This window comes from Sturnira hondurensis, unplaced genomic scaffold (assembly GCF_014824575.4).
Source record: "Sturnira hondurensis isolate 20B ecotype Veracruz unplaced genomic scaffold, ASM1482457v3 Scaffold0008992, whole genome shotgun sequence".
Classification (NCBI taxonomy): domain Eukaryota; kingdom Metazoa; phylum Chordata; class Mammalia; order Chiroptera; family Phyllostomidae; genus Sturnira; species Sturnira hondurensis.
The window spans coordinates 2,501,149-2,573,237 of record NW_028081623.1 but is presented as its reverse complement, the minus strand read 5'-3'; the positions used below and the strand labels follow the sequence as shown (position 1 = coordinate 2,573,237).

Here is a 72,089-nt window from a genome sequence, read left to right as displayed (position 1 = left end):
CAGGAGCATGTGTGCAGTCATGTTTCTGGTTCCCATAACAATCACAGGGAATGTGAGGAACAGTAACTGCAAAGAGCTGTCAGAAACCCAGTAATAACTTATTCTGTCTGTGCTTTTCTCCATTTGAAATGAGAGCTACTATTTTTCAGCACCTTCTAAGTGCCCAGTGCTCTGCATACAATGTCCTATTTAATTCTCATAATAAACTGCCACACTTCATTCAAATGTCAGATACCTGAGCTCCCCTGATTGAAGAGATGTGATGAAATATTGATCAGATGACTATCCCCTGCTAATATGTCAGCTAGCTAGTTTGTAACTCAAGTGTTTAGAAAAAAAAGAATATCTTTACTTATTTAGGAGATGTGAATCTTTAGAAGGTGACTATGGCAGGAATTTCAGATAGAGTAAGTATGAATAAAATCTTTGTTCATGCTGGTTTTTTGAGGGCCCTCAAATTAAACAAAATAGTTAGTTGCCTAATCTGTTTCTTTAGAGAATCAGACCTGCAAAAAATATACTCAGAAGGTGCAGTACTTCAGCAACCTCGGTACTGATATGTGAGCACCCTGCCCATACTCTCTATGACTCATCAGCATGTGTCAGTTGGACAATTTTAGCTGAGGAAAGCTGTCAGATCCCAGCCCAACTCTTGCACACCGTTTCCTCTGACAATAGCTGTAGAACTGGATTTAGAAGACATGTGCCTCTAAATATTATGTAACTGGGTGTAACACCTGTTTTTGTAAATGGTGGTAGAAGAGCAGTTACAGGGCTAGGAGCAGTTACAGGGCTAGACATAGAAATTCAAGCAGTCTTGTTTTCAAGCCCCCTCTGAACTCCATTTATAGTAGGACATCTGCTACAAGGAAGGAGAAAAGGAATAGTTATAGAAATATATTTGAGGAAAAAAATACAATGTTTAAAAGCACTGGATCCTGAAGTTATAGATCTTTGTTTAGGAGAATTGATACTTTTTAGGAGCTGACTTGAGATGTATGGATATACCAGAAATAACACAAAGTATTGACAAAATTTTAAGAAGAAACAAAATTTTAAGAAGAAAAAGACTTTGAGTTAGTAAATGAAGAGGTGGAAACGTGATAGTTAAAGATGGTGGCTCAGGAGTCCTTGAAGAGATGACACACAGGCAGAGTCTGGAATAAAGTGAGAGAGTGAATCTTTCTGATCGCACGCTTTCCAAGTGGTGTATTAACACCATCTGTACGACTACAGTGGCAAGTTATTAGAAGAAACAGTGTAAAGCATCAAGACATGGGTAGAGCTTGGATCCAGGTGAGGTTTCTGTGTCATTCAACGTCCCTGACACCCAGCTTTTCCACTGCTTTCCGCAAATGCTGATTGTTGTGAGAATTAGTTCTTCTTCACCAGACCTAGTCTTGGGAGGGCCTTTGTGTTAGAAAGAGGGCTCCAGTTTTTCTCTCTGTGGGTGCAGGTGTGGCACTCAAGATCTTAGAACACCTGTAGAATGTGCCTACAGCTGGTTCCAATTAGGCTCTTCCCAAAGGGACCAGGAAAAATTTAGTAGTGTTGGTAGTTTTCTATTTGGTGATTCACCATTTATTCATTTCATGCTACGCCCTTGAATAAGCATCCACCCTGAGTTACCAAGCATTGCTCTGATGTCATGGGATTTATGTTTAAGGATACTTTTCCATGGTATAATCTCCTTTCTCAAATAACATTATATACTGTCTGTCTCTACCAGTGAGTGCTATTTTGCTAACATGTAAGATAAGAATCCCTTCTGATAAAGAAAATTACTATAAATAAATAGAATATATTCCTGAAATTGCAATCTATAGAAAAGCATCCAGGAGTAATTTTAGATGAGTGAGCAGTGAATGATTTTTACCATATGGTTCCAGCCACAGTCAAGTAGAAAATCTCAAAGGAAGAACCCATACATTTCTGGTAATTTTTAGGATTCATTGAGTTTGAAACACATGGTTTGCTTCTCAGCAGTACTCAACTTACCAAAGCTAGGTACAGAATTCACCACCTGTAATAAATTTGTGTCTTTACAAGACATAAACTTTGAAGTTTTGTGCAATTCTTTTCCCCATAGAATGCATTTCTACCTGCTCATTTAATAATAGTTAGAATATCTATGATTCATTTTAGAGTTGCACCAAGCACTGTAGAAAGTAGTTTAGTTTGATACAAAAGAATAGCTATAGTATTGAGCATGCCTTGTGATGCATACTCTAATAAATATTTTATTTAATCCTCACAACCATGGGTATGATTATTATTAAAGAAACTGAGTCTCAATGAGGTTGTATTTATCACCTGAATTTGCATAGCAGAGAGTGTGGTCACTAGTGTTTGAACCCAGGCAGTACAGCACCATACTCACACATATAACTGTCACGTTGTATTGCCTCCCTTTAGATAATTAAACTCTGAACCTCTAGAAGTTGTGTGATATCCAGTAATTTAACTTCTTCATGTTGTCATGCTCTCTCCTATGCCCCCAGGTATTTGTGAGCTAAGTGGGCTCTGATTCATACTGGCCATGTTTATCAAATTGTATATCACCTCTATAATTGTGACCTGATATTTTTCTCTGAAGCTTCTACCATCACATTATGTATGGAGAAGAAACTCTTCCCTCTTCAATAACACTGATATGGTCATTTCTCAAAATCTTAATATCTGGATCTGTGGATAACTCAAGGGTCAGTGGTAGTTTTTATGGGATTTCCTATATTCTATTCAAAATGCAGGTTGCTAACTAGCTTACTGCTGTGAACTGTTTTGTTTTCAGTGTGTGATGAGCTTGTGTCAGAATGCCAGTCAACTGTATCAGTGTCTTAGTTGCAATAGCAAAATGCCATAGACTATGGGACTTATAAACAATAGAAATTTATTTGTCACAGTTCTGGAATCTGGAAATCCAAGATTAAGTTGTGGGAGATTTGAGTCTGGTTCTCAGATTTATCCCAAGAAAGGCTGAAAATGTTTTTTGAAATGAAAGCTTTGACAAAATCTTTATATATAAAATAAACAAGGTAAAGCTTCTTAATTAGAGTGAAATCAGGACTGAAACTCTTTACCCCCAGTTAGTACCCAAGATATTTTCTCAGAGCCCTAGAATTCTTTGCAACACAGTTTGAGAATCACAGTTACAGTCACCAATTTCTAGTGTAGCATTTACAGACTCTAGCTGTCTGGAATTATTTTCATCCTCATTTTGACCTAAGAATGTACCTCAGAACTCCTCATCTTTCTCCATACTTCCAGAAGTGGCTATGTACAGTGATAAAAGAGTTCAATGTTTAAAACATAAAACTTCTTGGGGCAAGCTCACCAAATGTTTCCAACAAGCATTGCCACTTCTCAATTCTGCAATATGCTCCAGTCAAAGCTCAAGTGGATTTTCCCCTCATGTGACAGCAAACAACCTCTAAAAACAAAACTTAACTTATAGTAATGCACAAGGTCAAACAGTACCACTGACTCATTCTACAATATGTTCCATAGTTTTGGCTCAAAACAAATGTTTCAAGTCTGGGACCCAGTCATTTTCCCATAGATTTCTCTTCTTTCTACAGACAAAGTAATTTTTTCTTAAAAATTAGGATGTTAAGGTTAGTGTTATTTGTCCAAATATACCTCCCAAGGTATGTATCTCTCCCTGGGTTCCAAAGATCATAAAATATTCACTGGTCAACATTTGAACTGACCTGCCTCCTGCACACCTCACCCACTGCATAGTAGCCTCTGGATCAGTCTGTAGAAACCTTTCATGTCTAACAGCCATTATCACAGTTCATTGATATACTTGATATCTTCAAGTTTTTCCTCTCAAAGCACACAAAACTCACAAATGCTTTGACTTTCTCTACTATTCATCCTATTTGCTGTCCAAATAAAACAGTTGCACAAATATTTGATGTTTGTTTGCTTTTTATTTTTTGAAGAACAGATCAAAGGGGTATGTGTGTGTGTGTGTTGTTTATGGTAAAGGAGAAAAGAAGACATAACCTTTATTTATTTCTTTAATAATTTTTATTTAATTCTTGTTCAAGTACAGCTTTCTGTCTTATATTCCCAACCCTGCCCGCCCCCCGCCCCATGCTCCCCGCCTCCCTCCCATTTCCGCCCCCCACCCTTAGTTATTGTCCATGTGTCCTTTATACATAACCTTTATTTTATTTGACACTTTTTTCTACATTTTTCATCAAGAAATTGTGCTCAACTCTGAGTTTTCAAAAACTGTGATTTTAGACATATCTTGTCTCATAAAATAGACTATAGTGCCCTGGAGGATACAAATGCCTTCTATGAAATGCCTTTGTTTGGAGTTGGTGACAGTATTCAGAACAGTGTCTCTTTATAATACTTTTGGAATTAAATTAAATCAAGTGAGAGGATTAAATTAAGTCATAGGGCATTTCCTACATAGTTCTTAAATCTTATGAGTGTCCTTCTGTGATTTACTTAGTTTAGTACTGACTTACTGTATGATCTGATAACTGAACGATAAAAACAACATACAGGAAACCACTGCTGCCAATACAGTTCTTCCACTTCCTTGGTAAACTACTGTCCTAAGGACTTGAAGAAGGTAAATTGAGTGCCTTTAGAGAGTAGGTACAGAATGTAGCAAGGAAAACAATCTCAAATTCTGAGATCTTAAGTGAGCTGATGCCTGATAGGGGTAGTCAGTCTCTGCTCCTTGTCATCAAATAATAATTTCTGCCATTCTATAGGATTTTTTAAAACTGGCGGGGGGGGGGGGCTTGGATGGACGTATAAGACAGAAAACTGTACTTGAACAGAAATTAAATAAATTTAAAAAAACAAATTTTATTACACTGAATATTATTCTGTCAGACAGTGAAATATAGTTACTTAAAAAGTGCACATGCCAATTACAGGGTACTACTAATTAATATTGAGTTTGCTAATTGGAAATTGAGAATTTGAGTTATAAACAGGAGTAAAAAATGGGGATAGGTAGTAGATAATTTTGGAAAAGGAAGAAAGTCATCTGACCAAAGTTTATTTGAATCTTTTCCAAAAGTTTTTCTGGATTAACAAACGGCAGAAAGATCTTCCTTTATACATAAACTTGTTCATTTATTCATTCTCTCATTCATTTAGTTAATAAATCCACCCACATTTATGAAGCATCTTCTCTGTTCTAGACATGCTAGGAGGCGCCTATCATCATGCCCTAATATTGTCTTTCTCAACCTCTTTTCATTTTTTCATCTCTTCTGCACCACATAATTTGTAATTATGTGGAACCCCCACTTCCTGGACTCAGATTTCAAGTTGGTGCATTAATCTCTAATTCAAGCTAATGGTGAGTATGTTTTTTAAATTAACTGAATAAACTGATTCTCACATATAGCATATATAGACAATAAAAAGTGTCACCTTTTAAAACATATTGAAGGACATACAACTTATAGCCTGGAAAATTTGGTAAAAATACAGTTTGGTGAAATTATGCTTTTAGAAAATGAAAGCATATCCTCATTTCATGTGTCTATTAATTTGTAATTTTACACAGTGACTTTCTAGTTATAATTGAAAGTTTTGGTAACACTACCCTTTTAAACTTTAAGGTTTTTTTCTAAGCATTTACTTGGAGGTTGTTACTGTCATTTAAGATTGAGGTTTGACTACTACAAAACTTTAAGCATAGTGGTGCTGATGCTTTGCAATGCATCAATGACATATAAAAAAGCAATAAACAAAACAAAATGAGAAATGTTGTTAATAATAAATGAAGCAAATGCTGAGAAAAAGTGAGTTGGCCAGAATTTGGTATTAGATTAGGTATTAGATCATGAACATGAACCAAGGAGAGGAATGCTGGGGGTAATGGGGGTACTAGGTGGAGGAGGAAAGGAGAGAAAAAAATGAGACAACTGTAATAGCAAAAAATTAAATTACATTTTATTGATTATGCTATTACAGTTATCCTGAGTTTCCCTCCTTTGCCCCCCTATACCTAGCACCCCTGACTCCTTCAGGCAATGCCCTCACCACTGTTCATATCCATGGATGATGCATATAAGTTCTTTGGCTATTCCATTTTCTATACTGTACTTTACATCCCCATGGCTATTCTGTAACTACCTATTTGTAATTCCTACTCCCTTCACCTCTTCACCCATTCTCACTCACCTCCCTCACATCTGGTAACTACCAAAATATTCTCCATATCTATGATTCTGTCTCTGTTCTTGTTTGCTTAGTTTGTTTCAAGATTCAGTTATTGATAGATACATATTTTATTTTTTATTATTCATAGTTTTGATCTTCTTTTTTATTAAATAAGTCCCTTTAACATTTCATATAATAATGGTTTGGTGATGATGAACTCCTTCAGTTTTTTCTTCTCTGGAAAGCTCTTTATTGGCTCTTCAACGCTAAATATCTATGTTGGGTAAAGCAATCTTTGTTGTAGGTCCCTGCTTTTGATGACTTTAAATATTTCTTGCCAATCCCTTCTGGCCTACAAAGTTTGTTTTGAGAAATCAGTCGACTGTCTTATGGGAATTTTCCTGTGCTTAACTAACTTCTTTTTTCTTAGTGCTTTTAAGATTCTTTCCTTATCTTTAACCCCTGGCATTTTAATTATGATGGGTCTTGGTGTGGGCCTCTTTGCATTAATCTTGTTTGAAAAACCCTGTGATGCCTGGACTTGCATGTCTATTTCCTTTACCAAATTAAAGACCTTTTCTTTCACTATTTTTTCAAATAGATTTTCAAATTTTTGCTCTTTCTCTTCTCCTTCTGGCATCCCTATGATGCAAATGTTGGACCTCTTGAAGATGTCCCAGAGGCTACTAATTCTATCTTCATTTTTAAAAATTATTTTTTCATCTTTTTCTGATTAGTTGTTTTTTGCTTCCTTATGTTCCAAATCATTCATTTAATTATCTGCTTCATTCACTCTACTGTAGTTTTTCTGTAAACTGTTCTTTATTTCAATTAGTGTATCCTTTATTTCTGACTGGAAATTTTTAATGCTATTGATGTCCTCACTAAGTTCCTTGAGCATCTTTATAGCCAGTGTTCTGAACTCTGCATTTGATAGATTGCTTAACTTCATGTTACTTAGCTCTTTTTCTGGAGTTTGATTTGTTCTTTTATTTGGGCCATGTTTCTTTTTTTTTAAATATATTTTATTGATTATACCATTACAGTTGTTCTATCCCCCCCTTCATTCCCCTCCACCCTGCACACTCCCTCCCCCACCATTCCCATCTTTAGTTTATGACCACGTGTCTGAAGTTCTTTAGATTCTATATTTCCCCTACTATTTTTGCCCTCCCCCATATCTATTTTCTACCTACTGTTTATGCTACTTATTTTCTGTACCTTCTCCCCCTTTCTCCTCCTCCCACTCCCCTGTTGCTAACCCTCCATGTGTTCTCCATTTCTATGGTTTCACTCCTGATCTAGCTGTCCTCTTGGTTTGCTTTTGTTTTAGGTGTGGTTGTTAATAACTGTGACTTTGCTGTCTTTTCACTGTTCATATTTTTTATCTTCTTTTTTTTAGATAAGTCCCTTTAACATTTCATATAATAAGGGCTTGGTGATGATGAGCTCCTTGAATTTGATCTTATCTGAGAAGCACTTTATCTGTCTCTCCATTCTAAATGAAAGCTTTGCTGAATAGAGCAATCTTGGATGTAGGTCTTTGGATTTCATGACATAGAATACTTCTTTCCAGCTCCTTCTTGCCTGGAAGGTCTCTTTTGAGAAATCCGCTGACAGTCTGATGGGAACTCCTTTGTAGGTGATGATCCCCTTATCTCTTGCTGCTTCTAGGATTCTCTCCTTCATTTTAATCTTGGCTAATATAATTATGATGTGCCTTGGTGTGTTCCTTCTTGAGTCCAACTTCTTTGGGGCTCTCTGAGCTTCCTGGATTTCACAGGCATGAACAGTCCAAAATATGGCTCAAGAAGAACTCAAAGCCCCAGAGCCAATAACTCTAAGTGACAAAGAAATAGCGAACCTCTCAGATGCACAGTTCAAAATACTGGTGATCAGGATGCTCACATAACTGGTTGATTTTAGTCACAAACTAGAGGAACATATGAAGGCTAAACTAATTGAAATGAAGGGAAATGCACAGGAAACCAATAGTGATGGGGAAAAAACTGGGTCTCAGATCAATGGAGTGGACCAGAAGGAAGAACAAAACAACCAACCAGAAAAGAGTGAAGAAACAAAAATTTAAAAAAATGAGGAGAGGCTTAGGAACCTCCAGGACATCTTTAAATGTTCCAACATCCAAATTATAGGAGTACCAGAAGGGGAAAAGAAATAGCCACGAGTGGAAAACTTATTTGAACAAATAATAAAGGAGAACTTCCCAGTCTGGCAATGGGCCATGTTTCTTTATATTCTCATTTTGGCAGTCTCCCTGTGTTTGTTCCATTGTAAAAAGTGGAGCTGCTTTAACTCCATGTCTTGGTTGTGTGACCTAATGTAGTAGATGTCCTTTAGGGTCCAGTGGCATAGCCACCCTTCTCACCCCAGCTAGATATTTGAGGTGCACCCTTCATGTTGGCTGAGTACACCCTCCTCTTGGAGTTGAGCCTTGGTTGCTGTTGGCAGATCAATGGGAGGATTTACCCAGGCCAGTCAGCTGTAAGGATTGGCTGTGACCATTGCCACCACCCTCTGCCCACTGTGGAGAATCAGCTGTGCAGGGTCAGGACAGTGGTATTCTGGTGTGATCTGTAGATGCTCTTGGGTGTACAGCCTCAGGGGTTTCCTGAGTAGTTCCGGGCAAGATCAGCCCCCACCTGTGTTTCACCATGGCCCACCCTTCCCAAGCTATAAACAATCTAAGATGGCTGCTACTTATTCTGGGCTTGGAGATGCCCAGGTGAAACCAAGCTATAAATATAGGCTGGCTGCAACTAGTGCCAGGCCTGGGGCTCAGCAAAGCCAGCTGTTGCTTGTTTGAGAGGATTTAGGAAGTTGTGAAACATGAGCCAAGACCAGCCATTCATATGGAAAAGCAGCTTTGGTGGGCCCATACACTGGGTGGGGCAGAGTTTCTGGGGATGTTCAAGGTGGGTCACAGGGTGTTAGGCAGGTTGGTGGAATCTCAGATATGGCATCAGCTTGCCATATACATAGCTATGTGGAGGGGAGGGCTTAGTAAAGGGACAATGGCCTCTGTTCAGCTTGATGCTGGACACTTCAGTTTCTCCCTATATATTGCTGGTGCCTTTCAAACTCCTACCTTGGTGTTAGAGCTCAGAAGGAGTGAGTCTGAGTAGGTGAGTCCATGTGCGGCTTCTTTAGGAGAGATGCCTGGGGTTCCAGAACTTTCTTCCACCAACTCAACCCCTGTGGGTTTTTGCAGTCAGAAGTTGTGGGAACTTATATTCCTGGTACTGGGATCATGGACTGTGGTTTCTGGTGTGGGACTGGAAGTCCTCACTTCCAAGATATCCCTCACAAAGTTTTATCCACCACACATGGGTGTGGGACAGGGGCATTCCACATCTACACCCCTCCTACCATTCTAGATGAATGTGGAGGGGTGAATTCATTAAAGATGAATTTCTTTAATTCCGTAGTTGTCAGAATGCCATTCAGTCAGATTTCATAGTTGTCAGACTTCCATTCAGCTCAATTCCTGCTGGGTCTGAGTGATGTTTGTTCTATATTTTAGTTGCAATTTTGATGCGGTTGGGCAAAGAGGTGAGCTGTATCTGCCTACACCACCTTCTTGACTGAAAGTCCAAAAACCTTGATCTTTGAGATGATTAAAACTGATATACTTCTAAGCCCTGGCTGGCATAGCTCAGTGGATTGAGCGCGGGCCTGGGAACCACACGATCGTGGTTCGATTTCCAGTCAGGGCACATGCCTGGGTTGAGGGCCACTTCCCGGCAGGGGACACACCAGAGGCAACCATACATTGATATTTCTCTCTCTCTCTCTCTCCTTCCTTTCCCCTCTAAAGATAAATAAATAAAATCTAGGGAAAAAATTAAAAAAAAACTAAAAACCTGATATACCTCTAGCCAAAATTACAAGGGAAAGAAACACGATAACATAAAATACCAACTCTAAGAATAAGAAAGGTAAAATCCCTACAGACTCTAAAGATATTAAAAGAATAATAAGTTAATATTATAGACAAGTTTATGCCAATAAATTCAACAACTTGGATGAAGTAGATAATTAACTTGAAAGATATAAACTAAGCTCACCCCAAATTTGGACGTCCTCAGTACCCTCTCTATGTCTATTAAATAGAGTTTGTAGTTACAAACTTTTTCACAAAGAAAACTTCAGGCACAGAAAGATTTATGGTGAATGTTCACAAACATTGAAGGAAGAATTAATATTTTACACAAACTTTTCTAGAAAATAGAAACGGAGTGAATACTTTCTAGCTCTCCTAAATGGGACCAGCATTACTCTGATTCCAAACTAGACAAAAACAAAACAGAAAAGAAATCACTTACAGGTATCTCCCATGAACATAAATTAAAAATCCTCAGCAAAATACTGAAGTCAAATGTAGCAAAATGAAAGGATAATAATACATGATGACCAAGTGGAGTTTATTCCAGAAAAGCAAGGTTGATTTAACATTCAAATATTCATCAATTTCTTTCTTGCATTAACAACCCAAAGGGAAAATAAACATAATTATCTCAAGACTCAGAAGAATCATTTGAGTAAATACAATATCCATCCCTGATTTAAAGCTAAATCTTAACAGAGCAGAATACAAGGAACTTTTATAGAATGTTTGGATGGTGTTTCTAAGGTAGCTTTCAAAATGATTTATTTCTTATATAAATTATTGTATCTGTACAATTATAAAAGATTGGAGACTGCACTGTTAAAATCTACAGTTACCACATTCATTCCTTCAGCACCAGAGTCCCTTGAGACTAAGCTGGCTGTTATCCTGGCAAGCCTAGGCTTGTCTATCATAGTCAGCCACACTAAGGTATAAATAATTAGTACAAACCAGCTCAGTCTTGACTCTGTTAAAGGGGTGAAGACAGAGGAGATGGATGAGACGATTGGGAGTTCTTACTTTCTTTAATTTTCTTACAAGCTTTTTTTTGTCCATATTTGTCCCAGAATAAAGGTACAGTTTTAATAAGTGTTAAAACCAGATGAGAGAAAAGCATATAGAGGAAAAGGACTTTAAAAAGCTACCCCAAATTTGAATGGACTGTGATCCATAGGCATCACAGATCTGAAAGAGAGAAGGAGATTCTATCTCAGGATTTTTGTCCCATTGACAAAATCACTTCTTGTTCTCATTATAGCCTGAAGCCAAAGCCAATTTCTCCTCAAGACCTGTTGTGTCCAAAAAAATCTAGCCAGTTTTCTTGCAGTTTAGAAACTGCATTACATAAATTACGTAAATGTAATGAATCATATTATTCAGCTCTCAATAAAGGCCTTCAAATTCCTTAAGACTACACAGAATCAGCTTAGATTCAAAAAGAATGAAACTCTGAAAGCACATGCCCTGAAAGCACATGCCCTCTTGACTAAGGGCCTGTAGGTGAGAATGCGATCCCCACCCTTACCAAAACTCACACACATATTACACAAGACTATTTCTGCTTCAGCTCTGGAATCCCACACTGTGGACATAAAGGTGAGAACCCAGTGTTGAGTATATCATTTATATACCACATCAGACAGAGGTAGATTTCTGCATCTTATATACAGAGGAGATAAGAAGTAAGATAAAAGGGGTACAGGACAATAGATCTCACATGAAAGAATAACATGCTTTTACCCAGCCATTGGAGTTGCAGTCAGTGTTTCCAGATGTGGGTCCCAGGTACACTGTTACATGCAGCTCAAGAGATAATATCCACTTTTCCCTGCCTGGGCTAACAGTGAGAAGAGCTAGACAGGAGGAACACAAATAGAAAAAAATATATGCACCATCTTTATTACCAATAAGGCTGTTGGTAGAGAATGTGGGTTATATCAGCATCCACATTGGATTTGTAATACTGAATCACTGACTTAAACAGATTTCCACACCCAACTCTAAGCATTGCTGGGAAACATCAAAAATAAAAAAAGAATCCTTCAAACAAGTGTGAGTCCACTGAGAGGAAGAAAGACCCTCCACCTAATTTTCATCATCACTGAAGAACAAATTGACAATGTGGGAGGGGTGACAATGTTGAGTAGAGGGTCCAGTGCTGCACAGGACTTGGTGTGCAGGATGATTAATTACCAAGCCACAGTAGAGCATGGGAGTGAAACTATACCTTACAAGTTTGGGGCAAAACATACTGTCATAAAAGGGATAATTTGAAATGGTCTGGAGGGAAAAAATCTTAGCTAAGCAATTGTTTTAAAATGCTCTAAAATTTTAAAGAAGGAGGCAACTAAAAAAAATGTCTAAAAGGGACTAAGAAAAGCCATAGAATGTGGGCCCGCATCCAAGGCTAAACCAAGGATTGGAGTGGATTTGTATGAATAGTATCAGGGAGATTAAGGTCCTCATTGAAGATGAGGCCCAAAAGTCTAAACACAACAAAAAGAACTTTAAATATCTATTCCAATTTAAAAGAAAGAGAAATATCCTCAGGAATATGATGTAATGTTCACAGATGACAAAGACTTCTGACTTAACATTACTCTTAGGCAAGTCATTTTATGTCTTCATGACAGTTTCCTGCCTCAAGGGGTGAAAAGGTACTAGATACCAAGGTCCCGTCCAACTTAAATTTGCTTCCAATGTTCACAAAGGAGCATTACTGTGAGCCTAGAAGGAGGATATATATACCAAACATCTTTCATTATAATTATAGCACAGTGAGAAAATGTGGGTTGAATTAATAAAAGAAAAGCTAGTATAAGTTTGCTAAAAACTAGTCACATCACATTGACTTTATTTCTTCTTATGTGTTAAGAGAAAATGTCCTTGACATAAATCTCATTGACTTCAGTGTGTATGAATCTTCCAAAGATAAATTTTGAATAAAACGATTAAAGAGTAGGGAGCAAAATGATAGTGGAATTAAATATGCACAATTGCAACAGTATGTATCTTTGTCATCCTAACTGTGTGACCTTATAAACACCACTAAATTTTTCTGGATCTGTTTTTGTTGAAAAAAAGAAACACTTGGGCTATTTAACTCTGAGCTCACTTCCTACTCTAAAGTTCTAGGAATTCAATATCAACATGGAAGGAGACTTTAGTAGACTGCAACAAAATCTTGTCTTAATTTTGTGCTGTTTGAGATTTTTATCTGAGACTTACATAAAAATATTGGAGATCTGTTTATGAAATTCATGGATAACACACACCTGAGTTGGGTAATTAAATGACATGGTACAGAAATAGACTTTGAAAGAATTCTTAAGAAATTAAAGCTAATTGATAGCTTTTTTACTCAAATGAAAATACATAGTTTAGCAGCAGTTTATATGTGTGAAAGAAGCAATAGTGACCTCAAATTTACTATGAACCAACACAGTAATGTGAGTGTGTGTGTGTGCACAAGAGAGAGAATTACACGGTTTTATCACTATGTATCAATAGCCTTAAGAAAGTATATTTCTTATTAGCCATGCAAATATTTATTGATGAATATTTATGATTACTTGAAATTTAAAAAAAAAAATTCAACAAGGAAAGGGTATGCTTGAATAAATTATAAAAATCATTCCAACATGTTCCTATAAAAACAAAAAGTATTTATATATAATTATATATATTCATAAAAAGATGAACATGACAGAGTATTAAAACATAAAAATAAAAACAGGCTTACAACATGTACACCTAGGATGAATTCATGCTTTGTAAATAAGTATGCATATATAACAAGTTGTCTCAGAATTCCAGGTGTATGTATAAAGACTCTCTTTTCAGGTGTAGACTGACAAATGTACCATAGGACAATAGCATGTTGTACTTCTAATAGATATACATTGGGTTTGAGATATTCAGCATCCATTTCTTATTCTTTTGGTAAGACTGACCCCATTCTTTCTGGGGCCAGCTCAATCTCCAGCTCTAGTGGTTGGCATGAGACTCTAAATATGTTAATCAGTAGCTTTCATTTTCCTAAGATAATGATCAATACTGGAATTGTCTGATTTCAATGTTTATTGAAATCAGTAAAGACTGATTTCAGTCTAATATTAACTTTCTGATTGAGTCTGGGACACCATTTCCTTCCCTGAATTTGAACCTGGAAAGATGTTGGTTCAGCCTATACAGTAACCATCATTCCACTGGTGTGAGAGTTTGTCTGAAAATGGAAATGATGGTGGAACTGGAGCTCAGATATGCAGAGAGAATCTCAGTCCTGCCAGGAAGGGATATCATGGGATGCAGCACCCAGTCGGGTCAGAGCTCCTTGTCCAGTCCTCAGAAACTTTTACTTGTGGCTGGTAAGGCTGGCAGCCAGGACAGTCATGGAGAAGGTGCACCCGAGTCCAGGTCTTACAGAAAAGCTGGGGAGGTCCGCAGATGAGGTGGGTCACATCAGGGTGGGATTTGTGTGGCTCCAGCACAGGCTTCAGCAGGCTCTGCCCTCCTGGACTGCAAACAGGGTCTCAGGTTCCCTCAAAGCCAGTGGCCAGGCAGGCAGTCTGAAACAGACCTGTCATGGAAAGCCATCAGGAGCAGAACACCTGCTACCCACAGCTGGAGGTCCCTAGCCCACAGCTAGGAAGTCATGAAAGGGTTAGCCAGTTATTGAGGCCCCACCTCTTGCACTTTGATCTCTCTCTTCCCTTGGACTTGACTTCTGTGCACCTTTCTCCTCTGACATTTCCATGGACACATCAGAAGCCTCTAGCTAACAGTTAATTCAGTGCCAGCTAGAGCTTCAGAGGAATAGGAAGTGAAGAAAAAGTTCTCCCAATTTCTGTTCTATTCCCTGCTTTCTTTGGTATACAACTGTCTGTAGATGGGCAATTTGCTTTGTAAGTTTTGTTTGTCATTCTGCTGCTGTCCATTGCCAAATATCTGTCCCCCAGTGGTTTTCCCTGTCAGCAGTGAGAAGGGCCTGCCTGACTAGGACCACTGGGGTGCTCCAACATCTGCCTTGGGCCCTGGTCACAGGCTGTTCCTCCGGGATCCTGCACCTGTACCATCTGGCTTTTACATCCAGCAGAGGAGGCGGTATCCTTTCCCACAGACCACATGCTTCCCCTTGGGTGCCCTCTCTTTGGTGAACTGGAAGAAGAAGAAGAAGAAGCCCATACTCTTCTTCTTCCCCTCCAAAGAAGCCCATACTCTCTGCTTATAATTCCATGGTGTTTTGACTCCTGAGAAGCATCAATAGCCCTCCTCCAGGGCACAGATTTTCTCTCCCTCATTCAAGGCTATGATGCTGTACCACTCCACTTCCTTGTCCAAAGGAGGTGAAGGTGAAGGTCCAAGAAGGGGCCCTCAAAAGGATGGTAAAGAACAAACAGGATCACACAGAGACAAATGAACAGGATCGTCAGAACAGCCCCTATAGCAGTAAGTATGGACCACTGACATCTAGGTCCCTGAAGACCAAAGGAGCCCTCACTTCCCCCAAGTGCAGTCCTGGGCCTCTGGACCTCAATCTCAAGCACACGTAAGACAGCTTGAGTGGGAACAACTAGATGTCTCCCCTGGGTTCTGTCCATGGGAAGAGTGATTGCCCCCACATAGGGTGTAGGCCTAACTTTTCCTGCAGTCCAAGCAGCCAGAAGCAGCATCAGGTAGTGCAGGTGTGCCATCGCCAAATACCATATTTGACACCACTGGCGACATCTAGCTGGTCATTGATGACAACCCACATATCTCCTCATTGACACAGTCACTACTGCTGGTGTTGGAGTTGCCACCAAGATTTTTAACACTGGGGACAGTAGCTCACTGTTTGCCAGTACGTCTGCAAGCCCACTTGTAGTGATGGGTCCTACAGTTCCCATGGATGGTGGGAGCTATCAAATCTGTATTTCCACCTGAGGCCCCACTCATTCACAGGTATCCAGGACATCAACATTACAGATGGGCTTAGGAAGTCACGAAGCTGCTAGACATGGAAGCTGAGAAATGCCTGAGTTAAATGGCGAAGTGATCATTGTGTCTAAGAAGTAGAATGTGGGATGTGGAATTCTATACCATTTTTTCTTTTTTTCTTTGTTAACTTATCTCTACTTCCTAATTTTTCTATATTGAACATAAATTACTTCTATAATAATAAAGTCTTATTTTTTTCATAAAAAGCCAAAAAATACCAGTTTTTGCTTTAATTGAAAAATAGTGTCCTGATCTAAGGAAACCTACCACTGGAAATGACAGTCGCATTCCAATCTTTGCCAGTCAGCTTACCTCTATACACAATTCTGATATCACACTGTAAGGCAACATTGATAAATTAGAGGGAGAATAGGAGTAGGAAAAATGGTTTGCCATCCTCTCTATAAAAATAGCATTTGAAAGAACTGAAGTGCCTAGCCTGGACAAGAGTCTTCTGAGTGGACAGAAGACTACTGTACCTAGTACAACATAGATGATTACTTCATTTTGTGAATAGCCATCATCCATAGATCTGGATGAATTGCTAAAAGCAAATCACAGGAGCTGGGAAACAAGTACAAAATTCTCTCTTATCTGCCTTCTTTTCTGGCTATCCCTTTGCCCCTAGACTACTCATTCCTAAAAAATCTTCCTGTTCTTATTTCCAATAGCCTTCACCTCCAATACATTTAATCCATCCACTGCTTCTCATGTTGGTACTCCTCACCACCATGCACTGTTCTAACACTGAGATTTTAAACCCTGGAATTCCAATGGCATTGGAAAACTTTCTCAACAAATGACATATTGGTTACTCTAACCTAACATGATTAAGACTAAATTCATTATTTTCCATCCAAATGTGTTCATTGTTTGGTGTTTTATATTTTAGGTGACATTGTCATCACTGGCCTGTCAATAAATGTTTAAAACCTCCAAGTCCTCACTCTCCCAATTTCAAATGCCCTTCCTTCAACATACCTCATACTCTTATCTCTTTTCTGGACTAGACTGATATTGTTCTAATTTGACTCCTCTCTTCTGTCTTTAAACTCCAGGAAATCTTTCCCATTGCTCTCAGATAAGTCTTGCCATTGACTCACTGATCATCGTACTTACTGAAAAGCCTTACTGGCTCCCTTTTTGACAAAAAAGGATCTAAATCCTTGGTTTGTTACACAGAGCTTTTGACAAACTGATCCTAACCTGTCTTTTCCAGCGTGATTTCCAACAACTTTTCTATATACCAGCACTCCAAATTAAACACCTTAATGAACCCCAATAGTGGTGATGCTTCTGGCCCCTCTGCCTTCTCACCACTCTTCTATTTATACATGGGCTTCAAACACCGCCCCTGCCCTTAGCCTGCTTTCCTCTCTCCTCCTCTGAGTCAAAAAGGTAAATTTCCCCTTTCTCTCTTCATATTCTTCCTCTTCCTCATATTTTCATAGGAATGTATAAAATTGGCTAATTTTTAAAATAAAGATACAAAATAGAGTGAGACATTACATTATACATCTTTGTATTAGTTGTTTACCTAAAAAATTGAAATATTTATTGAGCACCTTTTATGTGCTAGGTGATGGGGGCAAGAGAATAAGATAGGCTTGTTGCTATTCTCTCACAGCTTAAGTTAGCATGGAAGACTATAGATAATGATTAATAAATGGTTGACTAATTAAAATTATGATAAATCCAAAAAGTAGACTTTGCTATACAAACATATATAAACTAGACATAAAAATATAATATATAAAATATTTTATACTTTGCTAGTTCAGTAGAAACAGTTATTTGCTAGTTCAGTAGAAACAGTTTTCCTTGCTGTACAACATGATCTGACTGTCCTAAGTAAAGACAATAATATCTGAGGGACAAAATAGGAAACTTAATTTCTACTCCTGTGCAAGTATAACTGACTAGTTTCACTTCAAACCTAAGGCAGAAGTATAATACTGACTTTTTCTTCCTGTTATTTCACTCTAAAACAGCTATTTTCTGCTTTTACCAGTTGCATGCAGGCATCAATCATGGTCAGTAATGTCCAACAAAATAAGAGCAAAAATATAAAGAGGCAAGTGATTCATCACTAAGCCTGTTGCCAACTACCAGAGGAAAAGCCATTTGTGCCTTGGAACTGACAGGTACAATAGCACATTATTCCCAAAGGATCTATAACTTGAAATTTGTGAATGGGCTGACCACCATTCTCAGTTGGTTGCCTACTATGCATGCACAGGCATGTATACTTTTCAACATACTTTTTTCTTCAGTATTGGGACAGTTCCTTGTATTTCTGTGATGAAAAAAACAAGGTTAGATTTTCATATTTTGTTTTCTCCCACTGAAATAATGCCTCTCATCGTGACAGTTTAAAACTCCCCGTGATTCTCTTGAACAAGGGCTTTCTCTTCATCAAACACAAGGTACCATCTACGTGTGGGCACCTCTGACTGCCAGGATATGAATACTGAGAATAACAAATTACAGGCAATGATTGTCATAAGTGGAAGACAGAAGGCCACTATCATGGCTACTTTTATGATGTGGTCTGTGAGTGAAAGAAGGGCCACTTAGACAGAAAGCAACATTTCAATTAGAGACAGCCCCATTGGGAATGAGACCACCTAACAAAACTGACCATACCCAAAGTGTTGCTAGGGAGAACCAGTTATTTTATGGCCCTCAATGGAAAGGAAAAGGCAGTGAACTAATAAAAGCCACTGTTATTGTGTCTTACATTAAATGCCGTTTGCATATCCTTAAGGACTGTGAACACATTGTTCATATAGGAAATTTTTCGCAATGAGCCATGAATGTTGCCTTTGCAAGGAGGGATAAAGGAGGAAATGAAGAAATAAAATATGCTTTTCCAGGCATTTTCCCCTTTTCCTGGGGAGAAGAAAAGAATTTTGGGGCAAACATATTGGAGACACTGTTGAAGAACAGTTCCTCTTCATATAAAGGTTGCTTCTGTAAAGCTGCCAAGGTCATTGCCCTGGCGGATTATCTGCCAAGTAAGTGTCAGTTGCTGGGTCTGTACTGTGGCAGGCATGGAGGGCAGGCTTCGCTCTCCCACCATCCTCATGAATCACCATTCTTTGCTCCTTTGTGTCAGAGTTGCCACTTTTCCCACTCTCTGCCGCCCCTCTCATTGGAGAAATCTCTTCCCTCACTTGTAAGTTGAATGTTCTGTTGTTTGCCAGGAAGCCAGTCTTGCTGAATGTTGATTTCATGGAAGTCACACAAGAGAGGCAAACAGTAATTTTCCAAGTAATCTACATGAAAAGTGACCTTTAAAGACACAAAGTGTTCTACTTGACCCATGATGCATCATTTGTGTTATTTGAAAGGAGGAGAGGGATATATGTGGGTATAAATACATATTTATCTATAATACATATACACATATTATATATTATACATATATATTATACATATATAGAGAGAGATTTTTTCCTTGATAGATACACATATACAGGATCTTGCACAAATAATGCCCTTTTTTGTTATATAGTTTTTTCCTACAAAATCATAAGTGTGTAATTCTGTAACATAACAATATCACACTCAAGCACACTGTATGACATTTTAGGTGACATGTTCAAATTAAAACTATAAATTATCACACCCACATTATTGCCCTACCAACCACACTCAAACAGGCATTCCTTCTGCCAGACCCTGGATATATATACACGTTTTTGTCTTTTTTGGTCTTGCCTTTTTAATCTAATGATTAATTTTTTTCTTTTATGAAATTGCATGAGAGAAGTGTGTGTTCAATCTATCTGTTCCAAGTTTTCAGTCTTTTCTCTAGTATAGTCAGACCATTTAATATCCAGTTTCTAGGCTCTGATACAGTAGAGAGTTATAGTTCATTTCTTTTATTTTTAACATGTAAGATAAAAAGGGTAAACACATAAGTGTTCAACGAAAGATATTCTCCTAATCTATAAGATGTCTCCATTGTCATTTGAATACTGCATTACTTTCTGCAGTCCTCAAAAGTACAAAGTTTTAGCATATGTGATTTCTAACTACAACACTTTTGACATTTATTCAAGTTATTCTTATGTGGAGATTTTATGGGAATTTAAAAAGGATTAGGTAGTCACTTGTAGTAAGCTGTATCTCTTTTACTCTAAACACCCCTTAAGGTGAACTGTCACTCACCTTTAGGTCGTCTGTCATTAAGATGTATTGAGGCTTGATTAAGCTAATGGGGCAAACACTGCATGACGGTTATTTACGATTGTTTTATAAGACAGATGGGAGGATTTCAGGCTATGGTTTGAATTATACATGGTCATAGGTAGAATTATTTAAAACCATGAAAAACACAGAGTGCTTATAATAAAAACCATCCTTTGTGGTGCCCGACCTTTTTGGCACCAGGGACCGGTTTTATGGGAGATAATATTTCCATGAACAGGGACAGGATATGGTTTTGGAGTGACTCAAGCACATTACGTTCAAGCTCACCTACTGATGTGTGGCCTGGTTCCTAAGTGGCCCAGACAGTACAAGCCCATGGCCCAGAGGTGGGGGACCCCTGCCTTAGTACACCTTAATATCAATTAATTATCTATATTGTGCTAACACAAAACTATGTCCAATTTTTCTCTCCCTGAAATCACACATCTTAATGATGAATAAGGAAAACTACCAAATACTGTTCTGTTTAATATGTTACATGCTTCCATATTTATGACAATTAAAAAAACAATCATATTAAGCTAATTTTGTGTAAGAGAGAAACATATGTGTTGAAAAATTCAGTACCAGCTGACAACATGCTGCAAACTGTGATCAAGACATGTTCGTGGGCCTTGGCTGGTGTAGCTCAGTGGATTGAGCACAGGCCTGCGAACCAGAGGATCGTGGTTCGATTCCCAGTCAGGGCACATGCTTGGGTTGCAGGCCAGTTTCCAGCAGGGGACGCACGAAAGGCAACCATACATTGATGTTTCTCTCCCGCTCTCCTTCCCCTCTAAAGATAAATAAATAAATAAAATCTTTAAAAAAAAAACATGGTTGTGGTACTGTGATTCTACTGTAGACTTTTACAGGAGCTGTTCTTCATTTTCCCATTGTTTTCACTAATGAAACCAATAGAAGTCATCAGAATTAAATTTAATAGGGAGTCAGATCATTCAGAATCTGTAATGGGAAAAAAAGACTCAGTGTGGCCTGCTTGTTTAGCTCAGCCCAGATCGACAAACAACTAAAAGCTGTTTGGCACCGTGGTTACAATCTTGGCAGAGATTTGGAAGATTGAATGGAAATGAATTCTTAATGACTTCCTACTATTTAGGTGGGGGGTGCGTTCCAGAAAAAGATTGAGACACGGGAATTACAATTACAGAATGAGGGAATTGGATATTTAGAGACTTCTCTGCAGGATGAAAATATGTCATTTCTCAGCAAACAGATACTCTTCCATTAATTAGATTTAAATGAAAACAAAGAAGTTCTTAATATACATTTAAAATATTAGTTTCCTTTGAACAACAAGCATTCATGTTGGTCTTCTTCTGACATAACATTAGACATTTAAAGGCAATTACACTTCCACCATGAGTGTTCTTAGGTCTAGGATATGAATTTCTCTTTCAGGGCAATTTCAATTGGAATTATATTGATATTTGATATTTGATTCTAATGCTACCAATCTCTTTGTGATTACATTTTGAATTTTAAAGAGGTGAAATATTGTGGGCTAGATTAAGCAACACTTGCCTATTCATATTTATTTTGGAAAGTATATACAAAATAAAAGTCATCACCAATCATAAATTATGAAATGAGAATATCTTTCCTTGCATAATCATGTTTTTGCTTATGTCAGATTAGTTCTATGCACCTCTATTATCCAATATGGAAGCCACTAGCCGCCAGAGTCTATGGAGAATTTAAACTGTGGCTAGTTTGAATTTATTTGCAATATGAATATAAAATACCAGATTTTGAAGACACATGAAAAAAGAATAAAAATATCTCAATAAGAATTTTATGTTAATTATATGTTGAAATTATATTTTAGATATGTAGTATTAAATTATTATTAAAATTAATTTCACTTGCTTATTTTTACTGTTAAAAATGTGGCTGGCAGAACATTTGAAATTACACATGCAGCTAATATCATGTATCTGTTAGATAATACTGTTATATACTTCTATAGTTAATAGTTAATACAGAGACAAATGTGAGAAATCACTTTTTATTTGCCTAGTTCATTTTGCATGTTTTATGCAGTCTATGGGGATATTTAATCTGGGAGAACATATGAGGATCACGTTAGGCAGAAATATTTGACATCCAAAGGATGGCCCTCAAAATCAGCAGCACTGCTATGAACACCAGGATAAATGGGTCCTTAATATGTGAAGCAATGACATAATAATTTACTCCCAAAACAAAGAGGAGTCCTGGGGCCGCAAGCACATCAAAAAAAAAAAATTTAATTCAGTCTGTGGAAATATTCCTTTAAAATCTAACACAAAAACTACAAAATACTGAATTCGTTATTTCTTATTCTATTAGAAAGCTTTGTCTATTTCTGCATTCTATAGCTTAAAATGGAAAAGTACAAGAACTTCCCATTAGTTTGGTGCCCACATCATTAAATATTTGGTAAATACAGTAAGTCCTTTAAATAATTTGTCTTTTTTAGTTGAAACACCTCTCTATTTCTTTAGGCCTTTTATTATGCTCCAAATCAAATCAAAATTGGGAGAATTTTCTCCCGATTCATGTCCTACAGCACTTGTTTCTCTGATGGTCACAGTGTGAATTGGCATCAATTCAAAAAAGACGGTAGAGGACGAAAGAGGCTGTATTTATCTTTTTTTTATAAGAATGGACTTTGATTACTGATTACATTTTTTATAAATAAGCAAAAAATAGCCAGTTGTTAGTTTATGTTCAATCAAAAAGACAGATGTAATGTGATACATTTAGGCTGACAGCTTTCTATCCTTATTTAATCCATATCACAACTTTGTAGATAAGTATTGTCCCCATTTTACAGATGAGAAAAATGAAGACAAGAGATAGGAAAAAAGTTGCCCATGTTCACACAGGCTGTGTAAGAAGAAACGGTTTATCTGACTCCAGATTTGTTTCTTTTAGTCACACAACTACATTGCCTTTCAGTGTATGAATTATGTACACCAAAGCCAGATGGTGTATATGTTTTAAATTTGCAAAACATTTCATCTGCCTAGTGAAAAGTGTGAACAAGAGAAGGACATGCTTAGTCATCCTTTAATATGAACATGTTGGATTGCTCTAGGGATTACATTTACTCAAACAGAACAAGAACCTTGACAAAAATATGTAGCTCAAACAAATGTGGCTCTTTAACAGAATGACAAATCTAGAACCAGGAGAATATAATATAGTTAAAAGGTATGGAACTATAGGCAAGTTATCAACTTAAAAGTTTGTCTTTCCCTATAATAATAAAGTAATTCAGAAAGTATTTTTATCTATAAATGTTTAAAATATGTCTCACATACAAATAATGATGTATAAATTTTACATGATTTTGTCTTGAAATAGTCCTTTCGTGCCCTTTTTTCTTTGAGAATTTCTACTGGAATTGCCTTCAGAATGCATAATTTTTTTCTTTTCAGCCATGGAGTCCATCTGTTGTCTTGTGTAAAGCCAGGGGCAATTAACAGAAAACACTAGGATGAAATTGCATTGAACTGAGTAGGTAATATGTCTGATCACTTCTGAATAATTTGCTCTTTTTAAACTGATATACCTGGCTTAATATAAATTGACAGCTTGTCAGTGCGTGACACAATAAAATAATAACAAGTTCCACCTACAGACTAACATTGAGTTTTGGATACTGAAAAAAAGCAGCCAAATTTACTATTTAATTTTTTAGTGTTAGGAAAAGAATTGTGGCAACTTTTTACAGGATGTATTAAATGTGTTTTAAAAGTGGTATATATATACTCTAATGTATGTACATGTTGGTCTAAATTAAAAAGTAAGCTCCTTCAGGATTCTAAATTGTTTTCAGTAGTTTCATGTTTGTTACCTCCACTCCTCACTATTCCATCCTCTGCCATTAAATTTTATGTTCCTTTAGCCCTGGCTGGTGTAGCTCAGTGGATTGAGCATGGACCTGCGACTCAGACGATCGCGGTTCGATTCCCAGTCAGGGCACATGCCTGGGTTGCAGGCCAGTTCCCTGCAGGCCAACTCCCAGCAGGGGACGCATGAAAGGCAACCATACATTGATGTTTCTCTCCCTCTCTCCTTCCCTTCCCTCTGAAGATAAATAAATAAATAAAATATTTTTTAAAAAAAATTTTATGTTCCTTTAATACACAATCCACGTCTTTGTTTATTTTTAACCATCCATGACATAAGAAATTTACAGGTTTGATCTCTGCCTTGTGTTCCTGGCACAGAACTCCTAAAATCTAAGAATTTCCTGAGTGATAAGGGTGAGATAGACATCCTTTGTATTTATAAAAAGCCCTTTTTAATCATACCTGAGTTTATGCTAATGAGATGACTTTTGAAGACTGTAGACTGGTTGCCAGAGAAACCAAGCATGGGATTAGAGAGTGGAAATTTCAGCCCTCCTCCATACCTCAAGGGAGAGAAGGGATGGAGATGGACTTAATCATCAATGGCCAGTGATTCAATCAGTCATGCCTCTGTAATCCATCCTCCGTAAAACCCCTGTGGTGAAGGGGTTTCAGAGAGCTTCCAGGTTAGTGAGCACAGGAAAATACTCTGGGAAGGTGGCACACCTGGCAAGGATCATATATATATATATATATATATATATATATATATATATATATATGACTGAAACAAAACACAAACAATAAGAAAAATAATGTGAAACCAAAATGTGGAAGATAATTTTAAAGTATCCTAAACATTTTTATTTGTTTGTGTTTAGAAAACCATTCTCACTTTCTGTCCTTTATATTGAATTGATTGGGGTATTATTGTTTAATAGAATTACAGGTGTACAGTTCTATAATACATCATCTGTATATTGCATTGTGTTCACAATTCTTAGTCAAATCTCTTTCTATTACCATGTATCCCCAGTATGAGCTCTTTAACCTACCCCTACCCCTCTTTCCCTTTGTAATCACCATACTGTTGCCTGTCTATGAGGGGTTTTGTTTTGTTTTATTTATTTGTTTTGCTTAATCCCTTCATCTTTTTCTGCCAGCCCTGCAATCCCCCTTCCCTCTGATAGGTATCAGTCTGCTCTCTATTTCTATTTCGTTTATTAGTTTATTTTGTTCATTAAATTCCACATATGAGTGAAATTATATAGTACTTATCTTTCTCTGACTGGTTTATTTAACTTAGCATAATGTTCTCCATGCTGTCACAAAGGGTAAGATTTCCTTCATTTTTGTGGTCAAGTAATATTCCATTGTGTAAATATATCGAGGTTTTTAATCTAATGATGGACATCTGTGCTGCTTCCAAGTTATTGACTATTCTCAATAACACTGCAATAAAAATAGGAATGCATATATTCTTTCAGATTAGTGGTTTGGGTTTCTATAAATACATTCCCAGAAGTGGAATTGCTAGGTCCTAAAGCAATTCCTCTTTAAATTTTTTGAGGTAACTACATACTACTTTTCATAGTGGCTGTATGAATCTGCATTCCCATGAACAGTAAACAAGGGTTCCCTTTTCTCCACATCCTCATCACCACTTCCATTTCTGGATTTATTGAAGATATCCATTTTGATAGGTGTGAGGTGTGTTGTCTCATTGTGGTTTTATTTTGCATTTCTTTGATGATTAGTGATGTTGAGCACCATTTCATATGTTTACTGGTTATCTGTATGTCATCTTTGGAGAAGTGTCTTTTCAAGTCTTTTGCCAATTTTTAAATTGGATTCTTTGGGTATTTTGGCATTGAATTTTTGAGTTTTTAAAAATAAAATTTGGATATTAATCCCTTATCAGATGTATCATTGGTGAACATGTTCACCCATCCAGTGGGTTTTCTTTTTATTTTGTTGATGGTTTACTTTTCTGTGGAAAAACTTTTTAGTCTAATGTAGATTTACCTGTTTATTTTTCTTTCATTTTCATTGCTTGCGGAGATATATCAGAAAAAATATCACTATCACAAATGTTCGAGATTTTACTGCCTATGTTTTCTTCTAAGATTTTTATGGTTTTCAGTCTAATGTTTAAGTCTTTAATACATTTTGTGTTTATTCTTGATATGCTGTAAGAGGGTGATCTAGTTTTATTTTTTTGCTCATATCCTTCCAATGTTCCAAACACCATTTTTGGATAAACTATCTTTACCTCATTGTATGTTTTTTGCCTCCACTGTCATATATTAATTAACTATGAAGTCATGGATTTATTTCTGGGCTCTCTATTCTGTTCCATTGATCTATATGTTTCTTTATATGCTGCTACAAGCTGTTTTGATTATTATGACTTTGTAGTATAGTTTGGTGTCAGGTAGTGTTATTGCTCCAACTTTGTTCTTTTTTCTCAAGATTGCTGTGGCTATTTGGGACTTTTTTGGTTCCATATAACTTTTTGGGATATTTGTTCTACTTCTGTGAAATATGTCATTACTATCTTGATAGAAATTGTATTTAATCTATGTATTGCTTTGGGTAGTATGAACATTTTAGTGATTTAAATCTTCCTATCCAAAAACACAGTATATCCTTTCACTTATTCGTATATTATTCAATTTCTTTCTGCAGTGTCATAATTTTCTGAGTACAGATCTTTTACATATGTAGTTAAATTTATTCCTATATATTTTTGAAGCATTATAAATGGGATTACTTTCTTAGTTTCCTTTCTTACAGTTTACTATTAGTATATAAAATGCAACTGATTTCTGGATATTTATTTTGTACCTTGCTACTTTACTAAATTCACTTATCAGTTCTAGTAGTTTTTTTGTGTGTGGAAACTTTAGGATTTTCTATGTATAGTATCATGTCATCTGCAAATAATAACATGTTTACTTCTTCCTTTCCATTGGGGTGCCTTTTATTTTTTCTTCTTGTCTGATCGGTGGCTAGAACTTACAGTACTATGTTGAATAAGAGTGGGGAAAGTAGACATTCCTGTATTATTCTCAATCTTAAGGGAAATACTTGAAGTTTTTGCCCATTGAGTATGATGTTGGCTGTGAGTTTGTCATATATGACCTTTATTATTTTAAGGAATGTTCCCTCTGTCCTTCATTCACTAAGAGTTTTTATCATAAATGGGTGCTGAATTTTACTGAATGCCTTTTCTGCATCTATTGATATGGTCATGATATTTTTATTCTTCATTTGTTTATATGGTGTATCAGTTTTATCATACTGAATCACAGATTTTGTACCAGCCTTGCATCCCCAGAATAAATTACACTTGATCATGGTGTATGATCTTTTTAATGTTTTGCTGGATCTGGTTTGTTAATATATTACTGAGGACTTTAGTTCTTCTCAGAATGTACAGGAAAATTCACCTGTGGTTCATGTGGTTCGTGACTTTTGCTTGTTGAAAGTTTTTTTTATTACTGCTTCAATTTCATTGGTTGTAATCTGCCTATTCAAATTCTTGGATTCTTCCTAATTCTGTTTTGAAAGATTGTATATTTCTAGGAATTTGTCCATTTCTTTTAGATTGTTTAATTTCTTCATAATACTTTCTTACAATTCTTTATATTTATTTTTCTTAATTTTATTCGTTTATTTTTAAAAAGAAGGGAAGGGAGGGAGAAAGAGAGGCAGAGAAACACTGATGTGCAAGAGACACATTGATCAGTTGCTTCTCTCATGCCTCCATCCAGAGACCTGACCCACAACCCAGGCATGTCCCCTGACTGGGAACTGAACTGATGACATTGGATTCAAAGTCTGGCACTCAAGTCACTGAGCCACACCAGCCAGGTCCATAATTCTTTGCATTTTTTTGGTATCAGTTGTTATTTTTCCTCTTTAACTCTTTATTTTATTTATTTGATTCCTCCCTTTTTTTTCTTGATGAGTCTGGTTAAAAGTTTATTAATCTTATTTATCTTTACAAAGAAACAGCTTTTGTTTTCATGCATATTTTGTATTGTTTATTTTGTACTCTAATCTGTTTATTTCTGCTTTGATTTTTATCATTTCTTATTTCCTTTCTTTTACTCTCTTGGGGTTTTGTTTGTTGTTCTCTTTCAAGTTCCATAAAGTGTTGAGCTATATTGCTTATTTTAGATCTTTCTTGTTCCTTAAAATAGGTTTGTAATGCTATTAATTTCCCTCTTAGGACTGCTTTTGATGTCTCCTATAGATATCGGTTTGTTGTGTTCTCATTTTTTTCTTTTAAAAAAGTGTTTAAAATTATTTGTTCTATTACATTTGTCCCAGTTTTTCCCCTTTAGCCCCCTCCATCCCACCATTCTCTCCCACAGTCAATCCCCTCTCTGTTGTCCATGTGTCTTCCATACATGTTCTTTGACTAATCCCTTCCCTTTCTTTCCACCATTTCTACCATCTCTCCACCCCTCCTAGAGGTATCAGCCCATTCTATATTTACATGTCTTTCTTCTTCTATTCTTCTCATACTTTTTTTGTACATTAGATTCTAGTTATAAGTGAGGTCATATGATATTTGTTATTCACTGACTGGCTTATTTCACTTGGCATAATACTCTCCAGTTCCATCCATGCTATCACAAAAGGCAGGAATCCCTTCTTTCTTTCTGCTTTGTAGTGTTCCATTGTGTAAATGTACCACAGTTTTTTAATTCAATCATCTACTGATAGGCATTTGGGCTGCATCCAACACTTGGCTATTGTAAATAGCACTGCTATGAAAATAGTGTACCCAAGTTATTTTGAATTTGTGTTTTAGGATTCTTACAATATACTCCCAGAAGTGAAATCACTGGGTCATATAGCAGTTCCATTTTTAACTTTAATACTGCTACCCACAGTGGCTGCACCAGTCTGTATTTGCAACCAACAATGTTCTAGGGTTCCCTCTTCTCCACATCCTCTCCAACACTTGTTTGTTGATTTATTGATGATAACCATTCTGACAGGTGTGAAGTGATCTCTCATTGTGGTTTTAATTTGCATCTCTCTGATGGGTAGTGATATTGAACACTTTTTCATGTGTCTGTGGGCCATCTGAATGTCCCCCTTGGAGAAGTGTCTATTGAGGTCCTTTGACCATTTTTAATTGGGTTGTTAGTTTTCTTGGTGTTGAGTCATGTGAGTTCTTTATATATTTTGGAAGTTAAACTCTTGTCTGATGTATCATTGGCAAATATGTTCTCCCACACAGTAGGTTCCTTTTTCATTTTTATGATGGTTTCTATAGCTGTGCAGAAGCTTTTTAATTTGATGTAGTCCCATATGTTTATTTTTCCTTTACTTCCCTTGCTATCGGAGATATATTGGCAAAATATTGCTATGTGGGATGTCTGAAATTTTACTGCCTGTGTTTTCCACTAGGACTTTCATGGTATTATGACTTATATTTAAGACCTTTATCCATCTGGGGTTTATTCTGGTGTACAGTGTGAGCTGGTGGTTTAGTGTCATTTTTTTGCATATACCATTGCAATTCTCCCAACACCATTTGTTGAAGAGACTGTTTTTATTCCATTGTATGCCCATAACCCCTTTGTCAAAAATTAATTGGCCATACAGACATGGATTTATTTCTGAGCTCTGTATTCTGTTCCATTGATCTATATGTCTGTTCTTATGGTACCAGACTGTATACTACAGTGGCATTGTAGTACCATTTCATATTAGGTATTGTGATGTCTCCAACTTTGTTCTTCTTTCTCAGGATTATTGAGGCTATTTGGGGTCTTTCCTGGCTCCATATAAATTTTTGGAATATTTGTTCTAGATATATGAAATGGTAAATATCCTTGGTATTTTAATGGGAATTGCTTTGAATGTATAGATGATTTGTGTACTATGAACATTCAGTGATGTTAATTCTTCTAATCCATGAACATGTTATATAAGGTCTGTCCATAAAGTATACAGTTATGTAAAATGAAAAATAGAGAAATTTACTGAAGAAGATATAAGATACAAAAAAACATTATACATAGAGTAATGACACCTCAGTCCCCTTCAAAGTAGCACCTTGGGACCTCACACAGTTCTCCCAGCATCTCTTCTACTTTTCAAAATACTCTGCAAAATCTTCTGTTGGAATCTCCATCAGCTGCTTCATTGTATTTTCCTGAATCTCATGTATGATCTGAAATGTCTTCCCTTTCATAGGTGGTCTTAGTTTTGTGAAAAGCCAGAAGTTAAAGGGCACCAAATCTTAGCTGTAGGGGGCACCAAATCTTGGCTGATTCACCTAAGTGATTTGACGTTTTGCCAAAAAAGTTGACAAAAAAAGTGATGCATGATCAGGTGCATTGTCATGATGAAACTGTTGCTTTTGTCATATTGTATCTCTCACACAACAAAGAACACTGAGGTAGTACTCATTATTTGTTTGGCTTATAGGGACATACTCTTGATGAACAACACATTTCCAATTAAAAAAATACAGTTAATATGGTCTTGTACATGCTGTAATTTTGCCACACTTTCTTCAGATGTGGAGCACCAGGCAACTTCCACTGAGGTGACAGGACCTATGTTTCTGAATAACAGCCATAGACCCATGGTTCACTTCTGGTTATAAGCTTCTTGGGGAAATCTGGTTCTTTGGTAGTGGCTTGAATTAAGTCATTAACAAGTGCAGCATGATGTTCCTTCTGCTCTGGTAGCAGAAACTATGGAATGAATTTTGCCATGACATGTTTTATGCCAAGATCCTGCATCAAAATCTTGAACATGGTAAATTTTGGAATCTCCAGATTAGCTTCTAGTTCTTGCACTGTCAGTTGCCAATCTTAGTTGATTGCAGCTGGTACACATTAAACATTCTCAGGAGTTCTGCTTGTTGCAGGCCTTATAGAACATGGATCATTTCCAACAGATGCTTGACCATATTTGAAGCATTTTATTGTGCCACAATTTATTTGCACTGCATTCATTGCATCATCCCTGAAAACCTTCTGAATCATCCAAATAGTTTCTGTGAAGTGTTCAAGCTTAACACAAAATGTGATGCAGATTTGTTGCTCTACTTGTCATTTTGAATGCCATGGCCACAGAGTACACATGCTCACTCAGTGGCATCTACCACTCCCACTGACTAGTACAGTGAAAACATCATTGTTCGTGCACATGCAATCCAGTCCACTCTCTGCTGTCAGGTTACATTAGTGTCACTCAAACCATTCTCATCATATTAACAATGGCTGTGTTGTAGACCACTCTGCCTGGTTTTAGGAATTGTATCTGTACCCCGTGGCTAAGGGCAAGGAACAACCTTTGGAATGCCAGCCACAGGAGACAAAGCTTGTCTCTGGTAGCAAACAGTGCCTCGGTTCCACTCCCTGTCCCCAAAGCCTGGTTGTAAGTCCATGATGGGTAAGACTCCTCAAAGCAGGGGACAACCTAAGCCAGACTCGATCACTTGGGAGGCCTTCATGGATGGACTCTTTGTTGCAGAGCAATGCACTCTCGCCCCTGGGCTTTGTCAAAGCCCAAGTCCCCATGTTCTCTGGGAGAAGCGCTTCCTTGCTCTAATCCCCTTAAGCCTGAATACCTGTTGGGAAGACTTCAGCTCCTTGCCTTGCTAGAGCGTGTCCTGGGGAAAATCTGGCATCACAAAGACTTCCTGATAAACCTGTGAAATCTGCTCTGCTAAGAGTGCTTTCATTCATATGATAAGGGTCCGAGAGGAAATGAGTATGTCTCCCAAAGTTTCTGCAACTTTCTTCCTGACAGACACTGACTCAGACTCTGAAGCCCTCAGATACCTTTGAAATGTTATCTACTGTTTGATCCTTGCCACCCTGTATTCCTGTGTATTACAACCCAATAAAAGGCTATGGAGCAGGGGGCTCAGAGCCTTTTTCTCCTTGGAGAAACTGGCCACTGCTGGCCTTTGCCTCCCCTGAGAAACTGGCCACAGCCCACTCCTCGTCCCCAAGCAGATCACGTCATATCTTAGCCATTATTCACTCTCCATCCGTGGCACCTGGGGGAACTCGAGAGAGAAGTCGCCCCCATATGGCTGGACCTTTTCCTTACAGGTTTTGTATACTTTCATTTATTTGTATTTTATTGAACTTCTTTATTCAGTGTTCCACAGTTTTCTGAGTAGAGGTCTTTTACCTCCTTAGTTAAATGTATTCCTGGGTACTTAATTTTTTTTGCTTTAGTAAATGGAATTTTTCGTAGTTTCTCTTTCTGATAATTCATTGTTGGTATACAAGAGATTTCTGAATATTGACTTTATATCCCACTATTTTACCAAATTCAATTATTTGGTCAACTAGTTTTTTTGGTGGAGAGTATAAGGTTTTCTATATACACTATCATGTCATGTGCAAATAATGATAGTTTTCCTTCTTCCTTTCCAATTTGGATGTCTTTTACTTCTTTTTCTTGTCTGATCACTGTGTCTAGAATTTTCAATACCATGTTGAATGGAAGTAGTGAAAGCAAACATCCTTGTTTTGTTCTTGATCTTAGTGGGAAAGCTTTTAGTTTTGCCCATTCAGTATGATGTTGGCTGTAAGTTCCTATATATGGCCTTTATTATATTGAGGTATGCTCCCTCTATTCCCACTTTGCTGAGTGTTTTTTCATAAATGGACACTGTAGCTTATCAAATGCTTTTTCTGCATCTATTGATATGATAATATAACTTTTGTCTTTCCTTTTGTTTATGTAATGTATTACATTTACTGATTTGCAAATATTGAACCATCCTTGCATCCCTTAGATGAATCCCACTTGATCATGGTGAATGATCTTTTTAATGTATTGCTGGACATGGTTTGCCAATATTTTATTGAGGAATTTAGCATCTATGTTCATCAGCAATATTAGCTAGTAGTTTTCTTTCTTTGTTGTGTCTCTATCTGGTTTGGGGATTAGGATGATGATGACCTCATTAAAAGAGTTTGGGAGTTTTCCCTCTTCTTGGATTTTTCCGAAAAGTCTGTGAAGGACAGGAGCTAGCTCTTTCTTAAATATTTTGTAAAATTCTCCTGTGAAACCATTTGGTCCAGGGCTTTTGTGTGCTGGGTGTTATCTGATTATTGCTTCAATTTCACCAGCTGTTATGTAGTGTTAGGTTATTTATTCAATATGTTTCTATCTTTTTTAGGTAGGCCTGTTTTGCTAAGAACTTCCCTCTCAGGACTGCCTTTATTGTGCCTATAGGTTATGAATGGTTATGTGTTCATTTTCATTTGTTTCCAGAATCTTTTTTATTTATTCTTGGTTTCATTATTAACCCATTCATTGTTTAATAGCCTGCCATTCAATCTCCATGAACTTGAATGCATTTGATATTTTTCCTTGAGGTTGGTTTCTAATTTAAGGCCCTCATGGTCTAAGCAAATGCTTCATATAATTTAAATTTTCTTGAATTTGTTGAGGCTTGTTTGGTGTCCTATCATGTGGTCTATTTTTGAAAATGTTCCATGTATATTTGAAAAGAATGTATACTTGGCTTCTTTGGGATTAAAGGTTCTGTAGATATAAGTTAACTACAGCGTATTGATCCAGCATATTGTTTAATGCCACAACATCCTTGTTGATACTTTATTTGGAAGATCTATTCACTTTTGACAGTAGGGTGTTAAAATCCCCTACCATATGTGTGTTACTGTCTATATCTTTCTTTAAGTCCTCCAGGATTTTCCTTTTATTTATTTATTTTCATTTTACTTGTTCAAGTACAGTTTTCTGCCTTTTACTCCCATCCCAGTCCACCCCCCAGCCCTCCCCAACTCCCTCCCATTTCCACTGCCCCCACCCCTTTATTTTTATCCATGTGACCTTTATACTTGTTCCTGTAAACCCTTCCCCTTTTCCCCTGAAATTCCCTCCCCTCTCCCCTCTGTCACTGTCAGCCAGTTCTCTATTTTATTGTCTTTGGTTATATTTTGCTTGCTTGTTTGTTTTGTTGTTTAGGTTCTTGTTAAAGGTGAGATCATATGGTATTTGTCTTTCACCACCTAACTTATTTTGCTTAGCATAATGCTTTCCAGTTCCATCTATGCTGCCACAAAGGGTAGAAGCTCCTTCTTTCTTTCTGCTGCATAGAATTCCATTGTTTAAATGTGCCATAGATTTTTCTTTTGTATTTGGGTACATAGGTTGGATGCATATATGTTTTTAATGTTTATGTGTTCTTGATAGACACTTACTTTGAGTATTATGAAGTGTCCTTCTGTTTCTCTTTCTACAGTCTGTTTTGAAGTCTATTTTGACTGATATAAATATTGCTATCCAAGCTTTTTTTCCTGTCAATTTTCTTGGAATATTTTTTTCTAACCCTTCACTTTCAGTCTATGCAGGTCTTTTGCTCTTGGTGGGTCTCTTGTAGGCAGGATATGTGTGTGTGTCATGTTTTCTTATCTATTCAGCTACCCTATGTCTTTTGACTGGAGCATTTAATTCAGTAACATATAAGGATATTATTCATAGGTACTTATTCATTTTCTCCCCTTTGTACCTGTGTTCTCCTCTCTCTCACTCATTTTCTTCCTGTTCTTAAAGCAATTTCTTTAACATTTCTTACAGTACTGGTTTGGTGGAGGTATATTCTTTGAGTCTACTTTTGTCTGTGAAACTCCTTATTTCACCTTCCATTTTAATTGAGAGCCTCACTAGGTAGATTCATTTTGGTTGCAGGCCTTCTTTTCTTTATTACTTGGGATATTTATTGCTGTTCCATTCTGGTTTGTAGTATTTCTGTGCAGAAATCAGCTGACAGCCTTACCAGAGCTCTGTTTTATTCTACTTCCTATTTGTCCCTTGCTGCCTTTAAGATTCTTTCTTTTTCTTTAAATTTTGCCATTTTAATTATGATATGACTTGGAGTGTGCCTCTTTGGGTTCATCTTGATTGGGACCCTCTGAGCTTCCTAAACTTGCATGGCTTTTCCCCTCTCCAGGACAGGGAAGTTTTCTGTCATGATTTTTTTCAAACACAGTTTCTATCCTTTGCTCCTTTTCTTCTGTTTCCGGTATTCTTATGATTTGAATGTTGTTGCATTTTATGTAGTCCTGCAATACTCTTAAGCTATCTTCATACTTTTTAGTCTTTTTTTATGCAGCTGCTCTACTTGGGTATTTCCTCTATCTTGTCTTCTAGCTCACTAATTCAGTCCTCTGCTTCATCCAGCTTGTTTGTAGTTCCCTCTAGTGTATTTTTTATTATAGATATTGTATTCTTCATGTCTTCCTGATTGTTGTTTATAGTTTCTCTTTCCTTTTTCTTACTGTTGTAGTTCCCACGCAGATCTTTGTAGTTGTCAGTGTGTTCCTTAAGCATCCTTATAACCATTTTTTTGAATTCTGTATCTCATAGTTTGCTTTTCTTCTTTTCATTTAGTTATTTTACTGGGGAATCTTTCACTCCTTTTGATTGGGGGTTCTTTGTCTCCCCATTTTAGGTTTCCCTTTTTTTGTTTGTTTCTGCAATTCCACATGCTTTGCTTTGCCAATTGACTTTGCAGGGTGACTTTCTGTGGTAGAGGTTCTATGGGACTCAGTGGTGTGGTATCTTTGATCTCCTTGTCTGGATGCTCTAGGGTTGCCCTTTCTTCCATTTGTGTGGGCTCTCTTGTTGTTCTTGGCCTTTACCTGTTGGTGGCCTCTTTGTTGGTAGGTTCTCCCCTCTTGCAGGTTTACTGGTATTCACAACTCCTACTTTGTCTTGTATGCTGTTGCACAGGTGTTGTTGGTTAACAAAGCAGTATTACCAGACAACCAAACCTATGCCAGCAAAAAGAAGCCCCCTAGCACATCAGAAATCTCTACTGCAATTTAACTAAGATAACTACAATTTAACTAATTGTAGATTAGATTAGTTCAACTAAGTTGAAGAAAGATTACAGGTAGTATAAGACATGACAAAGGGAATCTGAGATGACTAAAAGGAGAAAAATGTTGTTGTGTGGTAAGAGGGAAAATAATTGATAACAGTTGGATAGAACCAAGGTGAAGAAATGGAGAGAGCAAAATTTACAAAGTAAGTTAAAAACTAAAGGGCAATGGGAAAAGTGGGGTAGGAAGACGGAAGAGTATACTATGAGGTTTGAAGCAAAATTGTAAAGGTATGGGATCAACAGGAGCAAATTTGCGGAAAAAGCCACAGCAGGATTGATAGCAAGGACAGCTGAATGAAGTTTAATAAAAGTGGAACAGGAATGAGAATATTGTAGTAAAGTGGAAAGTGAACATGAGATGTTTACAGTAAAGAAAAATGATTTTGAGAAGATGAGGGGAACAAACTAATAAGAGTAAGAAGTAAAGCCCAGGTTGACAGGGAGGGGAAAAAAATAAAGAGAAAGAATTGAAATAAAATTTCTCATTCATCTGATCAGGGGAAGAGGGACGGCAAAATGGAATGAAACAGTGGGAGAGTTAGTTCTATGGGATTTAAAGTTCAAACAAGTAGTGAACAAATAGGAGGTCCTTTGGAGAAGTACAGCAGTAACCGTGACATTTCACCTAAGTAGCCACTAAAAGGTGAAAAAGAAATAAGACTCTTGTTAGAAGGCAAAAAGAATGTGAACTGATTTAAGAAAAAAGAGTGCTTATTCAAGGTTAAATGGAGAAAAAATAGTGAGAGTAAGTGACAGAAACTTGGTGTAGTGGGAGAGAAAATAAAGTTAACCACAACACTAATACAGCTCAGGAAGATGGCATAATGGATTAAGACCAGGAAACAGTTCTGTGTGACATTTGGAATAACAATAATATGATAGAAATACATAATCTGAATAAAAATAGTAAAAAGTAAAAGACCAAGAGTAGTGTGTTATTGGGAATATGAGTGAAGCGAAAGAAGAAAAGTTAAAATGCAATCTGAAAGGGAGACTAAAAAAACAAATCAAACAATAAAAACAAGCAAAAAAAAACCCTAAATCAATGGAAAGAAGAAAAAATGCAAGCTCTGAAGAATAGCAAAGTGAAATTTGTCTTAGCTGTTGGTGTTCACTTTCTGACTTTTTTCTGGATCCCTCTCTCATTTTCTCACAGCTATAGGTCTTATTGTCTTATTCTTGAAAAAAATAAAAATAAAAATAAAACCTCCTGCTGATTTTAAACCTGCCAAGCTGTTTTTTTTTTTTTCAGGTCTACCTGGATCCTGCAGGCAGAACGGGGTTGGCCTTCCTTCCTTTCTTTTCCTGTGGTCCTACAAGGACAAGGGCTCAGTCTGAGCTACAATATTCACAGGTGCCCAGTTTCCAGCCCACACCAGCCCAGTCAGGGCACTGTGCAGCCAAACTGTCCACTCTGCACATTTGTGCCAGGCCAGCACCCATAATCTACCTCATTTTGCAACCCTTTGATCAGTCCCTGCGGTGCACTGACTGGGAGCAAATCTTGCCCACCCTCCTCTCTCTTTATTGTTGTTGACTTGGCCTCTGTGTAGGCGAAAGGTCGCTGCCTCTGTGGCTTAGTTCCCTTGCTGAAAAAATTCTCTCTGAGCACTACTGCCTCCCTGAGCCTCTGCTGTCCCCCTTTATTCAATATGTGAGGTGTCCTGAGTGGGAGAAAATTGCACCCACACTCCTCCCTCTTCAATGGCCAGGCTCCTGTTCGTGTGCACAGGAGGTCTCTACGCAGGGGCTCAGTTCCCCTTTTGCAAAAAGTTCCCTTGGGTGCGGCCTGCCGCTCCTAACAAGCATGGCTTTCCACATAGTCCAACTCCTTGACCGGCTCAGTTTATTTGGGTCATGGCCGGTCACAGCCGTTTCTTCTCCCAGCTCCAGGTGTCACCTGGCTCCCCAATTTCTCTGGTACTGTCCCAGCCAGGATATGCCACAGGCCGTGTGTCACTTACTACCTTTTTATCCCCCCAGCAACTTCACCTGTCCAGGCCTCTAGGGTCTGGGACTTTCTGCTCCAGGAGGGGAGGGAGCCGCTAAGTTGCTACCGCTCATCTGGTTCTGCCGCAGCCACGGTCTCTAGCACAAGGCCCAGGGATCTTCCCATCCGCCTAAAAATCTCATCACCCGTTTTATAGCGTCTTCTGTAACCTTTGGCTTCCAAACTTCCTATCAGCTGGGATTCTCTTGGCTGTTCTCTCTGTTCTTCAGAAGATTGGCTAGGTGACCCAGTTGTGTGCACAAGCAAGTGGGCTCAGCTCCCACCTATATCTTCACCATCTTCCTTCAGGTTCTCTTGAAAATTGAGACGTGTTTTAGTCTCAATTATGAGACTACTACTGGTTATATTTATAATTATACCTTAATATTAAACTTTTTTTCTATTTGGGCAATGTATTTCTAAATTTCTTTCTGAAAAATATTAATATAGTTTATTTGTACTCCTTATTTCTTTATCCACCTGATTCTAATTAATTTTAATAACTTAATATCTCTTATTTTTTCCATTTGTGCTGATATAGTCATACCTACATTAACTGACTTAACAAGCTTTTCTTATTTTTCAATTACAGTTTACACTGAACATTATTTCATATTAGTTTCAGGTATAGAGCATAGTGCTTAGACAATCATATACATTACAAAGTATTCTCCCTGATATTTCAAGAACCCATCTGACATAGTTATTACAATATTATTGGCTGTATTCCCTATACCATAGTTTACAGCCCTGTGATGATTTTGTTACTATCAATTTGTACTTCTTAATTCCTTCCCCTTGTTCACCCAGCCCCCCAACTCTTCTCCTCTTTGCCAACCATCAAGTCTTTAACAGACAATTTTTATCTTCAGCTAATAAAATAAGGAAATCGGTGCATTTGTGGCCCCTCCCATTTTCTTTTTCGATTGCCTCCTAATTTTTTTATGTTATTTCCTTCCCTGCTTTCTAATTTTTAATTTTATTATGTAATGGTTATCAACATTGGCTGCCCATTCAAGTCAACTGTGGAGCATTTGAAAAATATCAATGACTGGGCTCCAGCCCAGAACTATTAGTGACAAATCTACAGGCATGTGTTTGGGGCACTGGCATGTTTACCACAGGTGTTTTAATGTGAAGTCAGCTTTGAGCACACAATACTGATTCATATAATGATTTTATGTTGCCATTTCTATTCATTCTGAACTAACTCACTTTCCAACATCTGATGTCTTACCATTTCTGTCCATTACTTTTCTGCAAAAAAAGGCATATGCTTCAGCAATATTTTTCATAATTTCTGCTTTTCATGATGAAAGTCTGACAATTTTTCTAGTGTTTCATAGCAACATATTCTAGTTAGGGTTTTGCTTTTGCGAACTTACTTTCCTGTTCCACTTTTAAAATTTTCTTATCTCTCCAATTTAACCCTGTGCTGCCTCTTATTTATTTCATATTTTAAGAAGGTGAGTTTCTTTTTCCTGGGAAAGAGAATTCTATTGAGACAAAGCTTCATGGGCATGCAACCTGAACACAGGTCGTCTGCACAGGTCGACCTGCTCTGCTGTCACTGTACTAAAATGTTTAATAACTTTCCCCAAATCTCTTCCACATTTTCAGTTTGTCCTGGGTCCTGCAAATTATCTAGTCAGTCCTGCACTGAGGAAAGAGAATGGAAAGTGTTTTTGGTTATCAAGAATTTTCCTTGTGACCCAATGGAGATGGGGCTTTTTGTGATACTCACCCTCCCTCTGTGGCTGCAGAGCCCTGCTTCCGAGAAATGTGGCTTCTTCATTGTGTGGCGCCTGGTTTAGCCTTGGCCTCTCCAACTCCTGGAAGAAAATCAGATAAAAGGAGGTCATGAAAACATATCAGATAGCACATTTCAATAGCTGCAGATGGGGACTTAGGACAGGGTAAGTTTCTGGTGACTTTGTGAGGTCAGCGTAGGTGAGGTCCTGCTCCCTACTCCTGCTCAGAGTACTGCCTCACCAGCCCTTTCACCAATTTGGGGACATAGAGGTTTTGTTGCTACCTCATTTTACAAAAAAAAAAAAAAAAATAGCCCTCATATTTGTAGTTTTAGTTTTTGTTCTCCATATTGCTTTCGGATGGTTTTTAGGAGAAGAAAAAGGGAAATACCTAAATTACATGATTATATTTAAAAGTGTATTAACTTTATGTGTTTTTATGTTTTACATATATATTCTGTAGGCAACATGTAACCCAACAATCTCTAATTTTTATCTCTGTATGTGGGAGTAAAGTGGAGGTTAATGCACTTACATTTATTTGTACGGATATGTTTAACCTTCTTAATTTATATAATTACCAATATAAATACTGATATATAGCTATATATTTATATATGTGTATATGTATATGTTTGTGTGTGTGTGTGTATATATATATATCCATCATTTCTTTCTTGCCTTCCAGTGACATTTTTTATTGTATTTTTCTTCCTTTGCTAACTTGGATTTTATATAGTTTATTTTTACCATTAATGGGTGTCCTAAAAAATAATATGCATATTTAATTTCACAGGTCCATTTAGTTACTGCCTGCCTTCTTTTTTTAAAATAATTTCATTTATTTATTTTATAGATTTTATTTACCTTTAGAAGGGAAGGGAAAGAGAGAGGGAGAGAAATATCAATGTATGGTTGCTTCTCATGTTTCCCCTGCTGGAAACTGGCCCCTGCTGGGAACTGGTTTGCAACCCAGGCATGTGCCCTGAGTGGGAATTGAACCACAATCCTTTGGTTCACAGGCCTGTGCTCAATCCACTGAGCTAGACCAGCCAGGGCCCTTCTTCTTAACATATACTTAATAATACATAGGACTTTAACTGCTATAGCACAATTTCTATCTAATGTAACATTTTTATCCAGAACAAGTTTTCTCTATTATTTATTAAACCCACAAATTAGACATAATTATAGTTGATAACTTGTGATTAACCCACCTGTGTTTAAATATTTTAGCCTTTTATTCCTATTTGCCTCTCAGACTTTCTGTAGTCTGAGATAGTACTATTTTTTTCTTCTTTGTAATATTTTCTCTTAAGAATGTATACTTGTAACACACTCCTTTTGTGGGCTCTTATTTTTTTTATTTATTATGATAAGTACTTTTTATTTTTGTAATCATTTTTATTAATGTTTAAATACCATTGTCTCCATTGTTCCACCACCAATTTCCCCATCCCACCCACCAGTTACAGTTGACATTCACTATTGTATCAGTTTCAGCTGCACAGCATGGTGGTTAGGCATTTACATAACCTATGAAGTGATCCCCCCCACCCCGATTGTACAGTAGTATACTCTCTTTGGTTTGCTCAAAAATGTCTTTCTCCATATTGAGAGATAGTTTGCCAAATATACGATTCTAGGCTGATAGTTAATTTTTCTAAGTCCTATTAATGTATTACTTTACTTTCTGTTTTTTAAAATATTATAACAAATATTGCTCCTTAGTTCTTATCACTTAGGAAATCACAAGGTTTTAGAAGTTGTGTGGTGCTAGTAGGAATCATGGAGGAAGACAAAAATATCTTTCTTTTTTATGTAATCTATCGCATTTTTCTATTACCATTTATTCTACTTATGTCCCCTCCTTCCAGAAATCACCAGATTGTTTTATATGTCCATAAGTCCTTTTTCTTTTTTGTTCAATCCCCCCACCCCCTAACCTACCCTCCACCACTAGCTGTCATCCTGCTCTCTTACATATGAGTCTATCTCTGTTTTGCTTGTTAGTTCAATCTGTTCTTTAGGTTCTAGATATGAGTGAAATAATATGGTATTTTTCTTTCTCTGACTGGCTTATTTCACTTAGCATAATGTTCTCCAGGCCCATTCATACTATTTCAAAAGGTAAAATTTTCCCTTTTTATAACTGAGTAGTATTCTATCATGTGAATGTCCCATAGTTGTTTTATCCACTCAGCTATTAATGGACACCTTAGCTGCTTCCATATCTTGCAATTGTAAATAGCACTGCAATGAACACAGGGGTGCTTATGTTTTTTTGAATTAGTGTTTTGAGTTCCTTCAGATATATTCCCAGAAGTGGGAGATCTAAGTCAAAAGGCAGGGCCACTTTTAGTTTTTTGAGGTATTTCCATACTGTTTTCTACAGTGACTGCACCAGTCCGCACTCCCACCAACAGTGCCAAAGGGTTCCCCTTTCTGCACATCATCACCAGCACTTGTTTGTTGATTTATTGATGATAACCATTCTGACAAGTGTGGAATGATTAGCCATCTGTATGTTTTCTTTGGAAAAGTATCTATTCAGGTTCTTTTCCCATCTTTTAATTGGTGGGGGGTTTTTTTTTGGTGTTGAGTTTTGTAAGTACTTTATAAATTTCAGATATTAACCCTTTATCAGATGCATAGGTTAATATATCCTCCCATTCTGTGGGTTTTCTTTTGTTTTATTGATGATTTCCTTTGCTGTGCAAAAACTTATTAGTTTCATGTGGTCCCATTTGTTTATTTTTTTGTTGTTTCCCTTGCTTGGGAAGATACATCCAATAAAAAATTGCTATGAGCAATGCTCAAGATTTTGTTGCCTATGTTTTCTTCTAAGATTTTTGTGGTTTGGGGTCTCACATTTAAGTCTTTGATCCATTTTTAATTTATTCTTGTGTGTGATGTAAGAAGGTAGTCGTTTCATTTTGCTGTGTGTATCTGTCGTATTTTCCCAACACTATTTATTGAATGAACTATCTTTAGCCCATTGTATGTGCTTGCTTCCTCTGTTGAAAATTAGTGGACTATAAATGTGTCGGTTTATTCTGGGCCCTCTTCTGGTTTTCAAACCTCTTCCAGTTTTTACCACTTCTGATCACTAGTATATCTTGGTGCTTCAAGGTCTAATTTTGCCGGTTGTTTTTACTACTCACTCTTGTTCATAGTAGCTTATTTCCTCTTCTCTTTTGAAATGTTGAATTACTAGATCATTTTTTTTCTTCTATTATTGCTTCTTGGGAATCTGCAGTGTCATTGCAGTATGGGTAAGCTAAGTCCAGTGTTTTTCTGATGTCTTCTCTTAATCTGTGGAGTTTTTCAGTTTGCTAAGAATGTTACGAATTGGATTTATTTTTTATTTATACTTATTGGACTTGAGATTCTTTCTGAACCTCAGAAAGAAGAGAGAATTCAGGCCTCTATTCAAACTTCTGAGAATTCTCTGCCACCCTTTGTTCAGATATACTTTTTCCTATTCTTGTATTTCTACCCTTCCAGGGCTCAAACTAGACATATGCTACACTTTCTCATGATAGCCTACTTATCTCCTAACTTATCTTTTCTATTTTCCTTCCCTTTGAGCATCTTTGTTGAATTCTAAATAATCTCTTTAGATTGTACTTCCCATAATTTTATTTTTTACTTCTGAATTTCTGGTTTGTTTCTCAGATTTACTTTATTGTTTTACATTTTATCACTTGCCTATTTTGTAACTTCATATTTCTATTTTCTTAAACTTTCTCGTAGAATTTATTTTCTAATCCACTTCTGATCATTAGTATATCTTGGTCCTTCAAGATCTAATTTTGCTGGTTGTTTTTACTACTCACTCTTGTTCAGAGTAGCTTATTTCCTCTTCTCTTTTGAAATGTTGAATTACTAGATCATTTTTTTTCTTCTGGCCTATATCTGAGAATATTGTATTGAGCTGCAGATGAAGATGCACCATTTCAAAGACAATTTGTTGTCAACCTATCTTAACTTTCCTTTCATAGTTTTCATCCCTTTATTTGTCTGCATTAATCTCTCCAAAATTTCCTTGGGTCTATTTTCCAATTTTAACACTTTTTTTTCAAATACTTACTGTGTTCTCTAATCCACCCATTGTTTATTTTTAATTAGTGACTACTTATTTTCATTTATAGAAATCATCATTGTTTCAAATATTTTGATGTACTGTTTTCATGTTGCTTAGGTCTTAAAATTTTTTCAATTATATTTTAATTCTTTATACACTTTTAATAAAATATTAGCACCTACATATTTGTGGTGGATATAAATCTACACACTTAGAAGGCACTTTTGAAATATTGTGGTCTTTGTCGGTGTGGTGAATCCTACCCTATAAGTATTTAAGAAACAATGGTAAAGAAAAATTAAATAATAAGTATGGAATCACCTTTTCTATTAAATACTGCCTCTATCATTTAGAGCGGGGGTGTCAAACTCATTCTCTCATCAGCCAAATAACATTGAAAATCTACTCTATTTCTTGGCCAATTTCTAAGTATGGAGCAGTGGGATTATTTAAGCTTTGACTGATCAAGCTGGATATTTGAATTTCTGCAATAATGCATGGATGTAGCTTTGTTATTGCTCTGATGTCAGTTATTGTGCAGTATGAATTGCTTCAGAATCTAGTGTCAGCTCTGATTACTTTTGTGTATTTTAGGAATGAAGTCTCTTATTTTATTCATGGCACTATACATTGATGCAAATATAGAAAAAGTTGCTTCATCTGACTGAAGAATAATTACTTCCCTTTTTACTTGAAATTCAAAAAATTACACTTCCCGGTTCCAAAAACTTGGATCATTTTTGATAATGGAATCTGAGCAGTTTCTACAATGGGCCTGTTTTATTCTCTAGGTGCTTGAGACTTTAACTTGTATGTTCATTACCTGTTATATCTTCTTCTTCACCACTGAAGCTTATTGAATGGCCTCCATTAAATTTTTATTGGTGTCCCGGGCAATTCAGTATTGAGCCGTATTACAGCTATTCCCTTTTTGATGTCAGCTATTTAAAAATCCATATCACCATTTTAATCTTCAGTCATCATTAATTCTGTCAACAAATGATAATACATTATTTTATCCTTCTCAAAGATGTTTTTAGTAATCACAAAGTCACACCTGCAACAGCAAATGAAGTTTGAACTCCACCCTTGCATTTTATGAATTCTAAAGATCCACTATAGGTCAATGCTTCAGACTTGCACTATCTAAGAATATATTAATTATTAATATATTAATTATTATTAGTATATTATCATCTTTTAATTATTAGTCACTTTTGGATGTTTAAATTCAACAACAAACATAAATATGTTAAATTAAGAACTCAGTTCCTGGAATATGCTAGCTACAGTTTAAGAGCTCAGGAGACACATGTGACTGGTGGCTGGTGTATTGGGCCATGCAGATAGATGTAGAATATTTAATCATCACAGAGAGCTCCACTGGAGAGCACTGCTGTGCACAAAGACTCATTTGATTCAAGGACCTCAACTGTGACTCAAGTGAAAGCAAATTTTTCTGAATAACATCATATTAAACATTATCTGTTAGAGCACCGTGCTCATGTTCTCTTCCATTTAAACAAATGACCTTGTCGATTTTATCAGTTATATACCTAGAAACCTCACACTGCAACATAAAACTTGTACCTTTTATCCCATTTACAGCTATTGTAATAAAATTGGACTTCACAATAAATTTTAATGAATCTGATGAGACCACAGCGCTTCCAACGGTTCTCCTTAAAATAGTGTCGATCCATGATGAATTTATTTTTTATTTTTTAAATATATTTTATTGATTATGCGATTACAGTTGTCCTATTCCCCCCCTTCACTCCCCTCTACCCTGCTTACCCCTCCCCACCATTCCCCCCACTTTCATTCATGTCCATGTGTCACAAGTTCTTTAGATTCTGTATTTCCCATAGTATTCCTGCCCTCTCCCCTGTCTATTTTCTACCTAACATCTATGATACTTATTCTCTGTACCTTCTCCCCTCTTCTCCTCCTCCCACTCCCCTGTTGCTAACCCTCCATGTGATCTCCATTTCTATGTTTCCCCTCCTGATTTAGCTGTCCTCTTGGTTTGCTTTTGTTTTAGGTGTGGTCGTTAATAACTGTGAGTTTGCTGTCCTTTCACTGTTCATATTTTTATCTTCTTTTTTTTAGATAAGTCCCTTTAACATTTCATATAATAAGGGCTCGGTGATGATGAACTCCTTGAATTTGACCGTATCTGAGAAGCACTTTATCTGCCCTTCCATTCTAAATGAAAGCTTTGCTGGATAGAGCAATCTTGGCTGTAGGTCTTTGGATTTCATGACTTGGAATACTTCTTTCCAGCCCCTTCTTGCCTGTAAGGTCTCTTTTGAGAAGTCAGCTGACAGTCTGATGGGAACTCCTTTGTAGGTGACTGTCCCCTTAGCTCTTGCTGCTTCTAGGATTCTCTCCTTCATTTTTATCTTGGCTGATGTAATTATGATGTGCCTTGGTGTGTTCCTTCTTGGGTCCAACTTCTTTGGGACTCTCTGAGGGTCCTGGATTTCCTGAAAGTCTATTTCCTTTGCCAGACTGGGGAAGTTCTCCTTTATTATTTGTTCAAATGAGTTTTCCACTCGTGGCTGTTCCTCTTCCCCTTCTGGTACCCCTATAATTTGGACGTTGGTACGTTTAAAGATGTCCTGGAAGTTCCTAAGCCTCTCCTCATTTTTTTGAATTCTTGTTTCTTCATTCTATTCTGTTTGGTCATCTTTTCTTCCTTCTGGTTTACTCCCTTGATTTGAGTCCCAGTTTCCTTTCCATCACTATTGGTTTTCTGTGTATTTCCCTTCATTTCAATCAGTTTAGCCTTCATGTGTTCCTCTAATTTGTGGCTAAAATCAACCAATTCTGTGAGCATCCTGATCAGCAGTATTTTGAACTGTGCATCTGCTAGGTTGGCTATCTCTTGGTCACTTAGAAATATAGGCTCTGGGGCTTTGAACTGTTCTTGAGCCATATTTTGGTCTGTTTGCACCTGTTATGTATGAGGGGCATATTCCTAGGTGTTCACCAGGGTGGGGCAATCCAGTTACTAGGTTGTGATGCTGTATGTGGGGGCAGGGTCAGAGAGGGAAAAAATTGTGCTTTGCTCCACCATTTGCTCTCTCTCAGATTTCTGTCTCTTCTGCAGCTTCTCACAAGCAAATTGGGCCATTCTGGTGCTGGTTCCTGTGTGTGTGGGCTTGTGTGCCCTCCAAGACCCTGTGGGTCTCTCCAATGAACTCTCTGTGAGTCTGGGAGCTTCTCCCAGCACCCTGACCCTGAAAGTCTTTCCAATTGGTGCTTTCAGGCTCTAATTCCCTTTCTGGGACCCTAGTCTGAGCGGTCTGTCTCACTGTTCACTCCTTCACTTGGTTTATCTGCACGCGAATGTGTGACCATGGTCAGGCAGCCACCCTGCCGCACTCACTGGGTCCGCCCATTGCCACCCCAACCCTGGGATCTGCCAGTTGTCACCGCCTTCACTCCTGGGTCAGTATGGGACAATCTTTCCTGCCAGACCTGGCTCCACCGCTGACTCCACCCCTCTTACCAGTCTGACTGAATGGTTCCTTGTCGGATTTCCATACAGTTCAATTTTCTGTGTTTTGGCTGCATTTTTGTTACTAAAACTTTGTTGCTTTCTAAACTTAGTTTTGCAAGGAGGCACAGTGTTTCCACCTATGCCTCCATCTTGGCCGAGGTCCATTTTTTACATTTTTTATATTTTACTTTTTTATTTTTTTAATTTTCCCCCCAATATTTTTATTTAATTATTTTTCAAGTATAGTTTTCTGTATATTACTCCCATCCCATCCCACCCCCCATGCTCCCCCCTCCCTCCCATTTCCACCCTTCTCAGTTGTTGTCCATGTATCCTTTATATAAGTTCCTCTAAATCCCTCCCTTATTTCCCCTGAAATTCCCTCCCCTCTCCCCTCTAATTATCGTTCAAGTACAGTTTTCTGTCTTTTACTCCCATCCCAGCCCACCCCGCCCCAATGCTCTCCACCTCCCTCCCATTTCCACCCCTGTTAGCTTTTGTCCATGTGTCCTTTATACTTGTTCCTGTGAATCCTTCCCCTTTTTCCCATCTCTTTTCTGGTTTCGTAGGCCGGTTCTCTATTTCAGGGTCTTTGGTTATATTTTGCTTGCTTGTTTGTTTTGTTGTTTAGGTTCCTGTTAAAGGTGAGATTATATGGTATTTGTCTTTCATTGCCTGGCTTATTTCACTCAGCATAATGCTTTCCAGTTCCAGCCATGCTGTTGCAAAGGGTAGGAGCTCCTTCTTTCTTTCTGCTGCATAGAATTCCATTGTGTAAATGTACAATAGTTTTTTTAACCATTCATTTACTGATGGACACCTAGGTTGCTTCCAACTCTTGGCTATTGTAAATTGTGCTGCTGTGAACATTGGGGTACATAGGCTCTTTTGGATTGGTGTTTCAGGGTTCTTAGGATGTAATCCTAGCAGTGAAATTGCTGGGTCAAAAGGCATATTCATTTTTAGATTTCTGAGAAAATTCCATACTGTTTTCCATAATGTTTGTACCAGTCTGCAATCCCACCAACAGTGAACTAGGGTCCCCTTTTCTCCACAACCTCTCCAGCACTTCTTGTTTGTTGCTTTGTTTATGATGGCCATTCTGACTGATGTAAAGTGGTACCTCATTGTGGTTTTAATTTGCATCTCTCTGATAGCTAGCAATACAGAGCATCTTTTCATATGTCTGGTCCTCTGTATGTCCTCCTTGGAGAAATGTCTGTTCAAGTCCTCTGCCCATTTTTTAATCGGTTGCTTGTCTTCTTTGAGTGGAGTCGAGTGAGTTCTTTGTATATTTTGGAGATTAAACCTTTGTCTGAGGTATCATTGGCAAATATGTTTTTCCAAACAGTTGCTTCTCTTTGTATCTTGATACTGTTTTCCTTAGCCATGCAGAAGCTTTTAATTTTGATGAGATCTCATTTGTGTATTCTTTCCTTTATATCCCTTGCTCTAGGGGACGTATCAGTAAAAATATTGCTGCGTGGAATATCTGAGATTTTCCTGCCAATGCTCTCCTCTAGGGCTTTAATGGTTTCCTGGCTTATATTTAAGTCTTTTATCCACCTTGAATTTATTTTGGTGTATGGTGTAAGTTGGTGCTCAAGTTTCATTTTTTTGCATGTGGCTGTCCAGTTTTCCCAACACCATTTGTTGAAGAGGCTATCTTTACTCCATTTTATGTTACTGCCCCCTTTGTAGAATATTAATTGACTGTAGAGGTTTGGGTTTATTTCAGGGTTCTCTGTTCTATTCTATTGGTCTATGTGCCTGTTTTTATGCCAGTACCAGGCTGTTTTGATTACAGTGGCCTTGTAGTATAGTTTGATATCAGGTATTGTAATCCCTCCTACTTTGCTCTTCTTTCTCAAAATTGCAGCTGCTATTCGTGGTCTTTTATAGTTCCATATAAATTTTTGAAGTGTTTGTTCTATGTCTGTGAAATATGCCATCGGCACTTTAATAGGTATTGCATTAAATCTGTAAATTGCTTTGGGTAGTATGGACATTTTGATGATGTTAATTCTTCCAATCCATGAACACAGTATATCTTTCCATTTGTTTGTGTCTTCCTTGATTTCTGTCTTCAGTGTTGTGTAATTTTCTGCATACAAGTCTTTAACCTCCTTGGTTAGGTTTATTCCCAGATATTTTATTTTTGTTTTTCCTATATTGAATGGGATTTTTTCTTGATTTCTGCTTCTGCTGTTTCATTGTTAGTATACAAAAATGCCTTTGATTTCTGGATATTGACTTTATAACCCACTGTTTTGCCAAATTCATTTATTAGTTCAAGCAGTTTTGGGGTAGAGTCTATAGGATTTTCCATGTACACTATCATGTCATCTGCAAACAAGGACAGTTTTGTTTTCTCCTTTCCGATTTGGATGCCTTTTATTTCCTTTTCTTGTCTGATTGCTGTGGCTAGAACTTCTAATACTATATTGAATAGAAGTGGTGAAAGTGGACAACCTTGTCTTGGTCCCGATCTTAGTGGAAAAGCTTTTAGTTTTTGTCCATTGAGTATGATGTTGGCTGTAGTTTTTTCATATATGGCCTTTATTATATTGAGGAATGCTCTCTCTATTCCCACTTTGCTGAGTACCTTTATCATAAATGGGTGTTGTACCTTATCAAAAGCTTTTTCTGCATCTATTGATATGATCATGTGGTTTTTGTGTTAGGCCTCTGGTTCTTGTTACTTGGGATATTTCTTGCCATTCTCTTCTTGCTTGGAGCATTTCCATTGAGAAGGAAGTAACTAACCTTTTGGGGGCTCCCTTGTATGTTACTTCCTTTTTCTCCCTTTCTGCCTTTAAGATTCTCTTTGTCTTGGAATTTTGCCATTTTAATGGTGATGTGTCTTGAAGTGGACCTCTTTGGGTTCCTCTTGAATGGGACTCTCTGTGATTCCTGGATTTGTGTGACTTTTTCTCTTATCAAATTAGGGAAGTTTTTTCTCATTACTTTTTCAAATAGGTTATCTATCCCTTGTTCTTCTTCTCATTCTGGTATCCCTATTATTCAGATATTATTATGTTTCATATTGTCTTGCATTTCTCTGAATCCCTTTTTGTTCTTTCTGAACCTCTTTTCCCTTTCTTGCTCTTTCTGGGTGTTTTTTTCTACATTGTCCTCCAACTCACTGATCTGATCTTCTGCTTCATCGATCCTGCTTTTGATTCCTTCTACTGTGTTCTTCAGTTCAGAAATTGTATTCTTCTTTCCCGCTTGGCCCTTGCTAATAGTTTCTATTTTCTTTTTCATGTTGTTATAGTTTTCAGTGAGTTCATTGTAGCTCCCCTGTAGTTTCTGGTAGCTCATTGTGAGCTCTTTGAACTTCCTGATAACCAGTGCTTCGAATTCAATATCTGATAGTTGACCTGCCTCTATTTCATCTAACATTCTTTCTGAGGCTCCCTCTTTTGCTTTCATTTGGGGACTTTTTCTTTGTCTTCTTATTGTTTGTGAGACTCTTCTTGTTAGCCTCAGCTTCTTAAAGTGATCTGTTTTGACTCCCTTGGTTTTTGGTGTTAACTTCTATGGTAGAATACCTGTGAGATTCAGTGGTGCAGGCTCTTTTGGTTATTCTCGTGTTCTCCACTTCCACCTACTCCTTTTTGGGTGTATGTGATCAGTTGGAGGGGGAGGCAAAATGGTTAATGACAGCAGGAGAGTATTTTATGTTATTTATAGTCACAGCCATTAGAGAAGAGATAGAATATCTTTAGGCTATATATAATGTTAAACATAATCTTCAGTCCAACTTGCCACTTTTAAGAAAGGATAGACAAAAGATAAGTCTCTTGTTGGGGAGGGAGGGCTTGTGAGTTGGGTCCAGAAAGCAGTGAGGTTGTGGGAGGTCAGATTCTGTGGTAAGGTGAGAGTAAAGGATAGTAAATAGGTATAGTGTGTGAGCAATTAGTTAACCACTACAGTAATAGAGTTCAGGAAACTATGAAGTGGGCTAAGATCTGGGAGATGTGTTGTAAAGTATTTACAGTTGTATAGAACAGCTAATATTTATAATAATATTAGAGCGACAATCATATGATAGAATCTATGTGATCTGGATAACATGAATAGGGGGTATAGAACTTTGGGTAGTGTGCTAAATGAAGATAAGTGGCGTGAAGTATAGAAAATTAGCAATACACTGTGGAGGAGAGAAGAGTGGAAACCTGTCAAATGATACAATATAAACAGCCAAGGCAAAGAAGCCTATATAGAAAGAAGAGAAATACAAAGATACTATTAAAATATAAAAAGTGAGAATAATGATAAAAATAATAATACAAATATGCAGCAACTGTGGCTTCTCTGCTATAGCAAAGTGGAATTTGTCTCTCTGTCTCTATTGTCTCTGTCCCCTCTTTTGGTCCAACTCTGGTCTTTTCGCAGTTTCAAGTTGTTTGTGCCACTTGTGGGTAAAAGAGAAAAAAGGCAGGAGAAGGGAGGAAAAAGTGATAAGTTTGGGAAGAAAGGAAGAGTGAATAAAATAAGAAAAAAGAAAAGAGAGAAAAAAGGTATTGAAAGATAAAACAATAATAAAATTAAAAAGATAAAAGATTACTTAAAAAAAAAAACACATCTCTTGTTGGTTTCAAACTGGCCAAACCGGTTTTTCTGGCTGCAGCAGGCTGAGAGGCAATTCATGTGGTCTTTTTGCAAGGTTCTCCCAAGAGCTAACCTTAAGCTGCTCCCCAACGTCCCACGAAGGGGATCTAGGTCCTTTTCAGAGCACTTTTCCTGGGGGTCCTGACTGTGGGCTGGGGTGCAGGTGCGCACACCAGCCAGGCTGCCTGGGTCCCGATGGATCTGGCATGGACCTTCCCAGTTCTGTGGGGGAACTCAAGGGCTTCTGCCCAACCTCTGGATTGCTGCCAGGCTACATGGGGAGCAGGCCAAGTGGTTGTCGCACGAGAATCCTTCAGTTTTCTTTCCATCAAATTTCTCCTTGAGAAAGGCTGCCTCTCAGCACAGCATAATCCCCCAGCCAGACCAGTGACTATTGGAGTCAGAGCCCCTCACTTCGCCTCTCAATTCTCCTGAGCTGGTGACCGCAGAGTCCGCAGATGAACACGGCCCTTTGTCCTTATCATCCTCTCTGTAAACTCAAGCAAACAGGTCTCTCCCTGGTGTTGCCCAACCTTACTTGGCTGGGGAGGGAGAGAGTCGATGACCCAGCTCTCTCCCAAGGACCCTTCACCAGGCCCCGGTCTCCAGAAGAGTCCATGGTAGATGCACCAGGCACTGGGCGCTGGCCAAGGTCACTGCTGCTCCTGTCTTTGCTCCAGTCCTTGAGACACTACTGACCTGCAGCTGTCTTCTTACCATCTGGTTTTTCAGTGTCCATTATGATTTCTGGTCTCTTCTTTTCATATATGCTGGGGAACTGTTGGCTGTTTGTGCTGTTCTCCATAGATCGGCCAGGATTTTCTCCCATGTGTATGGGGAAAATGGAATCTGCTCTGTCCTACGCTGTCACCATCTTCCCTCCATCCTCCCATGATGAATGTTAAATGTATCAGCCTTACAGTTTACATTGCTAAGTGTAGCCATAGCACAATCATCACAGCCTTTGGAGTTATTCAAAATAATACTTCAAAAACTCCTGAAAGTGGTATTGAAGGAGTCTATTCATATGGAATGACCTCTAGAAATTTTTCTTCAGGAGCCACTATTATTTTGTTGCTAGCCTTATCTCTGGAAATTTTAAAATGTCAAAATTAAAACAAAATAAGTTCTCCAAAGTGAGTATGTGATAGTAAGTCACAGTCTCTCCTAGAGCATTACTGACTTAGCTGCTTGGTAGCTCCAGTTTCTTTCACTCATTGCTGTATGGCCTAAATTATTTCTTGCATAAACATCACTGCCACACTGATGTTGTGACAGGAATCCTGATAAACCACATATTTTTGCAGACATTTCCAACATAACAATGTGATTTTTTGATGCTTTGGCATACATCAAGTTTAAAGTGTGAGAAAATATTTTTACATGTATATGAATGTAAAATATATTTATACATGTAATATATCTATACACAATTATTTTACACGAATATTTATTTTACATGTAAAATATTTTACATGAATATTTTTACATTTTGCTAACACATTCTCTATCAGTCATTTCTAATAGTAACACCACAACAATACTCACTCCAAAATATCTCATAACGAGAGGGCTACAAGACCTCCAGTACTCTCTAGGACACCAGGTTCATTAACATCATCTGGTGCAAAAAAATTACAAAGGTACTGTGCATTTTAAAACTAGTCAGCCAGAAAAAGATAATTGAAACATCTATTATTCATTGGTAACCTTTTTTTACCAGAGAAACCAACCTCACTTCTGAGAGAGTGTGTGGGAATTCCACCTGCTGTTCAGCTTTCTGCCCGTTGTGAACCATTGCTGTAGTGTCATCTGATAGCACTACAATAGAATCATCTACAGATCTAGCCAGTGTCCCAGAGAATACTCCTGCTCTCTTCTGGCCCAATTTCACAGCCACATCTCTAGACCTTACCCCCACTTTCTGCTGCACTGGTACCTCCATAAGTGGGTATACAGGAGGTCAGCAGGCAGAGGATTGGTCCCCAGTGGGAAGAGGCACAGGAATGTCCCTAAATCAACTTAAATATAATGTTTAAGGTATTTTGAATTATTCTGATATTTCTAGCTTCTGTGGTAAAATTTCTTCTATTTTTTTGATAACACTCTCTCATAGTGGTTTGTGTATGTGTGTGTGAGAGAGAGAGAGAAACTTGAATTATGGACATGTTCATACACTAGGGTTTTAATAAGTCCTATACCAATTCTTAATATTAATTTTCTTCTGGTTTCTAAACTTCTACTGGAACCACTACTACTGTTTCTTAAACTGCTAGGTGTGAAACCATCACTATCTCCACACTTGATTTTAATCGTGAATTGTGTTCAAGCTTGTAGCACTTAAGGGATTAAAAAGAAAGAAAGAATGGAAGAGAGAGAAGAAAGAAGGGAGGCTGGTAGGAGAAAAAAGACTTGATCAGTTTCTTCATAGGACAAATACAACCTTACTTGGAGAAGTACCCTTAATGTGAAGACTATATAATCGAAGTAGTGTCCTCTCCCCTGGAAATTAAGGATCTATTTAATAACAGTCACTGATTTTCCTTACCTAATAATGAATAATCACTCTAATAGGTACTAGATTTCTCCTGGATACAGGTAGAGACAATAAAGATTATTCTTAGAGGTCATGGGCTTTAAAGAATAAGTTAGTTCTCACTCCCCTGCTCACCTCCATCTCAGGTCCTATCTCTTTTCTCCTTGTGACAACTAAAACTCAAGCTCCTTGCTTCCTAAGCCCCAAAGTCACATTGGTATCTGCATCTGTTTATTGCTGTGTTTTGATTTCTCTGTCTCTGTTCCTCTTTCTCTGTTTCCCACCTGTCTCTGGAGGTCAACTCTGTATTTTTTTTTAGCTTTTAAATTTTACTAATATTTTTCTAAAATGATTAATTACTTAGTATATGATGTTTTTATGAAAAGGTAGCATTGATTACATTTTTATTTATATAGCACAAGGTTTTCAGAACTCATTAATATTAGGGTAAAAATAAGATCAGTTAAAAATCAAGCATTGCAAAGCATCAGAATTTACTATTCAATCACATCTGTTTGTAATAGAGCATTTTTCCTCAATGAATAATAAAAACAGGGATCATATCAATCATTTTAGAATCTAATGCGTTGGGCTTCCATGAGAGCTGATCTGGATTATAATTATTTTCAAATAATCAATAGGTTTCTATTTTGTCCTAAAGTGTTTTTTCAGGCTTTCTACTTATTTCCTCGTTATTTCTCATGTTTCATTATTATATTATCTTTTTCAATTATGAATCTTGTCACCTTTTGTGGATATAATTCACTGTTAAATGGACCTGCTAGTTCTTAAAAATCATGGCTTTTAAAAGATACTACGCTTGTCTTTAACCAACTGCCTTATGTCAGAAAGCAAGGTAGACATGGGAGAACTGTGGTAGCAAGAGGTAACCATACCTGTTTCTTCCACATGGACACACACCCGCATTGTACACATGTTCACCCATTCATAACAGCAGAACATAAAAGGGGCTTGCTTGGTTCAACTTTAGATTTCCCATCCATTTTACTCAAAGACAAGAAAAAATTAATCAAAGCAATAAAAAATTAAATCACATTTACCAGCATAGGCAACTATAAGTCATCAAATAGCCACCTCTCATGCTTGTCCTGGGCCTATTTCCCCATCTATAAAATTAGTCATACAACTAAAGAATAAATGGGAACCATGATGTTACAGAACAGACCTGGGGCAGGGTGGGGGGGGACGAGATACTGTTATTGAATGCAGCCCCCCTCTCCCAGGGTCCTCCTGTACTAGGTTCACCTTACCTACCACCAGGAATTTATGGCTCTCTAGGCCAGAGTTTGGTGAAAAGGAAAGGAACTATTTATTCAAAAGTTATACAGACTTAGAGTAATGACTTAATGTTTTTGTTAAAATCCCAAAGTCCCTTAAAACACCCACAAACACACAGTCCTTCCTTTCTCCCTTTGCCCAGTCAGGGGTACCGTATCTCAGGAAAAAAAAATAGAAGTTTGTGGCTCAACTAGGCCCTGGTTCTTCCCAGTAACCTGTACTCAGCAGGCAGATCTCCTGAGGTTCCCAGCACCATCAGTTTTGTTGCTGGGATATCCAGTTCTTAATCCAAACTTTTGTAGCACCTTCTCATGGCCTGCCAGGAAGAATCCTTTCAGCCCTTTCCTTCCCATAATGTCTCTCCTGCATTATTCCATATAAAAATGGGAAAAAACCCATATTTGTGCTATCTATCACATACTGAACTCAATAAGCAGAGACAGGGATTGAATTTTTACAGGTGCTTTATCAGATGGCTGGCGATCTAAGACAGCAGGTTCATACCCTAACAGACCATCTTAAGTTCCATTTTAAAATGGCCCTTTTTATAAGAAGAACAAAGCAAAAGGTAGGCAAGGAGCTTGGAATTCAGGGAAAAGTTGATTGGATTAAAAAAAACTGCAATATTCTTATCCTGGGTAGTGGTCTTTAGCTGTGTCCTGGATGATGGTCATCTCACTCTGGAGCACAATGGCTCAAATACCATCTTGAGTTGCTTTCAGTCCTCCTGAGGCACAACGGTAGAACTGCTTCTGGTCTCTTGAAGTCTGGGAGGGTCATACATTCAGTTCCTTGAACAATAGCTCTTACATGCATTGATTACTAAGCTTATTAGCTATTACTTAAACTAAAATTTTCCAACTCTGAAGTTCCCTATCACAAACTGGTAAGTGAGAGCCCTGCATCACTGCTACATCTTGCTTTCCTGCTTCCTAAGCCACATGGCAAAGGGATCCCCAAAACCACATGGTTCCCCCAAAACTGCATGGTTCCACACAAAACCGTGTGGTTCCACACCCCACCAAAACCATGTGATTCCAACCAGCATGGTTGCCATGGCTGGGTTTAAATCCTGGCACCTATCTACCTCCTCATGCCTGTTTCTGACTCCTCCCACAATCAGCTGCACCTGCCAGCATTCTCATGTTTTTCCAGCTTTTCTGGACTGCCATAATAAGTCCAGGTAGGCATGGCCCTGTGGTGTGGAGCCAACCATCTCACACAGGCTCTGTAACCAGGGGCAGTTGTCTCCAAGCTACCTCATAGATCAAAGTCACGCCCATCTCCCTGGCTAAAAGCTTGGCCAGAGCTACTTAACATATCTATGAAACTAACCAAAAGTTATAGATAAGTTAAATAACCAATTTTGTGGTCATTTGCAAAACAATTGATATGCAAAATAACTCTCAATAGCCCTATTCCATGTGTCCCATCCCCCAGTCCAGACTGGAGGTAAGGACATCCTACATTTTTAATATTTCCTGGACACCCTGAGTTCTGGACCCCATTACAAATCCCCTTTGGGGAGGGGGGACTTGGCTGTACCCTGTTACAATATTTCTTTAAACTGATTTCAATGTTATAAAACCATGTGTGTAGAGTTATAGCAATTAACTTTATGTATCTTCCACCGAAGAAGGGGAAGAATCTCCTTGCTGGGATAAAGGGCAATATTTTTAATAATTTGGAAGATATTTCCTGAGGGATCAACCATTTTAGTCCATTAACTTCCTGCAGTTGAAGACTTTATCTTAGTAATTGTTAACATAATGTCATTTTTTTCTTGTTTTCTCACCTTCCTTTCTCATATTTTATTATTGAAATTCTTTTTGGGGGATGGAGGGGGGTGTGGTTTTTAGAATTTCTTTTTATCTTACATGAGTTCTACTTTCTCAAGCTGCATTGTTCTGGTTGATGCCACGTCCGATGCTAACCAGGTCGGCTGACACAGTCACGGCTTGGAGATGACAGCTTCACAGAAGCGTTTTCCAGCAGGACGGACATGGCATTAGTGGATATATGGTGTTCCTTTTATTCTCACTGTTTCTTAGTATTCTAACCTTTGCACGTCTGATAATTTGGAATCTCCTAGAATTAATGACCACTCTCAGAGAAAAAAAAACAGTTGGCTCAAGTCCTAAGTAATATCACCCTGGCTGAATTAAGGCATCGTACTTTACTTATTTGTTCCTGTGAAAGCCACCCAAGAAAGAACAGTTCAGGGAAAAATATGTTTTCCCACAGAACTGCCTCATAGAATAGCAAAAAACCCCTTTAGAAAATAGCCCCTGATTGTCAAAGATTTGTTAGAATAACAGCCCCTCCTTTACCTCGAATAGGAATATATATCAGTTAGAATTAGACAGGCATAAAAACAGAAGAAGCTGGTTAGCTATTACAAACTAAGCATTTAGAAACAACTACCAAGGAGTCAGAGTCCTCAGTATACAAAAAACATTTTAGACAGCAAGATAGATAGCTAAGTTAGATATTACAAAGGCTTATAGTGTATTTCCTAACCTCTGCTCAGTCTAACGTACCTGTTGCCAATGACAATTTCTGAGAACTTTAATAAACAATAAGACATTCAAACTGTATACATAGAACTATTTCAAATTGTCTGATTAATGGTTTTCCTGGTCAAAATAACTTTTGTTTAACATAACTGAAACTATGGGAACTTTCGTATTTTCCTGGTTACCTTTGTATTGATTTTTTCTGCTTAACTGATCATGCTGTACACCTGTAAATGTTAATCTATGCCAAAAATGAAAATATAAAAAATCAGCTTGTACTTGCAATAAACGGAACAGTGCTTCACCTGCCTTTGAGCTGTGTAGTTGCCTGTTACCCAGCGCCGACGCCTACTCTCACCTGAGGACCCTTAGATGGGCTGTGGCTGGACCGCGGCAGGTTGACTCCTCCCATAGCCTTTATAGCTTCATATCACTCATAAAACCTAGCTCCATAAATTGGGCAACTACTTGCTAAGGGCTTGAACTACATTAAAAATTCTCATTAATTTCTCATGTAATGAAGTTCTTCCCTCAATAGGGGGATGCAGAAGGCTGAAGAGATAAGCTTGTAAATCATCGCAGTAATAAAAAGGAAAGAGGGGAATGGATGGGGTAGAGGGTGCTATGGGAACATAGCAGGAGTACCTAATTAGCTGTATCTCTTAATGTTAAAGCATGAATGTGCTTATTGAACTAGAGCTTTAAAATTATGTCATCTTCATTTTCACCTAAAGGGAAAAGATTTTCCTACTTCTCTCCTCTGGCTTCTTGCTTCATTAATTATCCATTGTTTTTTTAAATGTCCAGCTTCTTTTGCTCCAGGGACTCTCTCAGTCTGCAAATATGTTTAATTGTTCTTGTCCTAATAACCAAAAACAAAAAACTTGTATTAACAATTCCTCCCTCTTATTCTCCTATAATTTCTCTCCATCCTTCCAAATTTCTAAAATCATTGACAGTGGTCTACGTTCCTCTCTTCACTTACATTCACCAGCACATTGGAATCCAACCTCCACTCACCATCATACCACCTAAACTCCTTCGTCAAAGGTAAATAATAATATGCTAAATGTCCAGTGACATCTCCTTACCCTTCCCCTGCTTGATCTCAGGAAAGATATGATCCTGTTGAAACTTTTTCCCTTGGGTTCTGGCCCACAACTCTGGTGTACTTGGCTGTGCGGGTTTTAGAGGTTGGGTTAAACCAGTTTATTGCCTTTGTCCAATAGTCTCTTGAGTTCCCAGTTTTTTTCTTATTGATTTAAATGAGCTCTGTATGTATTTTTTAAACAGCTCTTAGAGTTTTGCACCAGTTCTTTTTCTCCCATTTTGTTTGTTCAGATACTTTAATTATAAAAATTAATTAGCAATATTAATGTTAAATGTACTTAGCTTTGTTGGATAGATTTTAGGCTTCTGGATCTTAATTTCCAAGGTGAAAAATAATTATATCATTGTTTATTATAATATTTTTATGATATGTTTTTACTATAAATATTAATCACTGAGAATTAAATTTCTTAAACCAGATAACTACTTATTAGAAATGCCATCTTCATTATGAATTCTCATATGTATTTCTGAATTTCTAATTCTGTTCCATAGTTCTGTCTCATCTTATACAAGTACAAAAATTTTTAATTTTTTAAAATTTATTTCTGTAGCATTAAAATACATTTAATAACTCATATGTCTAATTCTTTTTATTATCCTCCTTCTTCAAACTTTTTTGTTATTCCTAAACATCTATTTCCTTCATGTGAATGTTAGAATTGAGCTTGTCTAGTTTCAACAATAACTCTATATTTTTTATCTTATAATTATTTATGATAATCTGGGGGAAATAAGATATCTTTACACTAATGTTTTCATCTATCCAAAAACATTGTTTGCTTTTCTGCTTGTTCAAGTCCCTTTCATACACATCAAGCTCAGAACTCCAAAGTTGACATGATTATTTCTTTGCCACCACCGCCTACACTGCTCAATTTTCCACTTGGAGACGATATAATGGCAAGAAATATGCTAGAAGTAGTGAACATAAAATTGGCTATGTACATTATAAAGCATAAGTCTCAGTTCTAGTTGTTCTGTGACATTGACAAAGTATAATTTTTTCCATTAGAGAAATAATTGTGGAGAAAAACCTATAATCTCTTTTTGGTACTCACTAATGACACTACCAACATGTAACTTCTACTTAATGACCTTCTACTATCTTTATTTTAAATTTTTAGTTCATGTGGATAAATTAACAGAGATCACTATTTGTGTAGAAATTTTCATTTTTCACATTTCAGTCATAATTAATGTTCTCCTAATTATTACTATTTAAAAGATATAAAACATAGCAAAAACTTATTTTTTCCTCCTTAGCATCTCCTCCATGTCACAACTGCTCCATCAGCCTTTGTGTTTGTTCTCTTCTTTCCTCTTCCTTTTTCTCATTCATAATTCCTGAGAAAAGTTGTCCAAAGTCACCAGCACCCAAAGAATGAAAGAAGCAACCAGACCCAGTATGAAATGATAATTCAAGGGAAAGCAGCCAGTAAAATGGAAGGTAAGGAGGTCACTGAGAGCTGGGAGGAGGTGGCAGACAATGGGGAAGTAGGCAAATGGCTAGAAACAACCACTGAAGATCACACAAAAGGAGAGCAGCAAATCCAAATCTCCTCCCAAAGTGCCCATTGTGATTGAGGATGATAGCCTTCCTACTCCCCCACCCTCCAAAGATCCACACCCTCTAGAAGCCAGCCAGTAACAGAGCAGTCAGCAGCCCCAACTCCACCAGCAAACTAGCCCTTCCTGTCGAGTCCCTAGCACAGAGGGAGGCAGAGTACCACCATGAAGCCTATAACAGAATCCTAGGCAGCACCAGCCCCAGGAAGAGCAAGAGAAACCCATCCTGGACAGGCCAACCAGGATCTCCCAATTGGAAGACAGCAGACAGTCCAATGATGTGATCAGACATCCTTTGGGTCCTGATGGGTCACAAGGCTTCAGACAGTGCCTGATAAATGTGAACAAGAAAGGATGATAGTGCTGCCACCATCATCACCTCCTGGGTCATCCACCATGGGTTGCACTCCTGTGGCAGACAGGTGAACTAGAGCAGAGGGAAGGACCTGATTTACTTGCACTCTGATCCCCTTTGCTCCACCCACTGTGACCTTGAACCCAATGCACTGTGACCTCTATCTTCCCCCCTCTTCCCACTGTGATTGGCACCTCTACAAGGGCTGTTCCAAGTCAATAGAAAGGAAAAGGATTTAAGAGTAGAGAGTCAGACAGTGCCACTTGGCTATTTGGGGTAAAGCCAGCGCCAGCAATAACAGTTTATCATGCTCATTAACTTGGGATTTCAAAACAAATGAGAATTCCCATATAACCATCCCTGAGTGCATGTCTTCATCATCACTTAAAAGCAAGTTACATTTGGGAACTATCCTTTTTTTTCTTCCTATTTTTGTTTATACAAAGATCTGATTTGCAAGGAAAAGTGTATGGGAGGGGTTTTAGCATGTTAATGAGTCTTTAATTAAGAAAGGGTAGCTTGGTAGTCTACTTAAAAATGTTTATTGGGAAATTTACTACAAACATTCATTAACCAGTAGGTTTTTGATGAGCTTAGCTTCTGTATTCCTAGTGTTGCCCAGAAAAGGGACAGGACTCTGTAGCCCCCAGGACAGATGCCATGCCTATACCTTCCTCCCCTCAGCTAAGTCCCAGGGCATCATGGACCTGCCCAGAAACTGGGTTAGTTCTATAGGCTCAGAGACCCTGGGGAGAGTGCTGGCCCCACCTCTACTATTTTGACAGACAGAAAAAGTGAACAGACTTTCCCTTCCCATTCCCCTGAGGGTGGTTCCCTACCAGCCAGGCTTGCTACTTCTAGAAGAGAGCTGGGAGTGAGATGGTACTCCCTGAGATTAGAAGTGAGGGATGTAAGGCTTGCTCACTATGCTACTGTTAGCAGAAGGAAATCCAGCAGAGAGTCTGGCTCCAGGACTCAGCCACTAGCCTAGTGTGGTCAGAAGGTGTCTGTAGAGATGTCACAGAGATGTCTGCCATCTCTGTGATGGCATCAGCTTAGTAACTATAGCTGGTACATTTCCTTTGTGAAGTCACTACCTTGGGAGCAGACCATTCTGAATAGGTACAGGAAAAGACAAACTGTGCATTGCAAAGATTGGTGATGACAGAATGATTCCCCATAGACCTAGGTTACTCTTCACCCTTTTTCCAGAGCAAGGGCCTGGGATGAAGACAGTTTCCCCTCTTTCCCTGGAGCCTAGAAATTTACTTTGGCTATTTGAGGTGGAAAAATCTGAGGGCAGTGGCCCAGAGCAGCTATGTGTGTGTGCAATCCCATTCCTCTCAGGCTTTCTCTGGTCTTTTCTGTTCCACTGTGCCTTATTCAGTGGGGAGCCAGCCAGGCAGCCTCCGCACTCAGTAAATGAGTTTGGAGTGGTTGGTGTCACGTTTTTGTGATTAAGGCAGCTGGTAGTGCTGCCTTTGCCAAGGTGACAAACTAGGTTTTGGAAGCTCACTCCACCTTTGGTTTACCTGGCTCTTGCCCTATGGGAATGTAGGCCAGGCTCAGCAAGCCATGTCCCACAACATCTTCCCTTTAGAAAGAAGGGTCAGCTGCCAGTTGAATCAGCAACCAGTCCATAGTGCAGTCTTATAATCGTGTGAAGCCAGGAAATTGTCTATGAGTGGTGCCGGAGCACAGCTTTAGTCAGTTGAACCTACAGGGTGTTGAGTTTTACCCAGAGACTGAGAATTACTCCAAGGAGTAGGCAAGGGAGAAGATTGGCTGCTGTTTTGATAGTTTCACTGCCCTGACCAGGTTTCCTCATTCTAAATGTATAGTGTCCATCCCTCATGTAATAGTGATTTCTGGCCCAAAGTGAGACTGTCCTTTCCACTGGAGAAGGGTCGCAGGTAGGCCGGGTGGAAAGGCCAGAAGTGCTGATTGCCCAGACACTGGGACAATGTGTTCTTGGCCCTCCCTCACCTTCCCCTAGTGGAGTCAGAGAGAGGACTGGCTGATGGGTATCTGTGATTGAGGATGAAGGAGGGACTGGTGCTCCCACCTCCCTTGGCCAAAGATCTGCTCTGCCCGCTATGTGACTGTCGCCACCCACTAGCAGTCATATCCTTGGCTTCCCAGATGAAGAGGTAGCAGGCAAATTTTTCACTTTTAAAGAAATGAAAATAGGAAACTATTGTGTTATGGGAGTGGAGATGGGAGAACAGTTTGGATTTTGTGTTTGTGTATTGTTGTTGTTTGTGGTATTTGTCTGTAACTTTCCTTAAGTGCTTTAAAAAATTTTTTAAGCAAGCTACAGGCTTTGATTTGGGAAACCCCAGGAGGGGACTGGGAAGAAACTTGAGGACACTGCTCCTTTATCTGCCTTCATGGTTCTGTCCCCTTCCCCCAGCTCTTTCCTGACCCCATGAACCAGGCCTCAGACCTTCTAGCTAACTGCTTCCCATGAGCTATTAGTCCGGCTCTGCTGGTCTAGCAGGCAGCTGCCAACTGCGCCCCACACTGTGGGGTCCTGAATCAGCATATTAAGCATTTTACAAATTGTATATTAAATACATGTTTTAAATTTGTCAAAAATAATAATTCATAATATGATGTCTGAGACCTTAAATTCTATGGCCATTGCCAGTCTCCCTAGTGTCATCATAGATCATCTTGCTTTAGATACACTGCTCTTCCAGGGTTTAACTTTACCAAAGTCCTCATTGCCTCTTCCTTTGCATGTATTGAATACCCAATTGTCTTCCCACTTCTTCAGTTTGCTAACTCTCACTCAGTCTTTAACCTTCAGCTTACTTAAATAATGCCCCCAGGGAAGCCTTTCTAGACACCTCAGACAGTTTGGTAGCCTTGTCATACAGTCACATTCCATATTTTACTTTTCATTAATGAGGCTTGTTTTAGCTTTGTCAGAGTAGGTCAAGGTAGCTTTTATACTGGGGGTAGGTTAATCTCACTAGTAAAATATCACTTTTGGAAACTGTACTCAACACTGCAAATATTGAATGTATCTCAGCTCTATTCATTGGAACTTGAATATTTCCCAGCCACAAGTGAGCTCTGGGAATTTTTCAGCTTATAGGTCTCTTACTATTTTTGCTCAGCCTTATTGATTTTCATCCACAGATTCAAGTTAATCTTTCATGCATCTTTCTGGAGCTCAATCTCTTAAGAACTCCCCTTTCTCCTATACCTTTCCTACCAGATTCTAGACACTCAGCCTCCCAAAACTCTGATTGGTCCCTCCAGCTCAGCAAGATCACCCTGTTTTCCTTGGGTACTTCCTCTCTTACACTGTAGTGCAGAATATGTTTCTAGAGATAAACCAGGATAGTCATAGGGCTCACATAGTTTGTTGCTCTTATCTCAGGGTCCATGATCTTCTATTATGTATTGTTCAATAGCTTAAAACAATTGGTTTCTACCTTTTGACTAGTATTTATTTATGGCAAGACAGCAAGTCTGGTTCTAGTTCCTCTGTCACAATTGAAAGCAGGTCTCCATAATTTTATTTAAATCTTAAAGAGAATAGGGATGAAAAATGAATGTAGAAATCAAGTATAAGTCTATTATAACAATCAGTGAGAAATGGCCTAGGATGGTACTAATAGATATGGTTAGAGGTAGATCACTTGAAGATATATATGTATATATGAGGATAGATTAATGGGAGTTAGGGGCTAAGGAGGAGAGCAGTCTCAAAGAAGTCTCTCAGCCATTTGGGGTAAGCAGGTAGGTAGACGTTGGATCAATATAGTTAAATGAGGAGTAAGAGAATAGAGAAAGTTAAAAGGAATAAGATCAGAAGCTCAGTGTGAGATACCTATGAAATATCCAGGTAAACAGGTAACTAGGCTTTTGTAAGGCAGAGGAAGTTTCAGCATAGAGACACAAATTTACAATCTGCTATGGAAGATGTGTCAGAACAAGCATCAGGACATCAAAGACTTGTAGGTCTCAGCCATAGTGTATAGTGTTTATTGGGGAAAGCAGCCACGCCAAGATCTACATTTTTAAGCCCCTTTTATATAGAGATGTGAGTGACTAGCTCCCCCTACCCCATAAAGATATATACATGAAAATGATGTGTGCTTCTGAAATGAAAATGATTAACAAACTGTTGAGTTTTCACACAGTCTTGTGTTTCATCTGCCAATGAAATGGAAAAATCTCTTGTTATCTGTAAGACAAAAGATCCATGAGACAGAAGGATCCAGGATCCCCAAATGACTGTATAGAAGACCCCCTGATGAGTAATGCATCTACACTAGACTGTAATGTGAGAAAGATATTATCCTTCATTGAGTTAAGCCATTAAAATCAGAGTTTTATGAGCTCTAACAGCTAGCATTATTTTAACCTACCAGGAGAGAATAAGATCACCTAGAGATAGAGTGAGAAATTAGCCAAGGCCTCTATTATTCTATAGTCAGATAGAAGAGTAATAGCCCCCAAATATATGGATTAATAGTTGACATAGAGATAAGAGTAAAACTGAAAACAAGCAATATTACTGCAATCAAGAAAAAAAGTATTTCAAGAGAGAGGGAACAGTTAATTGGGTCAAAAGTTGATAAAGCTCAAGAAAAACTAAAATATTACTCATAGGAATTAACAACATGAAAGGAACCATTAGTTTTAACAAGAACTAATTTTGGGGAAAATGACTGAGGTATAAATATATGCAAAAAAATGTAGGGTAGAAAAACAAGAGTTAAAGATGATTCATGGTTCAAGAAGGGTTTGTTTAGTTTATTTTAAATATGGGGAAAATATTGTCCCCAACTTAAAATCAAATGTTAATGCTGAAGGAAAAGTATAATAATGAAGGCAGAGTAGAAGAAACAGAAAAGCTAGATGGCAATTGAAGAGATGAGGGCCTAGAGCGAGTATGTGATCCATGTGTATATAGAGGTATTAGTCTTTGATAGGAACAGAGCAAGGTACTTCCTTAAGTAGAAGGAGATGGAAGTCAGAATAGGTGCAGCTAGAATTACATTTGGAGATATAGGGATAGAAATTGTGCAGCTCCACAATGTGCCTTTTATTTCCTCTTTGAAAGTTTTCCACTGAGGGCTCGGGGTACAAGGGTGAAAAACGGTCAGATATTTAAGGACAGCGGAAAAAGAATAGATTAGTATAGTTAAAGAATAAGCTGACTTGGAAAATGAGATCAGGTTTCTGTTAGACCTGGAATACATTTGAGTTTAATGATTATAAATTTGTAGCAAAACCCATTTACCCTATTTTGGATTTCTCTTGCAGTGCCCTAGCTCTCACCTAGAGGCATGAAGAAATGATGTAGCTGGAGTCATCCTAGTGTGCAATTTTGTCAAACAAGGGGAAGTGAATGTGGGATATAAACAGTGGGACACTTGATGAATTGTAGAGACAAGACTAAGAGTATAGGGAGGGAAGTGCAGGCAAGAGATGTCTGACAGATGGGAAATAAGTATGGAGATAAATAGACTGGAAATCACAATAGTGTTGAAGCAAAATCCTGTTACAATTAGTTGAATAAAGAGGTTAAGTCATTAATTGTGGTTTGAGTGGATTATTTAAATGGATATTTTTGGAAATTAAGAGGCTTTAGAGGTAGAAAATTTCATGGTTTATGTGGAGTGTGTAGTAACTGGAATGGAAATGAAAATCATCAGAGATGAGGAGTATATTAGTTTTGGTAGGAATGGTTCCTGCACTCATGGAGTCACACAAACACCAGGGCCATATTCAGGAAATACAAAATACTGTGGGAGCCTATAAGATAGTCTGTGAGCTTCCTTCAAATAGCTTTAATCAATGTAAATGTCTGGTGCTTCTTTGTCTGCATGAGTGTTGAAATAATGTCTATTTTAGTTATTGTTCTATCTCTAGGATCTAATGTGGTTCCTGCCACATAAAAGGGGCTTGATAAATATTTACATGTGAATAAATGTATAAATAAGTAACTGAATAAAAGGTGATCTGGTAGCTACTTCCCAAGATGACTCCCAATGAACTTTGAATATGAATTGTGTTTAAGAGTAGATTATTTAAATGGGTATTTTTGTTAAATGGATATATGCTAAGAACACCTGAATATAGGAAGTATTCATATCCTTTTGTAGTCAAGTCTTATACTGTACCAGAGTTAGTCTGCATGACCAGTAGGCTACTGTAAAAGTGAAGATGCAGTTTGTAAAACTTGCGGCCTTCATCTTTGATCACTTGCGCTGGTAGAAGCTATGTCATGAGCAGCATATGATGAGGAATTAAGGCTTCCTGACAAGAAAGATGCAAGTGAACTTGAAAGGAGATCCTCCAGCTCCACTGAAGTCTTCAGCCAACAGCTTGACTGCAAGCTTATGAGAGAGACCCTAAGCCAGAACCACCTAGCAAAGCCACTCTTGGATTCTTAATCACCAGAAACTGTGAGATAACTATATTAGTTGTTTTAAGCTTTTAAACTTTAAGGCAATTTGTTATGCAGCAATAGCTTTCTACTATGGATGGTAAGCTATTTTTACAGAAAATGTCAGAACTTGTTCTCCACTCTTACTCCATCAAGGAGAAGAGTTACCCCAGCTTATGCCATTGTTTCTGCCCTTACTTTTGATTGATATTTTCCATGAAGAGGCATTCTTTCAGCCTGTAAATGTGGGTAGGAATCAGATCTAAACAGTTGCCCTCTAGTCTCAGGGATCATTTACATTTTTTCTTCATCTTTGCATAGAATCATGAACAATGTCTCCCCTCTCTATAGCATAATAATTTTAAGAGTCTGGTTTTTCTACTTTAGTAATAAAACTATTACATGAGTACAAATTTTATATTTAAAGGCATAAAATACTGCTAAATTATGGTAAATTGATTTTTTTATTTTGTGAGATATTGTGTAGGGTGATACAGAAGGCATAACAATTTGAAATTGCAATGATTGCCCAAGCCACACTGATTTATCACCATATATGGCATGTTCATCTACAAGCAAAATCAAGTCAATGCAGTAAGTCATAATGACACAAGCCACAAAGTGTACTTTCAGCATAGGATGACTCCACCAAAGCTTAGCTTTGTTCATCCCAGTTCTCATTCTGTGTAATTGAAACTTCAATAATAACAAATACAAAATAAATTAGAAGCTTTAGGGGTAAATAATATTAGCTATAATACAGTTTCTATTCAAGTCAAATATGTTTTTAGTTCATCTCATTACTTTAAAAAATAAGGCATTACATGATAAAACCTATTATATTAAAGATAGTTTAAAAGTTTACTGTATTTTTATTAGGAAAAAACAGTACAATGAATTGGAAGGAAGACAGCATGTTATTTTACAAACATGCATGTCTATTTTCCATAGATAATTTAAACAATAATTCCAGAATAAAAAATGAATATCATATTGACACAGTAACTTGAGAATTTCACAGGTACATTTTTAATATAACTCTTTCATAAAAATATAATCTTACCATATGAGGTTTCTCATCTGTATAAAAATGATAACATATAACAACTAAATTTTTAGGTATTATATTGTTTCCTCTACATATGTAATAATAGTGAGTAATGTTTACATTATATCTTACTTAAGGTTAATAAGTGAAAGCACATGGACCTATCTTCATTTATGAAAGTGAGTGAATACTGCAGGATTATTACCTTTTTGCCAAATGTTTCATATTTATGAAAGATATGATAAATATAAAAATATAACTGGTGCAACATGGTCTAACTTATATATCTCATTTTATGTAGTTTTACTTATGTCATAGTAATACCCTGTGATCTACTTTACATTTGTATTATTTAATAACTGGGTGACATTAAATTCTTCAGTTATATTTGACTCATAAGAGGGATTACTTTGAAGAATAATTAGCATTGTGAAATTTTCACTAAAATCATTTCAACACACATTTAAACTTGTTCTTGGTTTACCTGCAATGTAGGCATGTGTCATTGTACTTTTCAACTCACCTCTCCTGAATTATAGCTTCAAAAATCAACACATCAGAAAGGAAATAGAGGGCCCATAATTTTTCATCAAAAAGCCATTTTCATAAAAAGAAAGAGAGCACATTCTTAGGCATATCCAACAATAACTTCTGAAAATATGTTAAATGAGAGAATTACGAGAATTGTAGCAGAAGAGTAATCTCAGTGCTTATATGTGTCCATGTTTGCATGAAAGACTTTAGCATTTCCACACAATATTGACAGAAAGCAGAAATGCAAGAGATGCATGCATATGCAATATATATTTCAATTCTGGATTTTTACTCTAGTATTTTGAAAGTCAGTGCATCTCTTTAAGCCCTAAATTAGCTCTGCTGTCTCCAGATCTGGGGACCTAAACTTATTTACAGGACCTCGGGCATCATTATACCATTCCATTTTGAATACATATCAGCAAAGAACTCTCTGTAATTCTCTTACTATCCTACAGCTATAAATTACTTCCCCAAGGCTTGCTCTTAGCCCAACATCTTGTATTCAGCGCTATTTATTCAGAAATCCCCAACTTTGCAGAAACAATCAAAATATGTTCTTCATATTCCACAACATTTTTAGTCATCATGGAATTCAAATTAATATAACAATGTAATCAATGTCATATCACTATGTACCTAACAGAGCAGGAGAAGGAAGAAAGACAGAGACAGAAAAAATGTATGAATGAGTAAATTATAAGGTCGCAACTTCATGAATATCACAAAGTGAATGTGCATTCACCAGTATTAACAACCAACCAGATCAAGTGATGGAGTAGGACAATCTTGGAAGGTTCTCATGATGCTTCCCTTCAAAAATAGACACTACTCTTTCTTAAACTATTCTTTGTTTTCCATATCTTAAGGAATTGGCTCACACATCTTGGAAGCAGGCAAGTCCAAAATGTGTAAGGCAAGCTGTTAGGCTAGAACCTCAGGCAGAATTTGATGCAGCTTTCTTGTGGCCTAATTCTTCTTTTCTGGGAAATCTCAGCTTTTACTTTTAAGGTGTGCAACTTGTTGGATGTGTTTTATCTTATTATTACGAGTAACCTCTTTTATGTAAAATTAATTGATTGTAGATATTAATTGCATCTGAAAAATACCTTCACATCAAAGATAGATTAGTGTTTAATTAAATAGTGGAAATGACACACAAATTAACCATTACATCACCGTTACAACTAGTGCTTTATGAACATGTCTTTTGAGAAACATGTATATGCAATTGGGGAAATTAATAGCAATCATACAGAAAAAAATATTATAAAAGGGTACCACAAACATGTATTCCAACTAATTATTTAAAATAGATAACTAGATGGTCTCTAGAAAGTTACAAACTATAGAAATTGACTCAAGTAAAATAGAATACTTGAGTAGATCTTTAAGTAGTTTCCTGTGACAACTAAAAAAATAACACCACAAATTTGGTATCAAAACAATAGAAATTTATTTCCTCAGAGTTCTCAAAGCCAGAAATGCAAAATCAATGTAACTGGGCCAAAATAAGAGAGTCAGCAAGACTGAATTTCCTCCACGGGCTGTAGAGAAAAATCTGCTTTTACCCCTTCAGGTTCTGGTGGATGCAAGTTTTCCTTGGCTTACGGCTGCATTATGCTGATTTCCAAGGCCAACATGATCAGATCTCTCCCTATTCTGTCTTCAAAATACCTCCTCTTTAGTGTGCGTGCCTTATTGTCTTTCATCTGTCTCAAATATGCCTTTGTCTCTCCCTCTTACAAAGATTCCTGTAGTTTAGTGCATTTTGGATCCAACTAGATAATTCAAAATAAATCCTCATTGCAAGATCATTAATTTAATCACATCTGCAGAGACATTGTCATATGAGGTAATGGTCACAGGTTTTACTGATGAGACCAGGCTATTTTGAGGGCATATTCTGTCTAACACAGACTGTTAATATGGATGACTCAGTATTCTACATCATAAAGCACTCTACATCGTAAAGCATTCCTGTGCAACATATTACATTAATAATGGAAAATCTTCCTCAGAATAAAAGCCTAGGCACCAGTAAAGCTGATGAATTTTATAAAATGGTTAAAGCAGAATTAACACTAATCCTTCAAACTCCAAAAAATTAGAGGTTCATTCTCAATTCATTCTATCAGGTCAGAAATATGCTGAAACCACAATCAGACAAAGACATCACATAGAAGGAGAATTATGGATTAATATCTCTTGTAAATATTGTCACAATAATCCTCAACAAAATAACAGAAAACTGAGCCAGTAATGTACTAGATCGGATCAATGTAATACATTATTTTAAAGAAAATTACAAAAACAATGTCACCACCTGGATAGCCGCAGAAAAAGAGGTAAATAAAATGCAACATACATTTCTGATAAAAATTACACACATATACATTACATAACAAACTAGGATTACAAGGGAGTGGTCACAACCTGATAAAGCTTTGTATGAAAACCCTCTACTTTTTCCATTGTACTTAAAGTTAAAAGACAATGCTTTTTCCTAACAAAAGGAACAAGACAAGAATATCTGTTCTCAATACTTCTGATCTATACTAGCCAGGGAAAATATACAAAAAAAGAAAAAGAAAAGTAAAGAAAGGAAAGAAATAAACTCCAACTAGATTGGAAGAGAAGTTATCTTTATTCACAGATAAAATAATTATACAAAGAATTTACAATAAAACTATTTGGGTGAATAGATATGATTAGAAATGTTGTAGAATATAAGATCAATTTAAATAAGA

At 37.4% G+C, this 72,089-nt stretch overlaps 1 pseudogene; it reads left to right on the top strand.

The window, feature by feature from the left end:
* Positions 1–60,864: 60,864 nt before the first annotated feature.
* Positions 60,865–61,348, top strand: LOC118993980 (SUZ domain-containing protein 1-like; annotated as a pseudogene).
* Positions 61,349–72,089: the final 10,741 nt, after the last annotated feature.